Consider the following 72,089-nt stretch of genomic DNA (forward strand, 5'->3'; position numbering starts at 1 on the left):
GAAAAGTGAAAAGTATAGACGGAATGGTTAGAAGGCTGCTGCATCAATACTTTTTATGACAATATTTTTCATTATTCATATTTTTTGCTAAATATAAATACATAGATCTGAGACGTACCAATAGCATTTTTTCGAATTAATAAATGTTTAGTTAAATTAGACAATTGATGGTCGGCCATTTCTCGTTCACTTCATTATTCAGTTTTTTTATCGCTTCATTATTTTTTTACAAAAAAATTCCAGGTATCTATTATGTTAAACACCAATACCGGAAGGCAAGTATTTAAATTATGTACTAAATATATAATTCCAATTAACCAAATTATTATCTAAAAGACAAGATTGCCAAAAATTGTAATAGCTTAAGATTATATCACATCTTATCTATAGTATAGATATTATGAGTATTCCATTAAATAATTTCGGGGATGAACCTAAAATGATATAAAAATATAAACAATAGCTTAGGTATGTCATTGATTTATTTTCTTTTCAATAGTTTCCTTCTTTTGATAAATAATCTTTATCAGTACTTAGGTACACCAAGGATTCATATTGTTCGTTCGACAAAATATTTCAATGATTCGTCATTTTATATTGAAAGTGATGTCATTCGGTAACTGAAGTGGATTTCTGCAAAAATGTATACTTGGACGTCTTCGATTGTTTTAATTTATTGTGTAGAAAAAACAATTGAAGATTTACTCAGATCTCAGATTTAATCATGCAGAATTTGAGTGAAAAGTATCGATGGCATAAAATTTTTGAGCTTGCAAACTTTTTAGCTGGCCTGGTGGCCAGATAGTTGGTCTGGTGGTTGGGTGACCGTTTAATTTGAAGAATCAATCAATCAAACTATCAGCCGACAAATGGTTTTTTAATAACTATTTCTTGCCATGGTGTTTGAAACTTGAAAATGTGTACTTTTGTAGATGTCGTTTTGTAGATAGTGTACGATTTTTATGGGTAGGTGTTTGAATTCAAAAGGCTTGCAAGTATACCTTTACCGAATATACCAAGGTAAAACATAGGACAAAATTAGTACCCAAATAGCTGCTTACCTACCACGAACTGCTCCAAGTTTCCAAGACCTATGCGTCAATCAGTTCCGCTAGCCAATTCCGGACTTACATTCTTTAAACCACATTTTATTAGTTCTTAAAACAATGACAAATGACAAGCGTCTGCATTCCACTTCTATCGTTCCTTGAATTAAAAACAAAACAAAGAATTTTAGCGCCAAAATTGTATTCAAATTAAGTAATTCGAATTGTGACGTCAGAACTGTCAATTGTTTTTGGTTTGCATATTATAAAGGTACGTTTTCGATGCTAGCTGACGATTGCACAAGCCACGGCTGCATGAAAAAAAATATGATTATCTAAGGATGACTGCGCGTTTTTCCACGCGCTCCTCAGAGAGAGTCATCAAAGCCCAGTGGGACTCACTAGGGCTAAAGCCTGCCGGGTCTGCTTGACTGTTCGAAAGAGGGTTTTAGCTATAGTTATCGGCACGTATATTGAGCCCTGACCTTCACCTGCGTAGAAGCGATTTATTGGTTTATTGCCTTATGTGTACAGTGCGCAAAGCGATCCCCATTCTTCCGCCGAGAGCTCAATATCCGTGCCGATAACTATAATAAGAGTCTTTAGTTAATGCAGTCGCGGCATGTGCGGTCAGCAGTTGCAGTCGGCAGTTGGCATTCAAAACGTACCTTAATGTAATATTTTATGTTCTATGGGCTAATTATGGTTCATCAATGGGTAATTAGTGGTAAGACTATGGTACCTAAGGTTTCTGTTGACGTAGGATCCTAGTCCGTGGTAGGTATCATGACTAAATTCTTAGTAACTAAATGCAAATTATATTTCGTTTTTGCAACTGTTTTCATGGTAAAACTTAATTTGTAGCAGTGCCGTCATCAAGATCACGAGTAAATTTTCTACCAATAACTGTTATGAATAAAAACATCGAAACAAATCCACATACGGAATATCTCTTATTTTGGATATTTCTGAGATGCCTTCCGTTTGGTGAAAATAGCTTATGCCGGTTGAGCTTATTTTGATGAAACATGTAGAGACCTAAAGATTGGAGAAAAAAAGGTTTTTGTGGAATAGAATTAAAGCTAAGTTTTAGTTAAGAGACCATGAGAAAACTTTGATACTAAAGCAAAAGGGCTTATTTATATTAATAGGGAAGAAAATGAAATTATAAATAAAATATTTAAAACTAACTTCCGCCCGCGGTTTCGCCCTTGTAGAGTTCGGAAACGCGGTATTTCCAAGAGAATTCTTCAAAAGTCCGGGATAAAAACTATCCTATGTTCTTTCTCAGGGTCAAATCTATCTCTGTACCAAATTTTATTAAAATCAGTTCAGTGGTTAAGACGTGAAAGCGTAACAGACAGACAGACAGACAGACACAGTTACTTTCGCATTTATAATATTAGTAGGGTTTGCAACCAGAAATATACATCCCGAATGTCAATAAAACCTCAATTACGAGTGTCCTTCTTGTACATAACGTTTAGTTTTCATAACCCAGTTTCTTTGCATCTGACAGCTCGTTTGGGTATTTTAAATCAAAGTGAATGAGTTCATGCTGTTTTTTATTTGTTTCATTTAAGTATTTTTGGAAGTCAGTTTATGGGACTTATGGCGTTTTCATATTACAGAGCACATTACAGAATTATTCAAATCGATTCAGCAGATCCGGAGACTATTCGATGCAAAGAAACAAACAGTCAAATCTTTCCTCTTTAAATATTAGTATAGATTTTGACCTTTTTGTTTCCTTTTTGAGAAAAATGTACAGACTAACTCCTGTTTGTACTTTTTCTGTAAAATAAAGATGCAGTGGGAAGTTTGATACACATTTAGACCAAAGTATACCTATTGATATTCATCCTATCGGCTACACCATCATAGGTAAAGAACAATAACAAATATCTTCTAGATTCTTCGAAATATAAAATTACGGCAATCAAAAAAAACAATTGCTTTGTCATCGTGACTGTGAGTTCCTACAAAGTAATATTAAAAAATTGATAGTAATCCTCACTAACAATTAAATAGAAACTACACTAAACTGTCTGTCTGTCTTTCGGGCCTTCATGCCAAAACGATTAAAAAGATTTTGATTAAATACTCTTACACATAGTCTAGCTAGAGTCTCTAGACTCTAGAGCTTAAAAAATATAATAAAAAAAGCTTGAGAAAGGACGATACACGACTTTTTTCCGGGTGCGGGAATTAGGTCTCACAGGACGCAAGTTCACCGGGGGAAAACAGATAGTACCTAATTAGTTAATATTTTACTAAGTCAGAAAAAAATATTAGTTGGAACAATTTTACGTCCAAGTCTTATCTGATGACTGTTGTGTTAAATTATCTTCAGACATCCATATTATGTTAATTATTTATGTTATCAAATATCAACGTTTTTATCTACACTAATATTACAAGTGTATAAGTACATTCAGTACATAATATATTTGTTATTTGAGTAAATCTGTATACCTACCAATAACGCCTAACCTATCGAGATCAACTAAGGGTGAAGTGTCCCATTTAACTATAATGATAACCATACCATAACCAGTCGTATACTTGCCGCCCATTTTTGGTTCGGTTATCGTAATAGTTAAATAATGCTATTCACCACATGTAGGTAAATAAAACCTACCAATAGATACCTACATAACAATTAAGTTTTTTTTGTGAATTATTATAGTCTAAAAAACAAAGCATTAAACTGCCTAAATCTCTAACAAAACAACTAAATATTGGGAAACGCGGAATACCCAATCTTACAATGATTCACACTTAGGTACCTACTATAGTTATTTTTACAGAAATGATTTGGCAGTTGATCATTCTCGTAAAAACTACGTTTTACAACGCCGATAACATATTGACATCATCATAATTTTGCTAAAGTAATCTATATCTATACCTTTATATACTAACTAGACTTGAGTATTGAGTATATGGAAACTAATAGTTTAACAATATATGTTTGTAATAAAGAGGTTTTTTGGATCCTGTGTATGCACTCTAACGGCTCCGAAACTACAAACCGATGTAAAAAAATCTTTCTCTGTTAGAAAACTACACAACATAGGCTATATTTTATCCCTGCACGGGCGGTATTTCCCAAGAGACGCGAGTTTTACCCGGGTCCCCAGGGAACCATTTTCCGCACAAGCATAAAAATAGCCCGTAGGTAGGTATGTCTTTCAGAAAAATATGTATAACAAATACGCACTTACTATCGTGCGTACATTAGCCATTAGCAATGAAATAATCATATTAGCAGATTATCTAGGTTATCTGAAATATTTCATTCATGACAAAAAGACTTGGGTTTTTGCAGTGACCGAACTTATTTATTAGTACAAGGATTTCGTATTTACCAAATTGTGTTATTATATTTATGAGTCATTGTAAAATAATCCAATTAAAAAGGTCACTCTTCTACTTAAAACGATATTGATTAAGGTTAAATTCCATAATTTGCGTATTTCTCTTTAGTACAATAATAATATAAACAAGTCATTATCCGAGCCTTTTTCCCAAACTATGTTGGGGTCGGCTTCCAGTCTAACCGGATTCAGCTGAGTACCAGTGCTTTACAAGAAGCGACTGCCTATCTGACCTGCTCAACCCAGTTACCCGGGCAACCCGATACTCCTTGGTTAGACTGGTGTCAGACTTACTGGCTTCTGACTACCCGTAACGATTGCCAAGGATGTTCAATGATAATATAAACAAGTGAAGTCCGATTATTGTTCGCGATTTCGTCCGCTTATAGTTAGGCTATCGTTCCAGCTCCTGAATCCGCCTAAAGTAAATTTTAATATAGGTATCATAAAAGTGATTACCTATTTTATATTATTATTCCAAATGATTTTAGATTAATCAATAGCTATATTAAAACACAAGAAGTTTCAAACAAACTATATCACCCCTTTTTATCCTAAGGAGCTTGAAATACCACTTTCATACATAGAGATCGATCTATAATGGTTAAAAACTCTACTATCCATATTCGTCATATCGAAATTTCTCAAAAAAAAAATCGCGCACAAGTTTTCACATGAATTTCCCAACCAAATGATGGAACAACTTCAATGGAAAAACTGCGTGTTCATCAAAACAGACCGAACCTACCAGCACATACAAACCTTTATACAAACAATGGTATTCACATAACAATAACACAATTTCCACGGCGAATGACCCACAAAGGAAGTTTACATTATCTCGTAAACCCAAGGTCAGTTAGAGGTCACCCATGGTTTCCACAATACCAACCATGAATGACAAACAAACAAAATAAACTATTAAGAAAACAAATAAAGCGTTTGTACAGTAGACTGCACATCAGTGGTAACTGTCATGCACCTTAACTCAATAGTAATAAGTACGATTTTCCTATAACTGTTATCACTGACCTGAAGTTGAGTGTACATGAGTTGACTTAATTAAAATGTTTGTGAGATGTTTTAGTAAAGCTAGTTCAAATATGCTTTTGTTTGAACTGTCGTTGTGTCAATAGAATTAAGAATGTAGCGCAATTTTTCTTATTTGAGTACTTTATAAAGGTTTACTTGAATAGTACTTTTACAATCAAGAATCTAGATATACTTATGTACTGATATATGTATATACTTAGATTTAAAAATAATAAAGGTTTTTCTCATACAGACAACCTCACAGGTTCTTACGAAATGTCAATAATTAGGTGCACGGATCCAAGGAATGGGACCTATGGAGAACACCCGACTCCATCTATAGACACTCTTTTCAAAACAATAAAGAGTTAATCTCTACCAATAAAATATGTAGGTTAATAGCCTAAAGACTAGAAAATATTACAACTATTTCCAGATTACATAAGTAGAGGTACATGAAAAAGGGAATGGAAAACCTTCGTTTGGCACTTAGATAATAGTCGCATAATATCATTATAGTCCAATTTATCATCTAATTAAATTCCTTGGGCACAGGGCCAAAGGTTTAAAGTACCTACAGTTCAATGGTACAGCATTAGTTACAAGAAGGCCAGTGCTACCTGGTCGAATTAAGTTCCGTTTAATTTTTGTACCCATTTACATAATATGTAACAATATCCCAGAAATCAGTAAGTCTAACTATTAGTTTCACCGAGAGGTATCCTGGGCTCGTTCAATCACCTGGTTTGAGAAGATCAGACAGGCAGTGGCAGAAACAATGAAACACAGATGCGTTTAGGTTAGAAGCCATCCTCAAAATAGGTACATAGTTGGGAAACGGCTAGGTAGGCTAGGACTGAGGGCATGATCATGAACGTCACAATTTATAAATGACTCTTTTTTTATTCAAGAGAAGCTTTGAAATAAGAATTCCCACAGATTTTAACTATTCTTCAGCACGTTCTATATTCACATGTCCACACAATATTAACAAGAAAACAAATTAAAAACAATAAAAACACAAACAAAGATTGGCGTGCGTCGAAAGAATTAATAAGTTGTTAACTTCAATCTCGCGAGGTCGGCGCCGGCGCAAGTGAACGTCGCTTTTATTGCAACTAGCGTGTACCTACTTCCTTTATTACTTTTACTATTGCACTACAAAAATACCTATATTTTTTTAACTGGTGACTGGTGAAAATATATGTGTGGGAAACCAAAAGAAGGATTGTTAAGAGAAGGCATATAAAACTACTATGCTAAGACTTAGCTTTACATTGCATATTTAAACAACCTACAACTATTTACAAATACATAAAAAAATACTAATTACAACTAAGTATCAAACAAATCATCCGCATCGCTATCAGCGGGGATCGTGCAAAAAAGGCTGGCTGCATTGCCACGCTTGATAGCAATGCGTATTCCTTGACCGAAGTATAGGCCAGCCCATTGGTCACGAGTGGACTCCACTAAGTGCTTGCTAATTTCACGATAGAGTCTGTGGGTACTCAGGCCCCATGGTTTTAAGGTTTCAACGCCAAACGGGCCAAACAAGTAATTGCCGTGTATGAGAGCTATAATTAAAATCCTGGAATCTCAATTGGTACTCCGATATAAGATCAGATATGAAAGACTCACTCTACCTACATTTTAGTCATCAATGACAAATTAACATAAGCACATGTACCAAACGCATCTCTTACAGCACGTGTCTGAACACGTTCTGCGCACACGCATGGCACCCGAATCTATGCCAATCTATACTAATATAGTAAAGAGGAAACATTTTTTTGTTTGTCTGTTTGCATCCTGAAGGCTTCGACGGTAATGGATTTGAAAAATTATTTCACTGTTTGGATGCTAGCCTCTATCCCCTATGCTCGGGGATAGCTAGTAGCTATCCCTGAGAAACATAGCATAGGGTGTATTTTATCGGAGTACGGACAGTAGTTATCATGGGACACGGGTAAAATCGCAGAAAAAAAGCTAGCTTTTTAGTAAACAATACCATCCAATTCGCATATGGACAGTATGAGCCAAACTTTTAAAGACATCCTAATCATCAAAAGCACATGTACCAAACGCATCTCTTAAAGCACGTGTCAGAACACGTTCTGCGCACACGCATGGCACCCGAATTTATTAATAAAGCCTTCCAATTGATCGCCTATGATCAATGATCAATGAACCAAACTTTTTAAGACATCCTAATCATAAACGCACGTGTATTAAACGCATCTGTAAGGGTGCGTCTACACGGTGCAAGTGGCTTGCGCATATTGAGACATATGCGCAGGTTACATGCATTTAAAAACATGCATAATAATCATAATCATAATCATCGTTTATTTGTTCGTGTTCATGCAACTCGAGCATGTATAGTTATCGGCACGGATAATGAGCTCTCGGCGGAAGAGTGGGGATCGCTTTGCGCACTGTACACATAAGGCCAATAAATCACTTCTGCGCAGGTGAAGGTCAGGGCTCAATATCCTTGCCGATGATTATACCAAAGCAGGCTACTCACCTACGTGCTCTGTTGGGTGCGCGCGGGTCACTTGCTCCAGCCACATGCACCGTGTAGAAGCACCCTTAGAGCACGTGTAAGAACACGTTCGAATGTACGCATGGCCCAGACGGGTTTAGGCACCCGAATTAATAAAATGGATCCAATAATATGAAGATCAATTGGATCGAATCGATAATCGAGTGAGAATTAATTTTGATGAGCAATCAATTATGTTTTAGCACTTCACATTAACTTTTTTTTTTTCAGATCAAGTGAGCAATAGGTGACAACCTATGTATGTATGTATGTACATATTTTCCAAAAAATATTGCGATAATAACTTTTCAAAAGATTCACCAACAGAACCTGCTATACGGGCCATAGGCAAGACAGATCTTCCAAAAAAATCTGGCATGATATTTTTGAGTGAAAAGACGAAAATATCCTAAGACTAGTAGCTTAGTTCATCCCGTAAGTACCCCGCGCAGGTGGATAAAAAACCTGTAAGCCTTCTTCGATAAAGTGGCTAACCTAAGGATATCTAACAATGTAGATAATATTTTTTCAAAGCGATCCAGTAGTTCATTACTGGATAGTAGTTCTTTAGAACAACGCATTCATATATAAAAAAAACTTCGACTTTATTATATTCCCTTTAGACTTTATAATACACCTATAGATTTATTAGTTCAAACGTCAACTCTATTAATAATAAAAACACGTGTTTTTAACAGTCTAGATTATCAACGGAGCGCTAATCATCTAATCATATAGATGCGTGAGATAGCAAGCATCGTGCACGCACATAACATATTAATTATAATCAATTCTAATAACCTTTTTCTAGATATATCCTGATATACAATGACAGTAATTTATTGTTGAATTGGTTTGCCTTACAGTTTCACCTCCCGTCATTTCTAAGATTGTTATACCCTTTCTTACTATTCTCTCTAGGTATCCTCCATAGGTATCCTATGGCAAACTTTTAGTCGGCTCATAAATTAGTATGAAGATGAATGGAAGAACGCAAATAACAAGGATCAGGAACTTAGCCGGTATCAGAGCTACTGAAAACTTTGACTGGAATCTAGATTTTCTTGAAAAAAATATTGGCAACCATCGGACCACTATCAGCCGACTGTTTAGTTTGCAATGTGCTAAAGTTTCCGAACATTTCCTGTAACACAAACTTCATCCAAATAATAAAAAGTTCAACTACCTCTACTAAAACAATGCCAAATAAGTGCAACTATTTCGTAATAATGCGCTGACAAACATTCGGTAATTTATTGTTTATTTATATAAATAATAATTTGTATACAATAAACACGTGCTTCCGAGGAAAGATTTCGCAAGATCCGATCACGCGCAAGCGCATATCGGCATCAACGCGCTTTGAAACACACTTTGTACGAGGTTAATAAAATTATGAGAGAATCCTGTAATTGCTGTAATCAAGAAATTCTCTATTTTAAGGGGTGTGGAAAATATAGATAATATGTCACAATGAATATTCCTTTTATTCCCCATCTTTAACTAGCCCTTTAGCTTTATAAGATTAATATTATAATATTTGTTTGTTGACTGATGTCATTATATCTTTACATAGAATTAGATAGTGAATGTTTCGACAAATGCTATAGGGCTACTATTTATCCGGTTGCACGAAGAAGTTTCCCACAAGATGTTAGTAAAATCGCTGGTGGAAGCTAGAACAAACGCAAAATGAATGTCACAACCAAAAATAACCTTAAACACACACCCATCCATTAAACAGCCATGGCTAAAAAGCATCTCCTTATTAGGACAAAAACCTTAACAAAATCCAAGTAATATTTACCTATCTAATGTACCACCCACGTACAGTAGACTGCACATCAGTGGTAACTGTCATGCAACTTAACTCAATAGTAATAAGTACGATTTTCCTATAATACTGTTACCACTGACCTGAAGTTGACTGTACATTATATACACGTCATAGCACGTGTTTGAAAAGGACAAGATTTCGCAAGCTCGACTCACGCGCAGCCTTACCTACACGTCATAATGACCGTTAATGCTATACGTATGCGAATGGCCCTGGTTTTAACTTGTTACGTTTTATTGTTTTTTGAGTATTTTGGACGCGTTTGCGCATGCCGACTGTTATTGTTTTTGAGTATTTGTGATTAAAATCTGGTGTGACGTCAGAAATTGGGAGTCCCTCTGTTGTCTTCCTATTTTGAATTTCGAATGTTATATTGTTGATGATGGAGAATACGGTAGTTGATAACTACTCAAATCCAATTAGGGGTGAAATTGACAGCTCCCAGTTTTCAAGCGAAAATATTGTGTTGCACATGCCTGCTAACATAGTATATCAGTTAAATTTGTTAAACCATAAAGGGATCAAAGTTATCTGAGATAAGTAAATAAATTAATAATTAAAATACCGTTGTTTATAAACTCCATTGAACTATCAAAAGCGGTTACTTTCTATGCAGTTCGTATGAAAATTCCCACGATGACGTCACAGAATAGTGATTGAAATGATACTGATGATTGATAGTGATGCTGATGATCATCATGCTACACGTGCTTTTATTTGATGGATCTTAAATTGTCTAATAAAGAGCAATTATGGACATATTGGCTGTTTACTAGATTTGCTAGTCCGATTAAACAAACTTTCAGTGTTTGCCCATTTATCGAGGAGACCTTATTGGTCTACATTTTATAAATCGATGGTTGACTGGTAAATTAGGACATAAAGTATAAATAAATAATCCGGGTGCACGGAATAGTTCCCACGGGCTGCGGGTGAACCATATCTTAATATAGATAGATGATCATAGACATTTATAATTAAACGATGAAGTAGTTTATTTTAGAACTCTAAGGTCAAAGCATGAAATAAAAATAAACTTTAAAAACCTCCATATGGTTTGTTTCGTTAATGATCAAAATTACTATCATGTGTTTTTCAGACTAAATATTTACATTTTAGTCCTGAAATAAAGTCTGAAATCTAATTTAGAATATCAGGAAGAACTAGCCAGGTATTTTAATATAGGTTTTAATGTAATGGTGTAATAAACAAAATAGCTATGCGCGTTGTAAAGAATGGAAATTAAGTACCACTGTAAAAAGTAATTTAGAAGGATAGAAGGTAAGTAAATAAAATTGCGGAAAACTAAAGTCTTAGTTGAGTGTACAAACTCAAGGAATTAAACAACCATTAAAAAAATCAGATTAAAATATTACTATGTATTTCGCCAAACTTTCTGTCGTCACGGATATTTCAGTTAGTCGTTGTGCAGAAACAATTTTTAAGTATCATCCACATGTGCGGTGTGCCTACCTACTCATGGTTTCTCATGGTGGCCGAAAACGTACAGTAGTGTTGTACAGTTTCAAAGTCGAAGATTCTAACATCTTCTTACCAAAAATATTTCGTAGGTAATAAGGTGTTAAAATCGAAGGCATGTAAAATCCTTGATTTTCCCAATAACAAAAACTTTCCAAGTGAGCCTTTTGTACCACAACTTTTATATGACATTGATTCTTTGTGTTACCAGCCAGTCATTTATAATTCCTCACGTACTAATGAGTACATTCATTCGTATAACCACAGTTAACTACACAAAGAATTCGCGGAAGTAAGTGAGGAGAATTATTTAAAAAATACTTAGAAAAATATCTTCATATTGACTGGCACAGCTTGGATCCTTTCATACCATCATCATCATCGTAACAGCCTAAAATGTCTGTTTTTCTTATCGAGTAAGCTGCAGGTTTAATCACCTAGCAAGCTCTGGTGTTCCAAGGCCTGCCAGGGCTGCGGGATGTTCGAAAGAGTTACCGCGGCCCTGGTACATAAAAGGCCTACGACGGAACACGACGGTTTTTAGTCAGTAAGTGTCTGACACTCCCTCACCGCTGCTAACCCACAGCGGGAGTCATTTGATGATTTTTGACGTCCTTAAAAAAAACCTGGTGTCAGAGTTTTCTTTCGCCTGACGGCCTCTGACGTTGAATTGTAACAACGACTGCTACTGCATTTTCCGTTGAAATTATTTAAAAGGTCTGTTAATACAGAACTGTGTCATTTCAAAACGTGATAAACTGCGTACAAAATTGATTGAATAGTGGCTAATCACCTACCCGCATTGAGCAAGCGTGGTGATTAATGCTCAATCCTTCTCCGTGTGAGAGGAGGCCTGTGCCCAGCAGTGGGACGATAAAAAAGGCTGTAAAAGTAACAGCCTAGTGGCTACATTATATTCATAACCATTTACATAATGCCAGGAAATCGTCCGCAATTTTTCTTCTTATCCGATCATGTGAACTATAGAAAATAATTATCATTATGATTCTGAATGGGTATTTATTCAGTACTGATTTCCGCTTGCGATTTCAACAGCGTCCCGTGGTAATTTCTTGCACTCAAATAACAAATAACCTGCAGGCTTCGGTGAATAGGCTATCTAGGCATCACTGAAAACCTTATTCAAATCAGTCCTATAGTTCCCGAGATTACTTTGTTCATGCAAACAAATCCTTCAGCTTTGTAATATCAGTATTCCTTTGTAGATTTTCATATTAAAATTGTCCTTAATGTAGGAAATAAATCAGAAAACAGGTAAAAAGGCAATATAATTTAATCACCAACTGCCGGAAAACTCAATAAATTTTATTATCAGTCCTCGAATAGTTTATGAATGACCATCAAATGTTATCGTGCGATGACACATTAGTGTGACATATACACTTTCATTATTATCATGTGTTATTGAATGAAAACTAGATATTATTATTTTGAATTCCAATAGAAGTAAAAAGAAATAGATATAAATAGATAGATATAATATAGGTAGCTAGTTATCTTAGTACTTTAACTTCATTAAATATTTCAATTTCTTTCAGCGGTGTTATCATCATACTATGGAAACTACTAAAATATTATTTTTTTAATCGGACTTGCAGTTCTTGAAACTAGCCTGAATAAACAAACTCTTTAGCTTTATAATTATAAATTATATTTCCATTTAATACGATTATTTTTCTAGATAAATCAGTGGATTTTATGACTATAACGTAAGTACGTATTTAACTATGTTTTTTATTTAAAATTCTTGTACAATAAACTATGAGATACGATCGCCAATGAATCAGTATGCTCGTTAAATATTTACTGTATACTAGATAAATAAACAAATAGAAATAAACAAACATAATGAGCTAATATTTATGATTTAAGAGGACGAATTGGAATTTTTGGCGCCAAGGATGTCAATTTTTCTCAGTAAATACAAAACGGATCAAAATACAACTTGGTTACCTGAAAGTTCATGATATAAGCCTTATTTTGTTAGTTGTAGAAACATGATTAGGTAACTTTTATAACAGAGAAAAATATATCAAACATACCTCTTTTTAAAAAGAGATTCACATATTATGGGCAAACGGGACCGATTTAAGCCTCTTAACTTTTTTAGTAGTTGAGTATATACATACTCTTTAAAATGGTAGTAGGAATTTTTATTAAATTATCATTTCTAAATATTAAAATTACAAAACCATTTTGTCGCTTACGACTTTTAGTTATAAGCTAGCGCGCGTATTGTTATCCTCGCCCCGCTCAGACGCTCCGACCCCTTTTGGCGCCTTAGATGCGCGTGCCGGTTATGGAATTATTGTTGACCACTTCCTCGCCTTAACTAGGACTACCTTTCCGCAGTCGGGTAAAACGTACCCATAATCCTTTCTCAGGCGTTAAACTGTAGGTCCCGGCTGTCATTGAACATCCTTGGCAGTCGTAACGAGTAGTCAGCAGCCAGTAAGTCTGACGCCAGTCTAACCAAGGTGTATCGGGTTGCCCGGGTAACTGGGTTGAGGAGGTCAGATAGGCAGTCGGTCCTTGTAAAGCGACTCAGCTGAATCCGGTAAGACTGGAAGCCGACCCCAATATAGTTGGGAAAAGGTCTTGGAGGATGGATGGAATCCGTTCTCAGACTTTGGACTAAAGACTATCTGAGTACCGTTCATTTACCTAAATGTTTTCTGAAGTAAAACCTAAAACAGATAGATTGGGATGAAATATTTATTTTATATAACCACCACGGTTTTGGTCATCCCATTGACGTGAAAAAACAAATAAACGAATATTATCTTCCTGTGTATTGTTGTTATAAGTCCATTGTTTATAAATTAAACAGAAAACATGAATGAACATATACGTCACAATCATATGAATGCATAAGGAAATAAATAAGTATTTAATTAAAATTATACAACAAATTTTAATTGGATGCACCTTATTGAACTATTCCAAAAAATACTGTTATAACGTCATATAATTTATAATGACGTTATTATTTTAGGAAAATTAATAACCAAGGTAAACAACGAAATAAGGTAAATTATTGTTTATAGAAATTCCGTGGTTTAGCCATAAATGGCCACCAAAATTATAACGACGTCATTCAAAAATCTGATTGACACTATCTCTTTTATAAATACAGTTCATTTTAAGATTAAGTTCCGCCTCCGAATTCGCCCGCGTCACGAACGTACTTATTTCAAGAACTAGGTACTTTGCCGATTTCAAAATTGTAAGGGTGTTACTTTTATCCGGGTGGTGTTTTCACTAGACGTGGTTGAAACTGGATATATACCAAGTAGCTGGAATGTTCTTCTTCTTCGTCCTGCCCTGTTCCCAATTTTATTTGGGGGTCGGCGCAATATGTCTTCCTCCTGCATTTTTCCCTCTCACTCACTCACTCCATATAGTAGTTGAAATGGTTTTTTTCTGTATTTATTTCCAACATATAAAATTTATTTCTTAATATCCCAAAAAAAGATACAATCACATCCTTGGCGTTACAGCTTTGCAGTTCAAATAAAAGTGTCTAGTAAGTCTTATCGGCTATTTTCCCGTTAAAAAACATACTTCTACTAACAGTTATGCGCGTGCTCGTTATCAATCACATGCTAATTTGTTATACAAACAATATTTAATGCAGATTACGGCACGTTGTATTCGTTGTATTACGACATATTGCTCAATTGGCGCGTGCTGACTTCACGTGTGGCGGCCATCTTGGAAAATGGACTCATTGACAAAATTTTACTTATGGTCAGACATGGGTGCAGTTGACAGGCCTGTCAGTCAAAGTACAAAAGATGTTATTTTCCCTCATAGACATAGGACATAGTATAATATATTACATCTATGTTTTCCCTTGAAAACTGACAGCTGTCAACCGCCCAGAAAATTCGGTACCCCTATTCCTAAATTGGTTTTGCTTCTAACCCATTTTGTAGATTGAAAATCATTTTTCAAATCGTAAGATATTATATAGCTTACTAAACTTTACTATAAATATCTGTTTATACTTTATGGGAAAATATTTAACTGATGTTACCTAACACTGTTATATTTTATATATTTAAGGTTTATTTATTGAAAACTACTATTATTATAGCAATACCCAGACTTTTCGGCAAACACACGTGTCTTTGAAATGTAATAGCGGATTTCCATAACCTATCTGTTGATTTTGGATTAGAAATTGTATTTTAACATTAGCTTCATTTAAATTGAAATTCGAAATACCTACTTCAATCTCCAATCTCAAAAAAAAAAACGGAAAGACCGGTTATAAAAATCCGCAGCAACTTAATTGCGTCACGAAAAAGTTTTATCTCAATGTCTATATTATTCGTTTATTTACATCTCAATGCGTAATAAGCACAGATTATAAACGTTCAAGTGGGCGTCTGTCTTGTTGGATTCCTCGCTGGAATTTCATATTAAAAACTGCGTATGCGATTGACAATACCCCACCTACTATCATTTTACATCTAAATGTGTATTTAGGCGTAATATTTGTGTTTTGTTTTTTATATTCCGGGAAGTTTAAGGTAAATATTGACATTTATCTGGTTTGTCATTCTAGTGTTTGGTTACATGGGAGGAGAAATGGTTTTAATTACGTTTTATCGCTAATTAGGACAAGCCTATGATTTATGCAATACTCTTAATGCGTTTCTGGAATATAAATCATCTACCTGGTCTTTTCTCAATTATGTTGGGGTCGGCCTTCAATTTCACCGGGTACAGAGTACCAGTGTAGTCAAAAATCTGAAAATCTGACAGCCAACAAAGGGATACCGGATTGCTTGGGTAAAACGGTTGCCAAGTTCAGTCATTGGTAGTCGCTCCGTGTGTGTGTACACTGGTTGTCAGCTGCAGTTATGCTGAAACACGTAAATATTGGAGTAATAATATTGAATACTCTATTGGCGAATTCTGACCAAATAATTATTTAAAGCACGTCCTATGCAGATAGCTCAGAAAACAACAGGTGACAGATGGCATATTATGTGTGGCGCAATGTTTTTCTTACGATAGTAAAATTAATAACATTCATACTCAAATTCAACATATCATTTTCAATATTTATTCTACGGGTACTTTTTATACGGGTGCTGGAAGTAGTAGTCATAGGACGGCGATAAAGCCGCTAGAGGAAGCCCATAGTTGCTTTAACAAACCCACCGTTTTTCTTTTAAAACAAAAACATTCTGGAACTTTCCAAAGACCAATTAAAACACCACAAAAAAGGTTAGTCGTACAAAAGTCATCTACTTCCTGAACGAAATTGTTTCTCTGCTTCGCTAGACAATAAGAAAAAAAACATTTAGAGAACCTACACACTGCAGACTAAACAGTCGGGCGACAGTTGACCTGATGGTTTGCATTTTTTAATATCAAAGTTAATCAAAGTTTTCAGTCAGTCTGATACTGGCTAAATACCTGATCTTTTAATGAGCGTACTATCACAGATTACTAAATAGTTAGTACTATCATTAATCTTCATACTGATTTATGAGCCCAAACAAACTATCGGCCGACTAAAAGTTAGCAGTGTAGACTCTCAATCTGATACGGTACAAAGCCCTTAAAAAGTTTAACATCGACCCTTTTTGTAACAAATTAAGGTCAGAGGCCGTAGTTTGTGCCTTTAAAGAAGTTTTTGCTGTTATTTGCCAAATTAACGGAGCGAAAAGGGAATTGATTAACTTTTGGTACTGTTTGACACATTTTTGTAGAGATTAAATGTTTTTTACTTAACTCGACGTTTCTTTGGTCAATCTCTTCCTTTATAAGTATTGTCTATTCTCATTGATACTTAACACTTTCCTCTACATCTACTATAATAAAGAGGAAACAATTCAATTATCTGTTTAATGGCTACAAAGCTACTGCATAGATTTGAAAAATTCTTTGACTGTTGTGAAGCTAGATTATTCCCGAGTAACATAGGCTATACATATTTTGTTTTATTAAGAAGTTCCCTCGGGACACAGGCAAAGCCGCGGGAAAACAGCTAGCCTACAATACATAAAAAACCTAAATTTAATTAAGCCGCTCTTAAGCGCCGCAAAAATATAAAAATCTGGATTAGTTATAAAAAATATTAGGAGTTAAGCAAGATATTTAAATCCATGAGCCATTCAATGTAAATTAGTTCAGGGAATAATTGCTATGGCATTAATTAATTAAATTAAATCTCAATTGATAATTTCTGATAATTATAGAACTTTGAGTAAATCAGTCTGACCTTTTAGAGCAGTCATTTGGGAATTTCTATCTTGGTATCTGCCTATAAGAGGAGAGAAATAGGAAAACCTAAGAAAAGATGGATATCCATCCATCTTTGCCTGATAGATGATATGAATAGGAAAGGAGTGATTGTCAGTATGACGAGTGACAGGGAAAAGTGGAAGAGGATGACATATTGCGCCGACCCCAAATAAAATTGGGAACAGGGCAGGAGGAAGAAGAAGGTATATAAAGATATTCGATATCCGATCCGATGCTATAAGATTTTCTGGGGAACTTGGGGTTAAATCGCGTGGCTTTAAGAAATTTCAGGAATGTGACTGGATTAAAATTTTAAATCAAATACCATTCTTGCCAATTAAAAGACGAATAAAGCAGAATTTGACTAACTTATGATGATTGAACCTTGCAGTTGTTATTTACTTAGTCACGCACGAGCTCAGTAGTTGCCAAAGTACCTAGGTATTTTTGGTAAAATCACGAGAATCATCTATTTATGCAGGGTTGGCAGTAGATCCTGCCGGGGCTGCGGGATTTTCCGAAAGAGTTTTTTTATTTATTTTTTTATTTATTTAAAATACTTTTTGCACATTGTACAACGGCGGACTTAACGCCTTAGGCGTTCTCTGCCAGTCTACCTTAGGGTGGTGGTGAAATAGAAGTGGTAGGTGCAACACAATTTGAGCAACAAAAGAGTTACCGCAGCCCTGGTACTCAAAAGGCTCCAGAAGGAATATGGTGGGTTATATAATTATAGTTAGGAAGAGTTTGTCACTCCCTCCCGCATTAACAACGGGAGGGGTCATCTGATGATTATCCGTATAAGAAAAAGATTAAGTTAGCAGTAGTTTGACACACAGGTACTTCTGAAGAATTTAATACATTGTAATTTCATGACAATGATGTCACTATTTGACGTCTACGATTTTGGTTGTCATTAACTTAATACACAGTTACGTAGATGGTTGCATAAATAAGAAAAAAAACATTCTTCATTAATTGTATTCTTCTGCACCTCATTAGTATTGTTTTTGCGAACATAAACAACAAAACAATTGTTTTATTAGATAGGTATTTTGACTGTTGTGTTTTGATTGAAGTTTTCTGGGAACTATGTATGTAGGTAATTTATAATTTTATTTACGACGAAGTGTTTGAACTTTGAACACGTGAACACGGAACTGAAAAGTGTTCCCTTCACCGACTTCAAAAAGAGGAGATAATATAATATGAGCGTATTGTTTGATTTTCATATTGAAAAATAAACTAAAACCCTAAATCTATCCATGTGTCTTCTGGAACCCTTCTTGTTTCTCACCAGCTGTAACTTTTTCGAGTAACCCCCCAGCCCCAACAGTCTTTAGTCCCAAGGAGTCCTATATTGTCTATCATGTATTACATTGTATATAAACCTCATGTGTTACCTAGTTATATTACATGTAATCTTGGAGAGTTTGTTTGAACGCACTTATCTCAGGAAATACTGGACCGCTTTGAAACTTTATTTCTATGTTAGGTATATCTACCGAGGCGATATATCGATAGCCTATTTACCGAGGAAGGCTAGTCTGCAATATTGTTCGAAAGATTTACTGCGACCCTGGTACATAAAAGGCCTACGACGGAACACGACGGTTTTTAGTCAGTAAGAGTCTAACACTCCCTTACCGCTGCTAACTCACAGCGGGAGGGGCGATTTGATGATTTTTGGCGTCGTAAAAGAAGGCTAGTTATCATTGCTCATTCTTCATATTGGTTAGCGTGGAGTAATTCTTACGGTATTACTGGTGGAAGCTATTAACGGAAGCTGTGGGTGGCAATAAAACTTACCTAGTGGGTACTAGTATCCGTTCATACATATTGAATGAGTATTGCGTTAATTCTCAGCAAATGGGCGTACATTGTTATCTGAGTTCCCAGAGTAGGTACAGCCGCCCCACTTTCATCCGTTGCGTCATATTTAGCTCAAATGTTAACTGTTCCACTATTTCCGTGTTATTTGACACCAGTCGATTCTTCTAGGTTGAACCATTTTTTACCAATCGATTTATTATTTCAATTGTGTCTCTCTCGTCGTCGAAATTCGTAAATTGACTCGTTTTGTCGTTAGAAATTTTTTTGCTTAATGTGGTATGACACTGGGGCAAGATTTGCTTTGTCATAAAAAATCTGTACTCTCTATAGTATGTTATATACCCAATTTACAGTATTGGGATTCTATAAAACTCGATCAACAACTCGCATTTCACTTCGATTCGTAATGTCATTTCATACTTTAGGGGAGGTAGGGGAGGGATGGGCACTTTTTCACATTTATTGCATAAAAAATCAGATTTTACAGATAATCAACTTTTATTGCCATTTCTTATGTTTGGCTAGATAAAATCAAAGAGCTATCCTAAAAATTACAATCAGTTTCAACATTACGAGATATTTAAACGGTTTAAATAAAACCGTCGACACGTCAAAATTTTGTTTAGTCTGACATGCTTTAGTTGGTACTTACGTAGTGTTTAAAGTTACTTTTTGCTTTTTATAGGGTTTATCGTTTATAACATTTTGTCATAATAATTGCGTACTTTTTTGGGTCGGGGTTTTTTTTTAATTTATAATTTTATTTTATTTCATGGTTTTTAAAGGAGCTCCTTAATGTTTCCTTCTTTTATGATGGGTTCGCTAATGCGATCTCAGCCAAAGGAAGCTGTTTAACAATCCTCATGACAAACTGGCTCTGGGAGAATTGCACAGATTGAGAAACAATAAAGATGGACCTTTGTTGATCCAGGGTTATATATCATTCTAGGGTTTCATCCGCCACATCCCATTTCCAGAATTAGGTTCTCGTCAATTAGAAACATGAAGAAAACTAGTCAAGACAAATTAAACGAGCCCAAACTCGATGGGTTTACTAAAAGGCAATTCAGGGTTACCTATCTTCGTGTCCTAACAGCAGACCAGCTCAGTGGTTCCAGAAGACATTAGTATTTCAAATTTTAGATCCCACATATGCTTGCAAGTAAACTGAGCGTGTAACATTCCTATCACACCTAACAAACGAGCTGATGACCTTGAAGACCTGAACCGATTTCCACCAAACATAGCTAAGAACACTCCCGAATGACATTCCTTTTAAACAAAAAAAACCGCATCACAATCGGATCATCCGTTTGGGAGCTACGATGCCACATACACACACACACACACAGACACGTCAAACCTATAACACCCCGTCGTTTTTGCGTCGGGGGTTAAAAAGAATGGTTTGCGACGGGAAATTCCTAAAGATTTAATATAACGAGCAATACAAGAGGTATCAAAAGGTTAAAAAATAAAATTAACAGCTGATAAATATGGAGTCCCTAGATCAAGTTGGCAACGGTACCTGAAACAAGATTCTATAAAGGATTTTTAGCGCAGATTTATAACCTCACAAATTTTCACTGAAGAAGAAGAACAAAAATTTACAAATTATACATTACATGGTATGTCCAAGACTCCCTACCATAGGGAGCATTGGACACTTTTGACTTAGTTTATAAAAAAAAAATCGGTAAAAAAACTTAAGTAAAACGGTTTTATCTTATGTGCACTGAAAACTAGAAAATAAAAAATAGTTACTTACCTGTCAACCTACGTAGGTGGTCCCGGTCATATTAGACTAAAATAAAAACGTGGGGCCCATAAACTATTGCTGTAGTACCTCTTCTAGAGGTATAATAGGTGTGGATTACATCGACTTACTATAATCGTAACTGGAGATTTTGACAATCAATCATTAATAATAGAAAATACACATACCTTTCATTAGTTTTCTCTTTATAACGATCCGAAACCGCAACAAAATATTTAAGTACTTTTACGAGTGTTTGTTCTTGACAACTCACAGAAATGACAGATAGTCTATGGATGAACACCGTTACCAGCCGGTAACGTAAACTACCCAATAAAAAAAAAAACTATGATCAAATCAGAATAAAAGGACCCCCTTTTAATCTGATTTGATCATGTCTCAACTGCCCATCTCTCCCTACCTCCCTATAGATAGACAGATTTTGGCAGATCTGTCAAAATCTCGACTTTAATTTAGTTCAACTTGTCAACACGCTCGATAGTGTAGCGCTAGTGTAGTTTGACAATGTCAATCACGAAACTTTAAGGTAGAATTCCGTGGGTCGCGATTGTCGCAGCCGCGCGCGACAAAAGTCAACCTATGAAAATGTATGGCACCGCTGCCGAGGGCCGCGACAGTCGCGCGCGGACGACGAATTTCGTGAGCCGCTGGCGGCCGTACGCTTCTCAACATGGTCTAGCGCTTGATAACATCTATAGAATTTTAGTAAAACCAGAATTAAATTGTTGACAATGCCGCGAGCAGCTTACGAAATTCGTCGGCCGCGCGCGACTGTCACGGGCCTCGGCAACGGTGCCATACATTTTCATAGGTTGACTATTGTCGCGTCCACGGAATTCTACCCAGGGGTGACAATCTTAATAGTGGCAAACGAGAAAACGTATCATTATAGGTCTGCAAAATGAAGTGAGACAGTAAATACATTGAGGTCCTTACATGGAAGTGTCATTTTAATTTGGTAGTATTATAATGTAAGATATTAAAGAAACTGAAATATAGATGGCGTTATTTGTAATGACGATGATGCGCGATTGCGTAGTAGTTATGCTTAGGTGTGTAAGAGGGCGCTATCACATCTTTTATTGGTTCTACTCTTACCCTATCTTTTTTTTCAGCTAAAATAAAAAAATAAATAATAAAAATTTTGAGTTGCATATTGAAGCAATTACTAAAATTTAATGTTTATTATCAATTAGCCAGAAATAAAATAAAATTCAAGAATTTATTTTCTACTGGCAACATTAAATCCATTTTCTACATGCAACATTATGCAAAATTGTCAATCAAACAAATTTGGCTGCCGGTTTGCGCTGAAGTGCTTTTCGGTGTCTTGTTTGTTTTTCCAGATTTTATCCCTATTAGTGCTTTATCCACCTAAGTCCGTTAAGTTGAGCCTCTGCTCCTTCGGCCGTGTCGATTTTGTGCTTGAGGTGATCGAAATCTTGTGAATTTTGTGCTTGAGATAGGACTCGTTGACCCGTTTTGTGATAATTAATATTTATCATGTCTAATAGAAAGTGTTGTGTTCCCGGATGTACAAATGGCTTAGGTAAGCATTTATCAACATCCTTAAAACAAATAGTCGTCATTTTGTCACGACTCCACTGAATTCTAACTTGTTACCCTTTTTTTCAGACACTACGGGGTATTTACATAAATTCCCTAATCCAGATAAGGATAGGCAGCTATTTAATACATGGGTCTTTCATATTGGTGGTGACATTTTGCAACTTGAAAATAACCATATTTTCAAATACCGCCGCGTCTGTAATGATCATTTCGAACCAAAATATTGGTGCCGGAATAACCGACTTGCCAAAGGAGCTGTACCTACAAAAAACATGCCAGGTTAGTTTTAGTAAAATACCCAAATTAAGGTACCTGTTTACCTTAAAGAGTACCTAAGTCTCAAATTTCTAGAGTTGATGTTAGAAAGAAATAAACAGTCATGTTATTTGAGTTTAAAGTAAACTTTCCAAATCACAAAATGAAAAGCTGCAGTAAGTCTAAAACATCTGAATAGAGATTTCTTTGGAGCCACAATTTCTGTATGTACGCAGTATGTCATACAAGAGTTTCTATATTACATTTCAAAATTTACTATATTTATAATTCATATTATTTTATCGTTGTTTACAGGATTATCTTGCTCGAAATTCAGCATTGAAAAAAGAGCACTAAGACCTCTTCAGATTTCAGGACCGTCTACATCAAAAGGTATATTTTATCATATACATATAAACAAGCAATTCATTTTTATACATACATACATACATTTACATTACGTATGTACTAGCTTCCACTTGCGGCTTCGTCCGCATGGTGTATTGATAAAAAGTGGCCTATGTCTTAATCCAGGGTATCACCTATCTACATACCAAATTTCAACCAAATCGGTCCAGCCATTTTTGAGTGAAGTTATTTCAAAGATCATTTATTCCTACAAATTAGGCTGAAATTGAGTAACTTGAATGTCACATTTACCAAAAATCCTTTGCTATTTTTAATTTGTTGTAATACTTAAATAGCACTGCATTACACAATTTTGGTACCCTCTTGACTGAATGAATAGGTAATGAATCATAGATCAAATGTTCCAAACATAATATGTGGTATCCATAACGTCTAGTTTTCAAGGTACATGTCAATTATGATTTCTACTACTCTCACTTAGGCATACAAAACCATTACCATGTCTGAAATAATTTACTTTTGTATTACTTTGTTTTGTTTAATACTTGTTTCTTTTCAATAATGTCAACATATTTGTGCATAATATGCGGCACCCATGCGGACAGCATATAGTGTAATTGATAGATAGACACTAGCAATAAATGATGTAATAATAACATATACTAATCACTGAATATTATTATTTACAGAACCTGCGCATCTACATATACACTCACAAGGTTCAATTGAAGATGTACAAATGAAAGAGAATCTTGGTGAGTGATCCTACATACAAGCATTTAATCAGCAATTATTTTACACATATTCTGTCCTGGAACTCCTTCATGCGCCGGATAAAATGTAGCCTCTCTCGATAAATGTGCTAATTTACCTTAAAATCATCTTAAATTGAATTATTTTTGTTGTTCCTGAGTTATAATTTTGCAAACAATTAAAGTAAACTAGCCTCTCTATAAACCTATCCCTTAAGACAAGAGTGATTGATGAAATACAGTTTGTTAAATTACATTTATATGTCATATGCATAAGTCCTAAAATGTTAACATCCTTATCACTACATAGTATAAAACAAAGTCGCTTTTTCTGTCATGTGTCATGTTGTATGTCCCTATGAACGCTCAAATCTTTAAAACTACGCAACGGATTTTGATGCGGTTTTTTGTAATAGGTAGAGTGATTCAAGAGGAAGGTTTTATGTATAATAACATACATTAAATACTGGGAAATACTGTTATCCCGTGCGAAGCCGGGGCGGGTCGCTAGTTGATATTATAAACTATATAAAAGAAAAAGTAACTTTGTCTAGTAGTGGGCTGGCTTTAATTAATTCAATATGATTCAAATAATGGTTACTCAATATGAACTGCTACATTCATGATGATGGTAATGATCATCAGCTTAATTGGTTTGTATATAATAGGCACACATTTCTTACCAAATATGTTAATGACCTTTCAGATCCTGTCACTTCAGAATCTCAGTCTGTACACAGTGATAGACAGCCTCATAGTGAAGAAGAAAATGTTGAGGTGGTGAAAGATCTTGGTAAGCAACACAATTGTAATCAAACTTAATAACTTCAAAGCTGAGTTTGCTTGTTACACTCACTATCATGGTTTATTAACTAGGTACTGATTTATAGATTTAATACATATTTCAATCATGGGATACTTTCACACACAACTAGCTTTGATGCTATCTCACTCATATGTACTCTTAAATTCTGCAATTTTTATTCATATGATTCTTATTATTTTTTCAGTGCATCGCAAAGTTAAATGTGTTAGTAAGAAGGCGGTAAAACAGGTTGCTGTTACGAAAACTGAGCGTGCTCTGTATCAGAAAATGCTGCAAGTTGGTGTGAAACTCAGCAAATGCCGTAGCAAGGTTAAAAAGCAGGCAATCAAGATCAAGGCCCTGCAAAATATTACTACAAACCCTCAATTTTAGAAACTCTAGACAAAATGTCTAGCACATCAAAAATTTTAACTTTGCTGCAGTTCAGGGAGCACAAAAGGAAAAAAAGGCCGGCGTTTCACATTAGAGGAAAAATTGTAGCTTTGACTATCCTCAAGCAAAGCCCAAAAGGATACAGATTCCTGAGGAAAATCTTTATCCTGCCATCACGCCAAATTTTAATAAAATTAATTAATATGGCAGATATAAATGCTGGTATCAATAAAAATTTGATGGCACAAATAAAAAAAGCCACACTTAAAATGAAACCAGAGCACAAATTATGTGTGGTTCTTTTGACGAAATGTCACTAAAACCGAATGTGGCATACAATGAAAGGAAGGACAGAGTGAGTGGGTTTGTAACCAATGGGCAAGAGACACTGCCTGAGTATGCAGATCATGCGCAGGTATTTATGATAAGAGGACTTATAAAAAATTATAAGCAACCCGTTGCATACACATTTTCTCAGTCTGCCACAAAGGGACCAGAACTGGCAAAACAATTAAAGGCTGTCATCACAGAACTACAAAATGCTGGTCTTAATGTGGTAGCAACAGTGTGCGACCAAGGAACAAATAATGTTAACTGCATTAAATTCTTGTTACAAGAAACAAGAGGTATTCTGTTAAGAAAATCAGAAGAACCTGAGGGAAATATTATTTTAATAAATAAACAGGAAATCATTCCCTTGTATGACCCACCTCACTTAATGAAATGTATAAGAAATAATTTAATAACGAAAAATCTACTATATAAAAAAGACAACAAAATGCTAATGGCAAAGTGGGAACACATAACTGCACTGCACCAAGAAAACCCAGGCTACAAAGGCATAAGACTGGTGCCAAAATTAACAGACTCCACTGCATTCCCAGTAAAATTCCACGGATGAAAGTTAAATTTGCTACGCAACTATTCAGCCAAACTGTAGCATCAAATATGGGCTACCTAGCAGGTAAATAAACTTTATTACATAATGTTTTCACATTGCATTATTTTATCGATACTTATATATTATAAAGCTGAAGATTTTTTTGTTTGTATGTTTTCTTAACCATGCTAATCTGAAGAACCAATCCAATCACCAAGGTCGATCAGGTCTAATTTGAAATAATCTTTCACCGTTAGATAGCTCATTTATTGAGGAAGACTAAAAGTGACTTTTAATCTGGGTGCGCGAAGTAGCTTTCACGGGATGCGGTAGAACCGCGGGCGGAAGATTGTATAGTAAAAGTTTTCACAAATTAAAACTGCTCCCAGTTCAGATTTAATAATAACAAGTTTCTTATTGATGACTAGATGCCATAGTAGCCAGTGTATCTGCCTGCCACAGGAGGTCGCGGGTTCGATTCCCGCATAAGTCAAACATTTATGTGTGTGGGTGTTTCTACATATGTACACTATGTTATGTTATTTATAAAATATTTATATTTATATAAGTTCATTTATTGGTTGTCTGCTGTACCCAAATTACAAGCAAGCAATGCTTTGTTTGGGACTAGATTGCGTTGTAAGAACGTGTGAGGAATATTTATTAATATTTTTTTTCTTATTTTTTTGCAGAAAAAGGAATAATCTCTCAAGATGCGCAAAATACAGCGGACGTCATCTTGTTTTTTGACAAACTTTTTGACTCCATTAACGGAAGCTTCGGGAAAAGGAAGCACAGTAAACCACTGCTGGGACCTGCGACGCCGAACTCAATACATCACAAAACATGGATGGAGGCAAAATATTTTTAAAAATATGAAATTTGTGAATGTAAAACCTCGAATGTGGAGTATGTTCCCACCTTAAGTAACTGGGTATGGACACTAGAAGGAATAGAACTGCTTTTAAAAAATTGCTGCGAAGTACGGAGTGACATCGGTTTGGTTGCGGCATCTGAATCAGGATCCAATAGAAAATTTTTTTGGATCGATAAGGAGTCAAGGATGCCGCAACGTAAACCCTACTCCAGATGGATTTGAAGCAGCATTTAGCAGCCTTTTAATAAACAGCCTATCTAGTGTCCATGCCCCAGGGACAAATTGTGAGGCAGATAATTGCCACGCTTTGCATGAAGTTCTCATCACAAGCGGGGCCTGCAAAGAACAAATAAATTGTGAGCTCTCTGAGATTCCGGACATTGAATTTACAGCCCTTGAAGACAAAAGCGACCCCCGTATAATTGGGGGGCTACAATATGTTAGCGGTTATTTTATTAAAACCGCTAAGAAGAAAGTCTTCAAGGGTTGTAGTGAATGTAAAAAAAATTTAATGTCCGATCAGGAACACGATTATTTAAAATATAGAGAGTATGCTAATAAAAAATGGCTTTGCAGTCCCAGCGACTCTCTCTTAAATTGTGTTTCGAATCTGCAGGATATAAATTACACAATAATTAAAAAATGTTTGGAAAAAAAATATTTAAAAGATTTCATCAAAACATTAATATTTATACATTTGAAATTCGATTTCATAAAATGTGAAATTCATAAAGAAAAATTAATAGACTTTTTAATCAATATATCCTGCAGATTCTTTATTTACAATTACTGTAAAGATATTAATAAAATATTAATAAATAGGAGAGAGTGTGATGATGATACGGATTCCTATAAGCTAAAAGCGAAAAAATTATACATGAAATGTTTTAAAAGAAAAAAATAAATTATATTAAAGGTTATCAGTGTTTTATTTATTGAAAAACATCTTATAAATATTAAACAAAAAGAAACAAAAATCTACCTAGACCCAGTAACCACTGCTTTATGTAGCTATATGTATATATATTGACAAATAGTTTCTTAAACCTGCGTTCAGAAGGCGCCACTTGTCTTACTTAGTTTGGTAGTCGAGTTGGACCTCTATTTCATAATATAAAAAGTACTCTGTGATTCTACCTTTAGATCGAAGTCGAAGTGAGAGTGATGTCGAAGTGAGTTGTGATATTTTATAGAATCGACATGCAGGATACCCTGTAAATAGACTTTTTGAAGGCTAAGATAATTTATCTACTATAGAAGGCTTTTATCATAAGTCATCATAATCATACCAATGATGATTTTATATAGCTAAAGAAGTTTGAATGTGTGATAATTTAAAATCAATGACTTCCATTAACATTACATTGAAAACTACGATTTCAGATACCCGCATTCTTTCTCACATCAACAAATCAGCTATTATTATCTATTACAGCAGTTTCTGACATCACAAAGCATAAACTAACAGACTGAATAGAAATAACTGTTTATTTTTAACGTTCTTACTAACAGAATCGATCGAGTAAAACAAACTGACAAACTTCTATCTGTTAATATAAATATTATGTATTTGGTAGATGTTAAACAGTTGTTAGATTTAAGGCTAATTACACTAATGGTTGGTTATGTAATCATTGGTTAAATGAACATTATTTTATTGTAGAACTGTCCTTGAAGTTTCCTTGTGTATGTGGTATTCTTGTTCATCATCCTTCGAGCCTTTTTCCCAACTACGTTGGGGTCGGCTTCCAGTCTAACCGGATGTAGCTGAGTACCAGTGCTTTACAAAGAGCGACTGCCCTATCTGACCCTCTCAACCCAGTTCCCCGGGTAACCCAATACCCCTTTGTTAAACTGGTATGGATATGGCTTCGCATGTTGGTAGGTTAACTACTGTTTTCTTTAATCAGGCTTTAATCTTTTTGGTGAAATTAGGCCGAAGCTTTAATCATCTCGTCTATCTGTGAGTAGATTATCAGCAAGTCCTGACTTAATGAAGAACTAGCTTTTGCCAGTGGTTCCACTCGCGTTCCAAGAGAACTACTATTCGCACTCGGATGAAAAGTAGTCTATAGCTTCCAGATGAAAAGTAGCCTATGTTCCCATAGATAAATGGGCTATCTAACTCACTTAATTTGCTGTGCCCGACAGGCTCCGTGTGAACTATTTATAAGTATTACCACCTAAGAATACATGTGGAAAGCAATAAAAGTATTGAGTATTGAAAGATTCTTTTCCTGAAGATTACGCGTTCAAACAAACAAACTTTTTAGCTTTATAATATTTAGTAGCACAGATGTAAGATGTATTATTAAAGATCAGTAATTCAGACATACCTATGGATTGACTGTTAGATTCGTAATTGAGAAATACCTGTAATTTTTCTACGATCCAGCCTGTACAATGACTCAGATGAAAATATTTACTTTTTTGTTTAAGATTAAATATTTATTGAATGTGTTTTCCCGATTTCCTATTAGATTTCTGTTTATTTGTTAAACAATGCATTACTAGAAAGTCATGTTTTGATTTTGTAAGCGGGTGAACGGGCAGACTTTCTGACTTTGTTCAGGCGCGCCGTTCCCGCATGTCTCATTATAGATCTGTTAGTCTTTTGTCACTGAATGAATTTGTGACTCTTTGCTAGACCGAGTAGACCAGAAGAAACTTTATACTGTAGGTTCAATGTGTGTGTTATACCTAATGCTGCAAATCTTGTCTTTGAAGGACTCACCTTTGATTCCCGAAATTTTGGTTTGCTTCAGTTAAAAGTAGCCTACAAATCGGTGGAAAATAATTGTATGATATAATAAGAATAGGATACTTAGATATAAATAAACAATATCAATTTCTTAAAACACGTGTAACCATCAAAAATAATAGAAATGTGATATCAATGAAGTATTTGTATTATTTTCCTTTAATTATATTTTGCATAATATTTTAAATACAGTTTTCTATTTACATATTTACGTACTGTTATATAAATTATATAGTACCTTCAAATAATGCGTTGGCTTGCCACAACAGAAGTTAATGTGAGAAGTCCAAAATGTACCTGTGAACATGGATAAAAGCCTAGATAATAGATATGTTCCTTTGACATAATGTAAGGAATCCAGTCCATCCAGTATTCAGTTTTAGCTCGAACGAGTATGTTAAGCATAACCTACAAACTTTCACAGTTAAAGTATCTAGTAGCAACTTATTCTTTGGAATCACTCAGACAACTAATGTTTTTGAAAATATCTACCTATGAGTTTTGATAAGACCTGGGACTTTAATTCCTACAATTCTCGAAGTAGGTGCTAAATTCAAAACGTCGTAAAAAAGATCCAGCATAGGGGAACGTTCCTTTCTTCCTTTTTCTTTCTTTCTTATCATCCAAGTTCCTTAAATAGCCTCTTGTGTTGCAAGACACTTCGTTCTAGATCGTTCCCTAGCAGCCCATGGTACTTCTGCAATACCTCCACAGGCAAAGTCACGTGGTATCGAAGGTCAAAGTGTCTGGTATCGGTCTCCAATGGCCGGTACCCCGTACGCATTCTGTCAGGCCGTCACGTTAATACAGTAATAGATTACAAGCTCCATTTACAATAATCAGCTGATTCCACGATTCTTTTTTGTTTTGTTTTAAGTATTGCCCTTGACTTTAATTTGTGGTTAGGTATTGCTGAATGGTTAGGCGACCTATGTCAAAGTATTGAGTACCAGTGTTTTACAAGGAGCGACTGTCCTATCTGACCCCCTCAACCCAGTTACCCGGGCAACCCGATACTCCTTGGTTAGACTGGTGTCAAACTTACTGGCTTCTGACTACCCGTAACGACTGCCAAGGATGTTCAATGACAGCCGGGACCTACAGTTTAACGTGCCATCCGACACCGATGAACCAAGACCGAATAAGCATTGTATGCTTACTAATATTATAGTTGCCTAAATACGATAGTACTCTTCATATCTGTCTAACCATAAAGTCCAAACATATACCTACAGATAGTCCTATAGGTAATCTAGAGCCTGAGAAAGGGCATAGACTACTTTTAGAGAAGAAACCGCGAGCTGAAGGTAATATAGGGTGTTAATTTTATCAGAGAACCTATTTGTCAAAAACAAGAAAGTCTGACAACAAATCCTGCCAAGGGATATAGGATATTCCAGTTAACTGGGTTGAAGAGATCATACAGGCAGTTGCTCCAGCTACATCAGATTAGACTTAAAGGCATTCCCACATAATATTATAGTTTGGAACCTACCAACAAAATATGATCTTTCGGATTCCATAATACGAATATAAGAAGTCACGTAGCCATTATTATGATACCTAAAGCATTGTTCTCATAAAACCTACAGCGTCGAATTATAACATTATACCACAGAATAAACATGTACAGTTGTGAAGCTACGTACGGTAGACTGCACATCAGTGGTAACTGTCATGCACCTTAAGTCAATAGTAATAAGTACGATTTTCCTATAGACCTGACCTGAAGTTGACTGTACTAACATTTGTAAAAACGTCGCTCACACACGCATGTGTATCGACAAGTCAATTTAAAAGTTGTGGTGGCCTAGTGGGTAAAGAACCAACTTCTCAAGTATGAGCGCGTGGGTTCGATTCCAGCTCAGGCAACTCCTAATGTAAAATTTTCTAAGTCTGTATGTACTTTCTAAGTTTATCTTGAGCACCAACGACTGGATTTTGGATGGCACGTTAAAAGTTAGTCTGACACCAGTGACACCAGTCTAACCAAGGGGTATTGGGTTGCCCAGGTAACTGGATTGAGAAGGTCAGATAGCCAGTCGCTCATTGTAAAGCACTGGTACCCAGCCGAATCCGGTTAAACTGGAAGCCGGCCCCAACATAGTTGGGAAAAGGCTCGGGAGATGATGATGACCGGTGCTATTAGTACTGAGTGTCGTGCATCGAGCACATGCGTCTGTAAGTGACATTGTTACTCACGTTAATACGTAGCTTCACAACTGTTTATAAGCGAATTTATTTAAGCTGTGTCAATACCTAGGAATAGATGTATAAAACGTCTGTTTGTTAGTGAGACGGGTAGTGTTACAGGTTACATCATCGTTAGGTAATTGTGATAGCTGAGATGATATGGGAATCGGGTTGAACTTTGAGACTGGTGACATTGAATAAATAGGAGACAGAAGGTTCATGTATGGAGGCTTTTTTGGGTATTGTTGCTTGGAGCCATTGACAAACTTGGAGCTCTGAAATGTTTCATTTAACTAAGCCTATTTTGAAGATATTTTATTTGCTCCGCTTAAATATTGGTACAGATTAGAACCCTTGTGAACATCTTAGTCATATATATTTGTAAGTTCTAGATCTAATAAACTGGAATCGCCTAGCCTTCTCCATGGTTAACTATCGTACTAACTTGACATGAAGGCACTGATTTTTTGCATTAAAACCTTCATTTTGAGATTTTGTATTCATTGGAGTTTATTGGATTTACTGTCTTCACTACCACTGAGGCTGTATTTTTCCTTCCTTATTAATAGGAGAGAACCAGAACCTATGTACACATTGTATTAAATGCATTCAAGCATTTTATTTCTTACTTCTTCTTATCAGAGAAGAACTTCGTACCTAACTATTTACTATTTTTCGACATTTTCATTACCTTCGTAACAATTTGCTCAGGTCATTAGTTAGTACCTACAATGAATATTACACATGTGGCTTATATTGATAATTTTCTAAGAGACTGATTATAATCCTTCCGGCTGATAATCATAATGTGTTGATAAGTTAAAAACTCGATCAAATGTCGATTGCGAAAAGAGACAAAATGGTTCTGTCAATTTATTGTTATGTAGGTATTTTTTTAAAGTGGGATTGGGATATTATAAGATGACCCATAAACGGGAGTATAACACTGTTAACTTCATACAAGATGTTTCTGAAAACTCACTAAGCTATTTCAACTTAAGAATCGAAACTGCTTTCCTCATGAAAACGTGTCAGACAGACAAAAATTAAGTTAACATAATTAAATTAAATTTGCTGCCTCACTTTAAGTATCACAATTTCACTTTCTAACTAATCCAGCAGCTTTTGTTTAAATTATGTTAATACGAAACTACTAACTTTTCCAACCCTAAATAAGTTAACATTACTTCAGGCAAAATTTGACTTTATTACCTCAGCTTTACGGTTGAATATAGCTTGGCATGACTTTGAAACTTAAAAAGAAAATGGCGTCCACGTGGAGTATTTGCTAATGAAGATTCATGAATGTTTATCAGTTTTAAATAATTAACTAAAGAATTAATTAAATATTGGTTAAAATTAGAATATATGTGTTTTGATTGTAAATAAGACGTCTATGTATACAAATAAAAAAAAAATATTCACATAATAATTTATACACAGATAACACAAGATAAATATTACAACCATTCGTTACGTATTGTACCTACGTGTATTACGTGTAATAAGAAGGAAACTTTAGGTTCTGAAACTAATGATCCGATTTGAAAAATATATTTCACTGTTGGAAAGCTACACTCTTTCCGAGTTACATAGGCAATTTTAACACGCTTATATTAGCTTCACTTGTAACTAACTATGTAGGTATGTAAGATAATCTTGTTTTAACCCGTTACGGGCAGAAGTTCCCACTAAATCCGCGGGCAAATGGCTAGTCTACAACAATTTTTTTCCATTTATTTACTCCCAAATAACAGCCGGGTCAACAGCCACATTTTCTATCTTTCCCTGTCACAAACGCTACCGTTTAACCATAATCCAAAATCGCACGTGCTTCTGTCAAAACCATCGTCTCGTCTGCACGTGCTCTCCAAGATAAACAACTGAGTCCTGACTGCCTTTTCACAGCCGTGTGGAAAATTTGTAGGCAAAAATATATTCGTCTCTTCTTGTGATTATTGGCTCGCGAAACTGTGTTTGAAAAGGTCAACTTGGCTTCGCAGAGTGGAGATGGTGATTCGCTTTTTTTCGGTCAAGTGTGAGCCTTTCTTCATCAATGAGAGATTTGTAGGTAGGTATACTAGGTTTTTATGACTCATTCATGTCAATGAAATCTTAGAATAATGAATACCGACTTTTCTGTTCCTTCATACCTAAGTGAATTTTCCCACAACTTCAGAATTTACTTGCCAACAAGTTGCCTAAAATATATTTTTATTAAAACAGTTACCACGGTATGACACCAATGAACGAAACAACCAAAATTATAAAATAATAATTAAAAAAAAAGCAAAATAACAGAATACTCTTTCAATAACATTTTTAGATAAATTATTTATTGTTTTAAAAATGTATCTCCAAATCGGCCTATGCCTTTTGCATTTACTTGTGCCAAATCATTCACGTGGACTTTTCCCGAATACAAACAAATACCTACGTAAACACGTGGTGGAACGTAACCTTCACAAGTTGATAGAATCACTTCTTCACAAACATAAAAAAAAATATGTTTAAGTTCAATCGAAAATACATAAGTATTATTATGCACTTTTTTTGAGCTACAAATACGAAATTTTATTCAAGCCTTTTCTAAAATTGATAAAAAAACTTTTCCTTAATTTTTTTTTTCTGTACTGAATGTCAATCAACGTCGCCCTTTTCAAGTTTTTTATTTTTTATTTTTATTCTTACGTAAGAAATCCCTGACAAGTATTAAGTAACTTGGTATCATTTACGTTTCCTGGTTGTAAAAATAATCTTCAAATCGTGTAACGGATAAGATTCCCGAAGGACATTGACGTGTTTTGCAGTCCTTGAATGACTTGAAAAGAGCGCAAATGGTATTCGAAAATAATCTTATGTAACTGTTGCTTAGCAACCGCTTTGTTATTAAATGCGTGTTTTGATAATTCTGATGCGGAAAAGGACTACGGTGAATTTTTTGGTTGATTTTTCAACCGAAAACGCTAGGCGTTTTTTTTTTTATCGATGGCAACAATCATCAAATGACCCCTCACGCTGTGGGTTAGCAGCGGTGAGGGACTGTCAGACTCTTACTGACTAAAAATCCATCGTGTTCCTTCGTAGGCTACACGGGCTGTGTAAAATGATGTTAAAAACCGCGGTACAGATTTTAGCATCTCAGAATTTGTCGGCATGTCGGGCAAAATTATTTTATACTCAGTTTTGTAGCGAACGTAAAAACCTAGTAGAAAATCCGCTAGTGTGAAAGCGCTATTAGTAAATCTTTGAAGAGTGAAAAGTCTTACCAATAAAGAAAAACTAAAAATAAAGATAAATTAACATTAATAATATAATAGGTAACGTGCTCTCGCTGTGGCGGCATATTGGGCTGACATAGTGTAGTCTCAATATATGACATGTCATCGGCTCGAAAGAAGAAGAATAATAGGTATATTTAAGGGTAACAAAAACGGGTGAAACCACAAGAAAGAGCTAGTTTACCAAAAGAAAGTGAACGTTAACACTACGACCACGAGGATAAAGTACCAGGGCGACATATTCGAAAACTAACTCCCATTAATTGTTGTCACGTCTGTCCTACTTAGACGTATGCTGTCCTTATCGCACACTCGCGGAAGACAATGATAGACGCCCGGTTCATACTTTCTATTTTCTGTCGTTATATTAATTAAAACATAAGTATAATTTAGTCCTACTCGTACATTTTGGCCGGACAGATGACCATCTTGTCATAACGAGTTCTTCCGTGTTTCGGAATGCCCGATAAAACATAGGTCCCACCTGTCATTTGAACATCTTTGGCAGTCGTTATGGGCAGTCAGAAGCCAGTAAGTCTGACAACCAGTCTTACCATGGGGTATTGGATTACCCGGGTAGCTGGGTGAGGAGATCAGGTAGGCGGTCCTTGTAAATACTTAGTACTCAGTTGCATCCAGTTCAGAAAAGGCTAGGCAGATGATATAAACTAGGTATATTGATTTGGACTTTCGCCATTTAAACCGTCTGTCTCCAAAGTAGAGTAGTTTAAAATCCAGTCAGAATCGCAAAAAATGCGCTAAAATAGCCCTAATGTAAAATGAACTTTGTATTTTGACGTCTTACATACCTAGGCAAGAAACATTTCCAGATTGTAGCGTCAACTTTGTTTCGATTTCCAAATGATTTGGAACTGATTTATTTTTTCCTCCTACTTAAAAATGCTATGACCAGTAACTATTAAGGTAATCTGTGCTATAACAAAGAAGGTGCGTGAAAACTGGCTGTCATGGTATTGGCATGAGATACTGAGGAGTACCATAAGTATCAAAAACAAAAGCTTTTATTAGTAGAGGTAAATGCTATCAAAGAATATCTTACAGTAAAAAAAGCACATACAGAAGATAGAATAGAAGCGGGGAGGGCCATACCCATCATCATCATCATCATCAGCCTATCGCAGTCCACTGCTGGACATAGGCCTCTCCAAGTGCACGCCATACCCATACTTTTGTAAAATACTGTTTATTTATTATTCAAATCGTAGATACAACATAGCTCATTCAAAACACTTCAATTTTCATAAAAAAACCGGCCTTGCATCATACACTCAAAGCCAAATAAAACCACCCACGAACCATCACAATAAATAATCAAGTAATAAATATTTACACTGTTCATTTAGTTACGTTCCCCATAGAATACAAAATGGATGAACAAAAGAAATCTACGTAGATTTCCACTGGCGAGGCATAAAATTTAACAAGGTCCACTCGCGTGAGTAATTGGGCTATTTTTAAGGGCAATAGGTGTATTGAACTTTGTTATGGCGTGTTTAGGGTTTGGGCCGTGGAGAACAAAATGACTAGCGGAGGTACCATAGCGAAAAATCGCATAAGAAAGTTGCGCGCCAAAATGCGTAGGAAGGGGGGACGAGGAACGTTACTATTTTCGTCCTTATATGTATACTTATATAATACTTTTTTTTGAATACCAAAAATCAATGAATGATGCCTCAAAGAACCCAAATGTCTCCTTAGCTCACTCGTACCTTATCGTTTTGGTCATGCAAACCGTACGTATTTGACCTAGAAGAAGTCGCCTGACCTACCTACATTATGGCATCTCTGTTCATCTTTCATTACTTCGTGGTTCGGGCTTTTTGCGACCTTATTTGTGGCGGTTCTAAAACTGTCTAATCCACTTTTGGTGTCGAGTTCCTGTCTGATAAAATTCTCTTTGAAGGGTTGGGTAGAGTTGTCTACTATAAGTGGAGGACCTGTATGTAGTGTCTGAATCATCAAATCATCTATCGTCTTCCGTTCTTGAACCAAGATATTTGTACCATTACCCAATTCTCAAAAAAATCAATTGGTTGATATTTAATTAAATAAAAAAGTCTTACGTCGGTCTGTTTCACACCGAGTCCTGTAGAAATTGGAATTGTGGAAACACGGATAAAAGGCCTCATATTCTTCTTCGATAAACGGATTAGGTATCTACTTAATTTTCAAATCGGTGCAGTTGTTCCTGGTTAGCTCGTTTAAAGAAAAATCGTTTAACATAAGTAGGTACCTATTGATAACTGTCTGTACAAATAATACCTACTTACGTGGATTATCGTAAATACTAACGACCTAGTAAAAAATGTAATTCCGGATACAAAGAACAATGCAAAGTGCAATGTCTTGGGGGATTAACGTATATTTTGTCAAATCATGACTTTGAACTTATAATCGTTGCATTCAGTACACTTGTATATTTTGGAGCATTTGTCACTGAATTTCAGGCGCTGCCTACATAATTTTAAGGTCGACAATTGTATGCGTACAAACAATAACTCCTGAAACCATAAAGCAGGTTATTCAACACGCAGAATGGGTTGTGAATAGAAAAACCGAGCGTTTTCAAGCTTCAAAATCTGCTAGTGTGAAAGTAAATGTTCTGAAATCCGTTGTGAATGTAAAATGCCTGAACAAAGCTGGCAAATGATGAAGACATAGAAGTTAGATTAGACGCTTGTTACGTGACAAAAATCTACTTACTCCATCTCCTCTTTATATTTATTTGTACTGGCCATTTTCCCGCGATTTCAACCGCGTCCCGTGAGAACTAGTGCCAGTACTGGGATAAAATATAGCCTATATTACTCGGAAAAAGTGTAGCTTCCCAACAGTGAAAGAATTTTTAAAATCGGTCCAGTCATTTTTGAGAAAAAACAAACAAACAAAAATTCATTCCTGTTATTATTAGTCTATGCAGATGATGATGGATCAATAAAAATGTGGAAAACTGCATACATACTACATATTAAATTCACGTTTTTACTTCAATCGCACTAGTACTATTTAATCGCGCTCTATTAACTAGTAGGCCGCCCATAACCCGGTTTCTTCTATCAGCACTCTAACGTACGATAAGAAACCTATAATTACGTACCTCTTTGTTACCAAGTCGGTTACTTTTCTAATGGAACCAATAAATGGTTTATTTAAGGTGAATATTTCTTTAGGTTAGGACAGCCAGTCTTACCTAGGGTATTTGGTTGCCCGGGTAACTGTGTTGAGGAGGCCTTTTCCCAACTATGTTGGGGTCGGCTTCCACTCTAACCGGATACAGCCGAGTACTAGTGTTTTACAAGGAGCGACTGCCTATCTGACCTGCTCAACCCAGTTACCAGGGCAACCCAATACCCGTAACGACTGCCAAGGATGTTCAATGACAGCCGGGACCTACGGTTTAACGTGCTCTCCGAAACACAGTCATTGGTATCCGAGATATAGATATGTACTTATAGAAGCCAACTTCAACATAGTTGGGAAAAGGCTAGGCAGATGATGATGATGCTGCTTTAGATTAACTTACATAAAAATCAAAACAACATTTTGTATTTGAATTTCCCGTCGAAACATTCATTCACGGATTTCACATCTTATTTCTTAAACTATGCTAGCACGCAGCTAACTCGTGGTGGACTTTTCGACGCAAAATAATATAATATAATATAAATAATAATATATAATTATATAGACGCACTCAGAAATTCCACTAAAATAAATCTATCATAAGTACATTTATTCAAACTGCAAATTATAACGCTTCTATTTAAATAAAGGTATTCTTTATCGATGCATTGACGTCATGGGTATATGTCATTTTGAAATATGTTTTGAGAAAGGACAATGCTCAAAAAAAACCCAAGCCCGGCGCAAACGAAAAGTAACTCAAATTATAGGTAATAATAAGTAATGAAATACTGCATAGGAGGCATCATCGAAATCAATGGCTAAATGTATGAAATTGCTATTTGATTTTTTAAAGGGGTACCATGAGCAGCTGGGGCTTATAGTTTAATTAAAGTGCTATCTGAAACAACAAACAAGTAATATGGCAAGTAATAAGCTTCTCCAAAAAGATAAATCAATACCGAAGTACAGGCTGCAGCAGCGCCCACGTCATCGCGTCATGAGCGTTTTACATTACTTAGGGTGGGCTAGACATGAGGAACAGTTCGCGCATCCCGCAACATTTTTGGATCTCATCGTGTTAGAAATAAAGAATCGATGACTCTTCAGCGTTATTATTAAAATGAAAAGTACATTCATATCCTGTTTTAGTTCTATCATCCTATTATCTTGTAAAAGTAGCTAGAATAGTGGAGAAGTTGCTATAAACATGTCATTATGTACACTCTTAAACCACAACTGTATCTGTTTGCTGTTCCTTTTACTAATACATTATGTTACCTCTAAAATCTTAAATAGCAATGTACCGCAGATGTTAAAATTAAAATAGCAATTTCACACATATAGCCACTGATTTCGATAATGCCCCCTATGTAATATTTAATTACGTATTTTTACCTATATTTTGAGTTACATTTCTTTTGCGCCGGGCCTGGGTTTTTTTCTCATACTTCATGAGCATTGTCCTTTGAACAGTATTTCAATTTCAATCTAAAACTCCAAAGCAAAGGGACCTTTTATGTGTCTACTTTCAAATGAATACTGCCCGCATCTTCCTAAAAGCGACTCCTTGAATCTACATAGAAAGTAACCTTTGGTCTTCCAAGATATAAGCTATCTGCTATCTAAGCCGAAATATTTTATTTAATCGGTCTAGTATTTCCCGAGCATACTTGATAATACTCATAGACTCTCTGACACTATGATGTTTTTTTGGGTATGAGAGTTAAGAAAATACCTTTGGTTTCGGATAAATAGTCCATTCCGTTATAAGCAGGCCGGACACGCTTCAATCAGATGTTTCAATTTTAAAAATAGCTGATCACGCCAGACTCGATGGCAGCATATTTGAAAGCCGGTTTAACAGGATTTACATTTATAAGTTCAATTTTACCATCTAATACATAAAGTGATTTAGTTAACCAGGTGCTAAATCATGTTTATGAGTTGGGAAATTAATATTCAGGTATTTAAAATAATTAATGTACGCGATTATTAATTTTTATGGGTTTACCTAAAATATCCTTGTACGTATTTATTTTCCTTTCTTTATACAATTTGAGGCATTAAAAATTTAAATATTATCTACTTATACTAGCTTCCACCAACGGTTTCATTTACGCCCTGAGAGAATTGCTTCTAAAACGCCCTCCAAGCTGTGAGATTGTTCGAACGAGTTACCGCGGCCCTGGTACATAGAGGGCTAAAGCCGGAACATGATGGGTTTTAGAGCTTCATCCAGGCATATATTCTCGTTTATAATATTAATAAATAGGTTATTCATTCATTCAATTACTTTGCACTTCATACAAACAAGAGTCTAAGGATTAACACATTGATAAGATTTAGTAATGACGGATTTTCGTAGAGGATTAGCGTTCGTGATTGCAAATTATTATCGTCTGTTATATTTTACATAATAGATATAGGTGTGTATGTGTAGATAAGAATAAAGTAGTAAAAACTTCCATTACGGATAGTTTTATTTACGACTGATAAGAAAACGGCGCCGGTGTTATCAATTTACTAATCAATCAATTGCAAATAACTATCGATCTATTACATTATTTTTATTGTTTAAAGCATGTATGTACTGAGAATCATGTAGTGAGATGAATGATGTAGTATGAATGTATGTATGAACGGATATAGTGGAAGAGGAAGACCAAAGAAACGATGGATGGATTGTGTGAATGTAGATATGGTAAGAAAGAATGTTACTTGTGAGATGACGGCAAATAGAAGAGCATAGAAGAAGAAAACATGCTGCGCCGACCCCAAATAAAATTGGGATAAGGGCAGGAGGATGATGATGATGTTTAAGGTTTAAGCGTAGACAATATACCAATTTCCAATTTTTTTTATGTGTACTGTGTGTTTCTTTTTTTTGGAAAAACCGGGAAAATTTTAACCCATTGTAGGCTGCAGTAAAACAGTTCATAATATTAAAAAAAAACTCTTATACAAGTATATAAAAATAATTACAACGTACATAAAGTAAGGAAAAAATTCAAAAAAATAGACCCAAAAATTCACCTTCAAAAACCCCTTTAAAAAAACATCCATTATGTCACACTATTGTATAGCATTTAGTTCATCTTTGATCTCTTACCATGGAAACAGTCGCATGCGCTTACAAAACGTGATCGCCTAATTATATTCACCCCCGAACATTAATATCTATGGCAACACAGAAACCTATTGAACAAAACAACGTGACCCGTAGACAAAAAAACTGAACTGAATTGTATTGACCTGGGAAGGAAATTGTATTTATTTGCATGATATAAAAAATTTTATTTGTCTTTCTTAACCAACTTCAAAAAAAAGCGTGCTAAATTCAACCCCTTATGTTTGGGATTTTTAGAATTGGGAAAAAGACTAAAAACAGATGACAGGTGACTAAAAACTAGCACATTAAATATATTAGTCTTACCTCCCCACTCAGAAACATTTAATGATTACTTAAGTCACTCCTTCCTTAGTGACGGTAGGGTGAATTGTACTATTAACCAAACGATAACCAGCCGAATAGGCGATTTGAATGCTGAAAAACTGACCCGGTTAAAATTATAGTTAAGTGATGCAACCCACTCTTAAATAAACATAAGTTTAATTCTCAAACTGAAACAAAAATTATTCAGCAATAAATAATGTCAACGAAAAAAACGTTGTTCCTAAGCATTGTCGCTGTAACGTTTTTTTCTATACTTAGCTATAGCTAATGTATACAGTATTTTCAGTAGATATAAATATTAATGGCGGTCTACGGGAGCGACCTTGACCGGTGTTTGGGAAAATGAAAAATTGAGCTCTATTAATGCTGTCGGCTTGCTGTCTGTCCGAAGTGAATACAAGCGGCAGAAATATACAACATGTTCTAAAATGTTTTAAGTTAGCAAAGAGTTATATTTTTTTCAGGTTTTTAAATAGTTTGTAAAATAATTTTTAGTTTTTCAAAATTTATTTGATTTCGACTTTATATTATAACAGAAAATAAGTAGGAAAATGCTGGGCAAGTGATGATATACATAAACTTTCACTTACGAATTTTTTGAAAATATCTTCAACAACAAAACTTTTTGTACCATTTGAACATCGATTATTGTAGACAATCAAAAATTATTTTTAACCAACCACACTTCACCACACCAACATTGTTGCTTTCTCAACCACAAACAAAATATATCAAACAAACTTCAAATTGCATTAGCCCCACAGAGAAAAATGCACGCGACCTCCATTCTAACCTCTCCTGACCCCTTTTTATTATAAACTTACTTGCAATACACAACTACTGCATTTTCTCCCTAGGTGACAGCTGAAGGGTTATTTTTCTCGAACTAATCAGAACTTTTTTCCTCCCTAGGGCTGTGGGTTACAAACACGTGTTAGTGTCAATGAACTGTGATATCTGCTTTTGTTTACACGAGGATTTTAGCTTGGAAAGTGCAGGGTGCGTCTACACGGTGCATGTAGCCGGAGCAAGTTAACATGCGCAAGTGACAAGAGCACGCGGGTGGGGGTATTTTGCTTTGGAACATGCGCGAGTCGCTGGATCCGCACATTTTTTAAATACATGTAACCTGCGCATGTGGCAATTGGCTATAGGCAAATGACCAATGACTCCTTCCGCTATGGGTGCAGCGTGAGGGAATGTTAGACTCTTACCACAGATTATATAATAGTTACTACGTAACAGATAAATCACTCCATACAAAAAAGTTCATACCTACTGTTATAAGCACCTACAAGTTCCCCAACTACCTACAAAATCCTGGCTGCGTTATAAAATGAACCTTAAAAGCTCGAGCGCTTGATTGTTATTCCAATGCGATAGCGCACAGTTCAGTGACCGCAACCGTGCCGAGGCCGTGCTTAGGGTTGCTTCTTACAATTTATTAATATTTAAGTAGGAAAACAAAGTTACGCTTATTTTAAGATAGCCTTTTTTAAAACTGAGTTTTTAAATAAAAAGTAATATCAAGAATATTTTTCTCTAGTTAACTATTGTATTGCCTACTAAAAATGGAGTATGGGTACATATTACTAAATATTACCTAATACGTAAGCATAGGTAAGTAAAGCTTACGTCAAAATCAAAGGCGGTTTCCAACTATTTTTCGAGCACAAGTGCAGCACCCCATATGGTACAATCCGTCGAGTGTTGATACATACCTAAAATTGGTTTCTGCGTAGCGACACGCGTAATGATCCGAGTCGTCATTAAGTTGGACCAGAACTATACCTACTTACACTCGAGATGTGTTTTGAGCTACAAAACTCACAATACAGTTCATATAACTAAGTAGGTATCTAAAGAAAAATAAGTACCTAATGATCTTTGTTGTTAAAATCATAAAAAAGATAAATATTAATTTATTTAAAAAAAAAATAGAATTACCAGACAAGTTCATAAATATAAAATGTTTCTAAATCTTACAATAGTCGCATATAAACCAACACAAGTCAAAATAATCCATCAGTTTGTTAGGTAGCTTAAAAAACCTAATAAACCAACAGCATAACATGCCACGAAATAAAAATAATAATATTGTGTTGCGCGCGGCGCGAGTGACTATTGAAAGCCCTGAGCCGCGTGGGGCTACCGGTAACCCAGCGAGCGGTAGGCATTTATCGCGCGCAAGTACGTCGAGTGACAGAGGCCTGCTCTTACTGACTAAAACCCATCATGTTCATTCGTAGGTCTATTATGTAGGTTTGCTGACTCTTTGACGAGCGCGTGGAACAACGTGCACCGCTGACACGGGTCTGTTGTCAATGAACTGTGATCTGCTTTTGTTTGCACGTGCTTTTTGTAGCTTGGAAAGTGTAGCGTAGGATTTGGAGTGGGAATATTTTTATTAAAGTCTGGCTTGAGGGTGGAGGTGTCAGGGGAGAGGTCTTAAAATTAAGTCGCTTTAGATAAAGTGTGTCAAATTGTATTTAATAAACTTTTTTACGTTTTTTTACTGAATTACTATGCGATGATACATGAAAAATATTTTAATTTATTTTAAAATGGACTTCAGTACTTTCCAAAATCAGGAATATTTGACCTTCACCTAAACTTCATAATTATTGAAATTGCAACATCATTGATACGATATTAATACGATGCTTATCAAAATCGTTGATACGAATTCTTAAAAAAAGAACAACAAAAATGGTCCATTTTCTCCTTCAACAAACTTTGCTTATTTTCGCAAACTAAGAGTTATTTCGATTTATTTGGTCACTAGGTATACTTCTCATAAAATTGCCAGCCTTTTTGGGCACACCACTTAGGCACACAACATACTGTGGTTTATGTTTTTACTTGAAAACTTTTGGGACCAATATTGACCTATATTTTGAGGTAATAAAGAAGGAAAATGGCTCTAGGGACTTGATTTCGTATTTCGTTTAGACAGTTCCCTTAAGTATTGAGTATCGTAAGTTAGAAAATGTAGGTCAAAAGTTTGTATCAGTGTTGTACATTTTCTATAAGATGAAAATTCACTTTGTTACTTTGTTACGATTAAGTATCGTAAGTTAAAAAGAGGTTAACGGTTTGAAACTATGTAGCTATTAAAAGCGATTTTTTTTACTTAAGCGATATTGATATTGGCTCAGCTGAAAAGAGCTATATATAGCGAGTAGACTAGAAGAAACATTTGTGTGAATCTCAGTAAATACCGCACACTGGTAGAATCTCACCTTTTTAGCACCAATCAATCACTCTTACTTTTCACAAAATCCGACGTATATCTACCCAAAATATATATGCTGACCTTGACTTTGAATCCACTTAACAATCCCGTGGCCGCGGCCAAGGTCACTCTAGCCACGTAGACAGCCACAATCGTTTAATTCCTATAAAAACCTCATAAATTTCATCGTTACACGTGGCGAATCCAGCGCAATGCTGAGAGTCACGCACACTGCAGTCTAAGCAGTCGGCCGACAGTTGGCCCACATTGGTATTCCACAGAGTAAAGAAAGATGAGCGGAGATGCTATAATGCAGGTAGGTCAGGCGCTTTCTACTAGGTCATTTGTACGGTGGGCATGACCAAAACGAGTGATCCAACGAAGGGATCGGGTTTTTTGAGACAGTTGGCAACGATTTTTGGTATTACCAAAAAAGGTTTTATCCAAAGAATAAAGGTGAAAATAGTAACGTTCCTCGTCCCCCACTCCTCCGCATTTTGACGCGCATTTTTCATAGTGAACGCAAGTGTGGACTCCAGTGAGAATGGAGGAAAGCGATGAAGAACAATTTGTCGTTGTAGCTTGTTTGTTAGCAGAAGAGGAAGATTTGGAAAAAAAAACAATAAAAGAAAACATAGTATCTGGGTACACAACATATTCAAGAAGAGATCGGAACATGCAGAGCGAGCGCGCGGACTGCGTCCACTGGTCGGCATCGGCATTACGTATGACGTCATCGGCAGGCATCGCAAAAGTTGCCTCTCGGAGCATAGGTGTCGGCAATGTCGATGTGCGATGCGTACGTTGCGGACAGGTGGACGCACTTGTTTGAGTTTCTATATAAATAATACTACGATCCGTTGCGTGCGATACGTCCGTTGCGTACGATACCGACAAGTGGACGCTTAGCTTTAAATATGCGTACTACCAGTCATCTTCATACTGATTCACGAGCCCAAACAAAATATCGGCCGACTAAAAGTTTGGAGTCTGCGGATGCTCTAAATAGTCGAATAGTTATTGAGATACGTATTTATTGCCTGTGTTACGACAATAATGATGGTCTATAGACTTTCGTGGAAACGACCAGTTCATTTCCAACTCCTTGACTTTTAAGGTGTCTATGAATTATTGATCTATTTCTAGAGGCTGGAGTTGCGTGTGTGACCTTGTAGTACATGCAATAGGTGTTAAGAAAGCATCATCATTATCATCCTCCTGCCCTTATCCCAATTTTGCGCGGCATGTTTTCTTCTTCCATACTCTTCTATCTGCCGTCATCACACAAGTAACATTCTTTCTTAACATATCTACTTTCACACAATCCATCCATCGTTTCTTTGGTCTTCCTCCTCCTCTATATCCGTCCACGTTCATACTCATCACCTTCCTCACAACATGACTCTCATTCCTCCGCATCACATGCCCATTGTATTAAGAATGCATATTTGTATGGTATTAAGAAAGCATATTTGTATAGAAGAATATAATAAATAACACACACCATAGACCATCCCTAACTGAACTGAAAACCAACACATACTTCCGAATAAGGGAAGGAAAAAAATATAGACGCAAAAATAAATTTTGACATAACACCAAAATCCAACCAATCCTTCTATATATATATATAGAAATCAATTGTCCAGCATAATGTTCAGCAATGGTCAATCTTTGGCTGAAACAATGACGCAAAAGCCGAAATATCACGCAATATTTTACCTTACCTTTACTCGTCACCAAATTGGCGCCACTTCCCTACCTCAAAGTACACTTTGACTTTGACGTAACAACATCCATCATCCTACGTTTGCCACAGACGAAAGTAATAATTCATCGCGAGTTCTAGACTGATGTTCTTCAAAACCAGCTTTATGACAAGTTCTTATATCTTTAGACCGTCAGATGTCTAATCTAGGAATAGCTGGATATTATTCCACGTGGTTGTAATTATGACATCAAATTAATTGCTTCAAATTCGTCTTTTAGACGTAATTCGTGAAGTCTGGAAGGTAAGGCGAAAGAAACGCTCTGAATAGTAATTGTGTTTTCTTTTACTTATCTACTTTATATAGCTGTAACCTGTGCTGTGTATTAATGTGTTTTCTAAATGAAATCCTACAGATGTTTTTCCATTATTGATGATTATCAAATATTTATGATGATGAAAGATTTAAGATCTTTTCCATAATTTAAGATTACCAAATATTTTCCAACAAACAATGGTTTTTTCTATTGTGTCTGGGACCGCTGACGCTCAAAACCGTAAACTGCATGTACAGTTATCGGCACGGATATCGAGCCATGACCTTCACCTGCGCAGAAGCGATTTACTGCCTTATTGCCTTATGCGTACGGGTTGCGTAAGCGATCCCCACTCTTCCGCCGAGAGCCCAATACCCATGCCGGTATCTGTATATTTTCATGTCATGTCCCCGTATTCACAGATTTTTGTGTGATAGATTAATGCGATAAGAAACCGTCGCTCAAAACTGGGCTGAGGTCCAAAGTTTGTTTACTAGATATCTTCCAGATTTCAGGCAACAAGTGGCAGTCGTGACTTTGTCAAATGAATGAAGGAAATAGATGGCTGGAATGGCCATCTAGTGTCTGATCAGTCCTTACAAATATACTGGAATCCAGGAAAACAGAGTTTGCAAATGGCCATGGTATGCCACGATGACGATGATAAAAGACTAGACGGTAAGTCATCATTTCCTAGTAAGATGGGTAGAACTTTGTGAGGATCAACCAGCTTCCTGAAACTGCGTGTTTTGCTGGCTCGGCAACTGCAGAGGCAGAGAAACTGACTACATATATTTTTGAACCGTTTAGGTTTAAATATTTCGGGTCGTAAGGTCCAAGTGCAGAACTCTTATTCACAGCGACTCGTTGAGTCTTGCAGAGACCCGATGACTGGCCTATTTATTGGCTAAGATCAAATAAACTTTCTCACAAGAGTTAGATGCAAGGTAATCAAATGGATTTAAAATTGATACAAGATAATATAAAAAAACATAAACCTATTTTTATTCACCAACCAAAGCCTGGTAATTAAGGAAGTATTGATATTTCACTTCTCATATCCTAATCGCGAGTAAAACCCAAACGCTCTGCTAGTTTCAGCCCCAATGCTAAAACACACACAGTAATAAATTGCAGGCGGAACACGAGAACCTAATATTTCAGTCTACGGCGCATTTACTTGGCAACGAACGTCGATAGAGCACATCAAATTCGTCTTCCTACTCGTATAGCATTTATGGCAGGCATGATGCTTTCTAAAACTGGGTCAATTGATCTTCTTCATCATGAAATGGACGTGAGTCTATGTATTTACTATCATCATTAAATAACTTTGCCCTTCTCAAATCAGCCACTGGTCATTTGTCGCGAATTGTAGGTATGTCAGTAACGTGCATGATGTATTATCTAACTCTTGAAAATGCTGTTGATACCTCATGAAAAAGCTCATCATCATTAAATTAAGAGCCCAGCTCTTGTCGGTGCAGCTCCTTCCATTTACACCTATCTAGCGCCAACTCCTGAACTGACTATGAAAAAGCTAAAAAGTTTTAAATAAAATGTAGTGTCTTTTTAAAAGTCGTGGTGGCCTAGTGGGTAAAGGACCAACCTCTCAAGTATGAGGGCGCGGGTTCGATCCTAGGTCAGGCAAGTACCAATGCAACTTTTCTAAGTTTGTATGTACTTTCTAAGTATATCTTAGACACCATTGACTGTGTTTCGGATGGCACGTTAAACTGTAGGTCCCGGCTGTCATTGAACATCCTTGGCAGTCGTTACGGGTAGTCAGAAGCCAGTAAGTCTGACACCAGTCTAACCAAGGGGTATCGGGTTGCCCGGGTAACTGGGTTGAGGAGGTCAGATAGGCAGTCGCTTCTTGTAAACCACTGGTACTCAGCTGAATCCGGTTAGACTGGAAGCCGACCCCAACATGATTGGGAAAAAGGCTCGGAGGATGATGTCTTTTTATTCAATAATAATAGGCGTTCTCGTTAGGCAGAACGATATGAAGCATGCTTTAAAACTCCTAAAACCTTACTAGGAATACGTTTTTATGTTGTCCGAAATAGACCGTCTAGTCGTGAAAATTCACTTACGCCTACTCTTACTGCCTACACAGTTTGGGGATTATTTCTAGTTGCAATAAGCAAGAAGCCATTCATCCCCATCATTCAGTTTTGTCCAATATTTGAAGTTCAACGCCTACTCGAAAGTTAAAGGTCCCGCCGATAGTTAGCCCGATGGTTGGCGGACAGTTTATTCTGAACGTAACTGTGAAGTCAATTGAACTTTTTCATGGGCCTGATACCGGGTGAATACCTGCTCGTCGTAATGTGGGTACTATTACCCATCTCCATACCGATTATATATAAGTGTGATCAAACTATGTATCAGCCGACTAAAAGTTGAGCCCATGCACTCTGGAAACTTATACAGGCCATGGCGGCTAATCTCTCCAATATCAGACAGGCTGCGCAGGACATTATAGTGCACAATCATTTGCAGACACAGGTGCGCTCTCTATTCTTACACTCTCGCAGTGCTCTTGGACGGCAATCCAACACGACCGGAGAGAGAACAGACGCAGCGCAGGGCCTACACTTACGTGCGTATATTCTGAACAAGGCTTAACACAAAACGTTATTTAACAAAGAAAAATAATTACGTAAAATTATTCAGGCCGCTTTAACCGTCCTTTGTTAACGATTAAGCTAAAACAATATTATTTGTAGAACAAATAACGTTCAGAGTCAATAACCATTAGTTGGTAACAACAAAGAGGGACCTAGTTCTTTAGTTATGATTGTCAATAGACTTCAACAGTCGGTAATAGTTGAATGTGTTACAGTTTTGTGATAAAGCAGTTAATTTACAGAAGGGAGAGTCTGAAAAACTTTGCTACAAGCTAGAGCTTAAATTTGTATATAAAATGTTTTCAAAAAATATTGTCTTTAGGCAATTTTCATTTTTGCAATACTTAACTGCGCTTGCCACTTGAAAAGCTCTTTGAGAGAGTTTTTACACCTACGAATTTGCCAAATATAGCCTATATCCTTTTTCAGGCTCTAGACTACCTATGTACCTAATTGTATTTAAATTCTGTATTGTTGCCGTGAAGGCAATAGATAGACAGAGTTACTTTGGTAAATAATAATCTAGATGGCATAATGATATGCCGTGGTTTCCCCTATAAAATTCGGACATTCATCAATGATCATTCACAATGTGGATTTGCTAAGTAGAGATAGAATCTTGACATTACTTGCTAATAATGACAAATTCCTATATTTCTAAGCAAAACCACAGCTAAATAGAATATTTTGAACGGCGGTTAGTATGTGCCTTCTGTATTTTCCTCTCTAACGGCACAGTAACCCAGGATTTATAATAAACCAGATTCTATTAATTAAACTAACCACTGGGTCACTCCGTCTGAACCCAGTGACCTGTCTGGTGGTCACCGATTAGTGTTCAATCACCTTCCACTTAATATAGTACAAGTTGAGTAATGGGATTTGAAAGGTGGTTTCTAGTAGTTTTAGTTATTGTGTCGAAAATATAGGTTAGTTATGTAATGGTGATAGTCTTTCTGGATAGATGTAGGTTAAAAACAATGGCTTGGGTTCCCATGACGTATTTTTATTACTAGAGTCCTGAGCATTTACATAACATAATTTTTGCCGCAATTTTGTATGCCGTACAGTATTGCTTATAGATGTTCAAAAGTGAGCATGGAAGAACTACATCAAATAGTGGGCTGATACCAACTAATGAACGTCAATTTACTCCTCAGCAGGATAAATAAAAGAAAATATCCTTTGTATTGGTATGTTAGCTTTCTGCATACCAAATATAAAAATTCGAGGGTTAAGAACTAGAGTAGCGTAAGGCCAAAATGACAACTTCTCAGGAGAGCCCGAAAACAACTCAAATTCACCTACTGTTATCTTATAGCCCTTTTTGTGGGGTAAATCTATAGTAGTTAGATATCTGATTTTTACTAATAATAAAACTTTATTTATCGGCTACAGAATAATGTAACTTTTTGGTCAATCAAAATACGGTTTCATTTTAATAAAATTTATTTTTCAAAAACTGGTTGACATACGTCATTTTAGCTGTTCCTTAAATTAGTGCCATAGTAGCGTATCCCACCCTTACGTTTTTTTGGCAGGAAGAAAAATTACGGAAGCTTACGAAACAAGGACAGTAACGGTACTTTACGTTTATTTGGAACGAAACAAACTAAGCCTACATAATCAAACTTTCTGCGCTATTAACGTATGGCAAGATACGCTATTTAAGCGATTACATTGAAGGCATATTTTGGTGTCTTATTCGCTCTGTAAATCGAGTTACGATCGTTGTGCTCGTAATTTTTTTTAGAAAATAATGTCAAGATTATTGTAAGTAGAAACACTTCATTTTGGCAATAAACAAATATCTTTTTTTTATATACGTTATTCTTGTACTAAGCAATCAACGCACTACATCGTTCCAGTTTTTTGGCACATTGAAATATGGGGATTAAGTAAACGAATGGTGAAAAAAAATTATTTTTTGTATTTTTGCCCTTACGCTACTCTAGTTCTTAACCCACGAATTGTTCTCTCCGTTTGAGCGTGAAGATGTAACAAAAGTTATCACTAACTTTCGAAAACTGAGCAGATAATCCACTAGTGTGAAAGTGTACCGCATATTAGCACACCACAAAATGCATGAATTTCATATTCTAGACGATTCTATGTCAGTTACACGTGTAAGTCACTTAGTTAAGTTAATCGAGAACTCTAAACGTCCACACACTATTAAACTAAGGGTATTTTATTACTCTGCTCGTGGACGATAAACGCTCCCTTTGAAATAACCCATTATCTTTAAAAGGGTAATCTTTGTAAGGAAATCGTCTTACATTAAATGGGCTATGATGGGCTTTAACCGGGTGTGAGAAACGCATATCCAATTGCTTTTATTTCAAATAGGCTCTTATGTTTTAACTATGTAGTTGCAAGATTCCAAAATGATGGAATGGTGGTCCCATAGAACAAATCATCAGGAAATCCCATGGACATACTGTATAAGAAAATAATTTATGTTTTGACCCATATATTTACACACTCACATGTGAATAAATGCACTTTGTTATATGTATGTATGTTTTTTTTTTTTGCTTGCACGCGCTTATCTCAGAGACTACCGATTTGAAAAATCTATTCAGTGCCAGGACACTGATTTATCCAGGTAGGCTATGGGCTATATTTTAAACGGGCGCGGGAAGTGTTTCCGATAAAAAGCGGGTGAAATCGCTGGCAGAACTTAGTTCGTTGATAAATAATTGTATATTCTGTTGACAATCTAGTTTGATACGTTTTTTACCTCAACTTATAAATAAAATTCAATCTCATAACACGACAAACAAATTCAAATGTTACATTGCATCACATAAGCAAAACAACCCAAATTCCAGGAACTTACCTGTTTGAAAAAGTCACGTATACCATTCACGGGATAAAATGTGGGTCAGGGCTAACATACGGAATAATAAACTGATTTCAAACATGATTCCTTTGATCTAAAACGCAATACTTTTTCTTTGAACATGATCTGATATTTACATTGAGAGTATGGTATCTTATTCTCACAGGATACAAAGTTAGGTGTACCTGTGTAAGTATTTACATACATATCGTCTCCCGAGCCTTTTCCCAAGTATGTTCGGGTCGGCTTCCAGTCTCACCAGATTCAGCTGAGTTGAGTACCAGATCTACAAGAAGCGACTGCCAGTCTGACTTCCTCAACACAGTTAACCGGGCAACTCGATAGCCCATGGTTAGGCTGGGTTACCCCATTTACATACATTATGTACCTTCTGACATATAAAGTTAAACAAAAAATGTTCACTATTAGCTGTTTGTCGCAGTTCTCATCGAATCCTAAGGACACTCTCTGATCAAATATTTAATCGGTTCGGTAGATTAGCGTGAAAGGTGGACAGACAGAGATACTTTCGCATTAACTTTTAATTTTATCAAAAAAAAGTATTCTCTTTCATATAAAGAAAGAATTTAAAGAAAATAACATCCGAAATGAGAACTTCCTCCTTTGCTGGAAGTCGATTGAAAAATCATTTACTTGTCGGAAGCTATGTACATAATGAAGTTATTGTTCCCTACAATATTAATACCTACTAGTGTATAAAGTACTGGCAGTTTATAAAAATAATAACATAACCAATCTGTTTCCATACAGATTATTTCTCCCATAATCATGTTATTCAATAAAGGCGACTGGCTTGTCACTAATGCACCACTGGGCTGCACTGTCAATAATCCAAGTTCATATTTAAACAAAAACATATTTATTTGATCAATAATATTGATGGCTTTGTTGTAGCCCCGTGCTTGACGTTTTGCTAATTACATTTGGTTTTCAGATGATTTCAAATGTCAATAATGGCGTCCGGACCGATCGTCAGCCACAGCGGCTATTTTACTTGAGGAGACCAGTCTTCAATTTTCACTTTCATAGCCTGAGGGGACGGCAATCCGACCCGACAGGACTCGAAATCCCTTGAAAATCAAGCTCTATGCGACCACTAGATCATTAAGGCAGATGAAATAAATAATAAAGAAATGAATGAGAGAAAAGCATCAAAAGGTCATCGACTCCAAATGGCACATTACTCCAAATATTTGAAATGACTTTTACAAATTGCACGGACTAATTTTAGAAAAACTAAAACTTGCTATAGCTGTTTTTCTCCCATGCATTTCCAATGAAGAATAATTTGATTGATATGACTCATCATACTGGTAAACAGCTTGTCAGACACGGAGGAAGAAAGATAGCGGAGATGACATGCCGATCACGCCATAAAAATAGACTTCAGCTTTAACTAGAATTATTTAAGAAAAATTATAATTTACTGCATGTCAATTATTATTTATAATCATTTGCCAAATAGCTGGCAAGAATTACCGCTCACAATATTAAAAAAAAACTTTTTAATTTATTACTACAAAAATGTCTAACATGTATTATACCATTACACCATTAAGGACTATTTAGATGACAAGACAATAGATTCTTTTGACAAGACCTAGATTAAGACATTTATACGCTTATTTTGACATTTGCACGCCATGTTATGGCAGGATATGCTGAAACAAATTTATTGTAACACCTTATGTACCATATTCTAGCAAATAAATATTTGAATTTGAATTTGACATGATGAAGGTTGATCTAGCTAGCGCCTTGTAGGTCAAGTTACGTTCAGTAGGCGTGATCAGTAGCAAGAACTAACGAGGTGTTAGGGTTCTTAGTTAAATGAAAACCAATCTATCCGATTCTATCTAAGATAAGTCTTGATTGACTGGTGATTATATTAAAAAAAAAAAAATTGTGGGGCACATAAGATAAATGAATAAAAAAATAAATAGGCTGGTTCCATAGAAGGCGTGTAAGGGCGGAGCTAGTAACGTTCCTCGTCTCCCGAACACACGCATTTTAGCGTGATACTTTTTTAGCAGATTTTGCGTTATGACACCTCCGCTAGTTAATTTGTTCTCCATGTTCTCAGACATTAGTGAGTAAATATTTTTGACCAGTTAAAAATGTTGAGGATTTTTTTAGGTGTTTTTGTTCCAATTCTCCAGTTCTGCAAAGGTCAGCAGGTTGGGATGATCAGGGTGTTGAACTTGTAGGTAAATATGGCTACTCTTTGTAAGTACATATTTGACTTTGCTAAATAATATTAATTGGTATAGGTAAGTTAATGAGTATCTTACATGTATTTGCCGAAGCGTTATGAAAGAAAGGTGAGTTAATTGGGGATTGGAAAAATGAGACAGTTTTCTTTTTTTTTTGCAATATTATTTTATTCTTAGGCTTTATAATTGTCTGACCATCCATGCTGACTTGGCACAACAGTGCTCAACCCTATCAAATAAATGATTGAATAAAATAAACACCTAATTACTTTACCATATTTTGTGGGAAATCAAAACCCACCTTTGTTCCGGAGCCCATTGTGTACCAGGGCTGCAGAAACCCTTAGGTACTTACCTGCTGTAGGTACGCTAGAATATCGCATATATACTTTTTGAGCCAAACCACAGCCACGGTATAAACGCAATTCAGTATCAAAACAAAAGAAGCACATTTTTACAAAAACTGTTGTCCTTAAACTCATTACAGGAGTCAATTTGTCTGTTCTTCGTTAATTGACACTCATTAACCTCTTAAAGTTGGTACATTGGAATTTGTTACAAATTAGAGTCGGTTCCTCCAGTTGAGCACTTTCTACAAATTGTTTTAAGACGGGCAATGTTCATTTTGGCTTTGCCTTGCTTGAAAAATGGAGTCGATTTCTTTCATTCTGTAAGTGATGATAACAGAAATACTCTACCACAAGTTTCTTATAAAATACCTATATTAACTTTAGCCTAATTAAATCCAATCGTAATTTTAAAAACAATTAATACGCTCCAAATATTATTATTGAACCGAGAATTACTGAGTATGTCACGACTAGAGTAAAAGCTCTTTGGAGGCGCACAAAAATACATAGTTATATTTTTTATTTAAGTTATATTTTATTATTTTCATTTTACCATTACCCAAATTATACCTACCCATTATTTTCATTGTTGATATTAGAAAATGTTCTAAAATCTGAGGTTCCGCTTCCCGTCAAACATACATGGTAAAAGCAAACAGACATACGATATAACTTCCAATATCAACGACAATACTAAACATTTGGCCAGTAATGGATAGTCACGTTTGTTCCCATGTTGGCAAAACGTTTATAAATACTAGTTAAACGGCACTAGACTAATTGGCTTTGTTTACAATTGATAAATGTATAGGCAGACATACAGTACGTAGTATATTATATGTCTAGTTAATGTCACACGCGTTTACAAGCGCTGCGTTTTATGATGTCTTGAAAAAAAGAAATAGTTTAACAAACTAAAAAACACGCTTTTTGTAACGTCTCTTAGCTAGTCATATATTGTCATCAGAATTCAGAGCGTGTGCAAAATTACATCCTAATCGAAGACCGGGAAGTAAGTCAACTTGAGATTCCAAGATTTTCTCACTTACATAGTTACAAGTGAAGCTAATTAGCGTGTTAATAAAAATGTATAGGTATATACGCGGTTGAATTAAGAACTGCTTCTTTTTTAGAAAATGGGTTAAGTGAGTACTTTTTCTTTGTGCCTTGTGCCATAATAGTTAGATTAACTAATAACTATACCTTTTTTGGCCGTTTTGTGTATTTAAATACATAATTTGATCACATTTATGAGATCTTTTGGACAAAATGACATTTGTTTCCCTTTAGTGTCAATCTCAAATTATGTTGACCGTAATTAGCACAGAGTAGCATCGCTGTATATTTTATTGTAATTTAATTACACATTACATAATTTACTTTACATTGTGAATTGTATTGACTGCTTAGCTTTTCACACATACTTTCTAAATTAGCAATAATTTTAAGGACATTATAAACAAACGTAGTTATTTTCGACCTTTTTGTAACAAGAGTTAAAATTAACATGACAGCTAAATTACGACTATTTGTTCCCCATGGACTATGGACTCAATAACTTTCATTGAAGGTCATATTTTATATATACATATATACAATCATTGAATTGATTTAAATGATATTCAAACACGAGTCACGTCAATCTTAATGAAGAAATTATTAATAACTCGCTATTATTTACACGATTAGCTAACATTTTAAATGCGACGGTACATGTATACTTATATATGCTATCTATGCTTATTATAATAAAGAGGAAACATGTTTTTGTTTGTCTATTTGTACCCAAAAGGCTCCGGAAATTCTTACACAGTTGGAAAGCTACACTATTCCCGAGTAACAAAGGCTACATTTTATCCTGGTGCAGGCAGTAGTTCCCACGGGAAGGGTGAAACTGGGGGAAAATGGCTAGTATTATAATAAAGAGAAAATATTTCTTTATTTGTACCTCTATAGGCTCCAAAAGCACAGACCCGATTTGAAAAATTCTTTCACTGTTGGAAAGCTGCACTGTTCCCGAGTAACATATAGGCTATATTTTTTCCCGGTACAGGCAGTACTTCCCAAAGATCGAGGGTGAAACCGCGGAATATTACATAAAACAAAAACCATAATTGTTAAGAGGTCAAAACAAACCTTTTAGCGTTCAAAGACCTATTAACCTTATATTAAATAATACGTCTGGAATTATTTATAACAAAAATATATTTTTAAGTTTTACTTCATTAAAATACCGAACGGGTATTGAATAATAAGTAAATACTTAAAGTAAATATGTTATAAAAACAACAAAGTTATTTATAAAGTTGACATCTACATACTGTTGGGAGTTTACGATCCCACTGCTGAGAAAAGTCCTCTTTTTATAGGTACAGAAAACAATAAATAGGGCACAATATTTTATACTATTAACAATTTCAGGCCTTTCAATTTAGGGTACATACTTGACGATAATAATAAGATCATCTTCTTCATATCTCTCTTCTCATCATAGATCTTGTCAGAGATCTTCTCATCATATCTTCACTCAGACTTCAGATTTCAGACACTCAAAGTATCGTATGGACCTACCATTAAATAGAGACTTACTACTTCTCCCGAGCCTTTTCCCAACTATGTTGGGGTCGGCTTCCAGTCTAACCAGATTCAGCTGAGTTCCAGTGCTTACAAGGAGCGACTGCCTATCTGACCTCCTCAACTCAGTTACCTGGGCAACCCAATCAAACGCCTGGGTGAGACTGATGTCAGACTTTCTGGCTTCTGAGTACCCGTAACGACTGCCAAAGATGTTCACTGACAGCCGGGACCTACAGTTTAATGTGCCATCCGAAACATAGTCATTGGTGTCCACGATATATTTAGAAACACTACAAAATAATAAGAAAAAAAAAATTCATGTCTGTTAACCAGGATCCGATCCCACATATTTTTCGGATCTTAAAAGCAATGCCACCATGACCTTTCAACGAGATAATTATTTATACAAAGTAATAATTAATTTTAATATTTGTATGGTATCTTTCAATTTATCTTAGTGTCGGAAGTAAGGGCGGGTAGAGGTCCCATATTTGGGAGTGAAAGATGGGCCTTCTTTCGAAAGATTTACTTCTCCGAAAATAACTCTGTCCGTTTGTCTGTCTGTCCTGCTTTCACGCTAAAACTACTGAACCGATTAAAATGAAGTTCGGTACATAGATAGTCTAAGAAAAGACATAGGCTGCTCCTTTTACCCGATTATGGGGAGTTCCTAGTTTCCTCGGGATGTGGGTGAAAACAAGGGGAATTGTTAGTATTACAATATATTTTGAAACCATAAAAGTGATAATAGCTACCTTTCTTTATGTAAAGCCTTGACTTTTTATAATCTGAAACCGTTACAGTCTCTTCCCTGTGGTATATATTTATATCTCAGCAAAAATTATGGTGTTGCGTTTTATGGAGAAGAATCACTATCTGTAATGTGTATAAATTATTTTATATAACTCTCCCGTATTATAAACACTATCTCTATGTATTTCACTATACGTATGTATACAAATAGAATCAAGCTGAAGAGTTTGTCTGTTTGCTTGACCGCTCAACAAGCCGCGGTCTTCGCCTATTATCTCAGATATGTACTATTGGACCGAAAAGACATTTCGGAGTTAGATAGCCCATTTATCCAAAAAGGCTATAGACAAATTTTTATCCCGGTGCACGGAGCAGTTTTCACGGGACGGGCGATGAAATACTACATACGCTACACTGCATACTACATAGAAAAGTTAATAATAGGAACTTACCTAGACAGCTTTCACTGCTATCTGAAAAGATGAAGAAAAAGTTCAGCAAACTATAACAGAAAAAAAGACAAATACACATATCAAAGAAAGCACGTGTAGATAAAGTAATATTCCTTTAACTGTTTATAGATAATAATCATTGTCCGCCATGATTATCCGGGTGTAACGACCGGGCAATGTCTACTGATGTTCAATTAGTATGAACACTGACCCGATGTATCCACGTGTGTCTGAGGAAAAATATTGTGTTTTGTGTTTGTTTTTCTTCGTTGCAGGGAAGAGAAGACATAAAGAGCTTAGGAAAAGATACAAAGCTTAAATTAAGTTTTTTTGTTATTTATTTAACCCAACAAAAAAAACTGAACAATGCATTTTTAAGACGTAATAATTAGGAACTTTTATCTGTTATGTCTATTTGTAATCATATCTGTATAGTAGGTAAATATATTTACAAGTTATGTATTTACTTCTAAATTCTTGCCAAGTTATATGCCGGACACTAGTGTAATTTCAAGTTCATCAAACTTTTTGATTTTGACTGTATACTTAATTAATTTTATTCACATTCTACAGAGAGTATTTAAAACAAGCAGTACATACCCAAAATAATCATCGCGGTATTCGATATACAAGAACCTCTAACACTATTAAAACATAACCATTTTTGGCACTCACTTAAAAAGTCATCACCACTTGCTATTCTGTACTCGTGGCACAATCATGAAAATAGTTTCATGCACGCGAACTTTCTCGATAACCCAACTCTTTCTATAATTCTGCGACTACCCACGTTTACCCGTGTGCCTTTATTAGAAAACTACCCGCTGTCCACGAGCATAATAAATGGTGGCTCATGATTGGTCGGGAGTAATGACCGGGTGAACCGGGGCGCGGCGTAGTCTCGTGGAAAACTTACCTTAGTTCATCAGTTAGGTAGTTTGGGAAAATTTTGAGAGGTCAAGATGGTATGGCAAACTTTGTTTTTGGCGATAATTTTGTTTCTTGCTTCTCTTTGTTAAAACTCTTTCTAATATTATAAAGCTGAAAATGTTGTTTCTTTGTTTTAACTGACTTCCCAAAAACAAACAGTTTTTTGCTTGAACGCACTAGGCTCAAGCCCCGGTGCTCCGAGTTTGAGAATTCTTTCAGTGTTATAAAGCCCATTTATTTAGCAAGACTATAGGCTACTTTTTATCCTGCTGCACGATATAATTCCACGGGATGACTGTGGAAACCATTACCTTTTATTATCCGGTTATCTTTATTGTTTACAAACCAAATTGGACCTTTTCTCATCATTTACGCTGCCACCGAAAACGTAAAACACAAAAATATCATCCTCAAATAAAGTAGCATCTCACGTAAATGACAAACGTTATGCAGTTTTCTATTTTCAGAACAACGGAGTGACGTTTGCATTGCACACGATCCAACCTGTCAAATTAGAATCCGCTACAAGATATATGTCTTGCACGCTTACAAGCATTCAAGGTTCAAGGTGAGATCTTCATAACTTTCTATTGAGCTAAATATGGATAGGTAATATACGGCAGATGGTTATGAGTTTAGTCTATGAAGATAATATTGGAGAATTATCTAACGTTTCGCGTGGCAGTGCTTTATTTGTGGCGAGCCGTCCGTCCGTCTAGCGATGACAGGCGCGTGTCGGTGGCGCGTAGTTGGCATAATATTGCGCGCTCCTCAAAAGGCAGAGTTTGGTGCTGTGATTTTAGCGAAAGGTCTGGTTTTGATATTTACACACCCATTGCATACATCCTTACAAACTTACGCGTTTATAAAATTTACAGGATGAAGTCTATTTAATTATTTTTCCATGCTGTAGATTTTTTCTAACAATAATTTGAAGTCGACTTTCAGACAGTTTGGCTACCAGCACTGAAAATATTATAGTGGACAAGCATTTGCGTTTACAGAGGTGCACCCCCACATCTCGATCTCAAAATCAGAATCAGAACTATTTCTTTGCCAATAATACGTACCAATACAAAACAAATATGTTAGTATTAATATAACGTTCTCTCCGATGCAAGGGTGTATCAATCACCAACTTCCAAGTCCTAGGCTCCTGCTCCACATAAAGCTATTTCGGCCGTACCTGGGAATCAAACCAGACGTAGCGCTAAGCAACTACCTACTAGACCAACGAGGCAGTCTCATGCGTAATATGTATTCAACTGTTTAACCATCAGTAGGTACTGACGTCAATGTGAATGAGGGCAGACGTTGAATTTCCACCTTCATCATATGGTGCGACGATATTTGATCGCAGCTGATATAGTACTACTGTAGTCCTTTATGATTAATCCTAAAAGTTGTGGAGGCTTACTGGTTAAACCAATCAGAGTAAAGTTGTGATGCTTAAGTACTTAGTTATTCTGCCTGTCAGTTGCGGCTCCACGCCAAAACTATTGATCAAAAATGTAGACAAGTTGTAGGGAATAATTTAGTTTGTAAATATGTCATATAGAGTGTTTTCTATAATATCTATGTAATAATTAAACAGCAATAAATACTCCAGACTCTGATTTGCTTGATCACTAATCACTCAAGAACTCTGAGCAGACAATGTACCAAAAAATGTACTCTATACCAAAAAATATTTCGGTGTTATATAGCTCATTTATCAAGGTAAATAATGGGTAATGACCTTGATAAAAAAAGAGCTATCATTATCATCGTGAGGATTATGATAGCTCATTTATTAAGGTCTGAAAACCGAGGTCCAAGATCCGAGTAAAAGCAGTCTATAGCCTTGACTACTTTTTATCCCTATGCGAGAACATCATGTCGATTCTATAAAATATCACAACTCACTTCGACATCACTCTCACTTCGACTTCGATCTAAAGGTAGAATTCCGTGGACGCGACAATAGTCAACCTATGAAAATGTATGGCACCGTTGCCGAGGCCCGTGACAGTCGCGCGCGGCCGACGAATTTCGTAAGCTGCTCGCGGCATTGTCAACAATTTAATTCTGGTTTTACTAAAATTCTATAGATGTTATTAAGCGCTAGACCATGTTGAGAAGCGTACGGCCGCGAGCGGCTCACGAAATTCGTCGTCCGCGCGCGACTGTCGCGGCCCTCGGCAGCGGTGCCATACATTTTCATAGGTTGACTTTTGTCGCGCGCGGCTGCGACAATCGCGACCCACGGAATTCTAGCTTAAAGTTTCGTGATTGACATTGTCAAACTACACTAGCGCTTCACTATCGAGCGTGTTGACAAGTTGAACTAATTTAAACTCGAGATTTGACAGATCTGCCAAAATCTGTCTATCTATAGGGGAGGTAGGGGAGAGATGGGCAGTTGGGAGACATGATCAAATCAGAATTTTCTGTGAGTTGTCAAGAACAAACACTCGTAAAAGTACTTAAATATTTTGTTGCGGTTTCGGATCGTTATAAAGAGAAAACTAATGAAAGGTATGTGCATTTTCTATTATTAATGATTGATTGTCAAAATATCCAGTTACGATTATAGTAAGTCGATGCAATCCACACCTATTATACCTCTAGAAGAGGTACTACAGCAATAGTTTATGGGCCACACGTTTTTATTTTAGTCTAATATGACCGGGACCACCTACGTAGGTTGACAGGTAAGTAACTATTTTTTATTTTCTAGTTTTCAGTGCACATAAGATAAAACCGTTTTACTTAAGTTTTTTTACCGATTTTTTTTTATAAACTAAGTCAAAAGTGTCCAATGCTCCCTATGGTAGGGAGGCTTGTACGTACATACCATGTAATGTATAATTTGTAAATTTTTGTTCTTCTTCTTCAGTGAAAATTTGTGAGGTTATAAATCTGCGCTAAAAATCCTTTATAGAATCTTGTTTCAGGTACCGTTGCCAACTTGATCTAGGGACTCCATATTTATCAGCTGTTAATTTTATTTTTTAACCTTTTGATACCTCTTGTATTGCTCGTTATATTAAATCTTTAGGAATTTCCCGTCGCAAACCATTCTTTTTAACCCCCGACGCAAAAACGACGGGGTGTTATAAGTTTGACGTGTCTGTGTGTGTGTGTGTGTGTGTGGCATCGTAGCTCCCAAACGGATGATCCGATTGTAATGCGGTTTTTTTTGTTTAAAAGGGATGTCATTCGGGAGTGTTCTTAGCTATGTTTGGTGGAAATTGGTTCAGGTCTTCAAGGTCATCAGCTCGTTTGTTAGGTGTGATAGGAATGTTACACGCTCAGTTTACTTGCAAGCATATGTGGGATCTAAAATTTGAAATACTAATGTCTTCTGGAACCACTGAGCTGGTCTGCTGTTAGGACACGAAGATAGGAGACGTAACCCTGAACTGCCTTTTAGTAAACCCACCGAGTTTGGGCTCGTTTAATTTGTCTTGACTAGTTTTCTTCATGTTTCTAATTGACGAGAACCTAATGCTGGAAATGGGATGTGGCGGATGAAACCCTAGAATGGTATATTACCCTGGATCAACAAAGGTCCATCTTTATTGTTTCTCAATCTGTGCAATTCTCCCAGAGCCAGTTTGTCATGAGGATTGTTAAACAGCTTCCTTTGGCTGAGATCGCATAATATATCGCTATATTATAGCGAACCCATCATAAAAAGAAGGAAAAATTAAGGAGCTCCTTTAAAAAACCATGAAATAAAATAAAATTATAAATTAAAAAAAACCCCCGACCCAAAAAAGTACGCAATTATTATGACAAAATGTTATAAACGATAAACCCTATAAAAAGCAAAAAGTAACTTTAAACACTACGTAAGTACCAACTAAAGCATGTCAGACTAAACAAAATTTTGACGTGTCGACGGTTTTATTTAAACCGTTTAAATATCTCGTAATGTTGAAACTGATTGTAATTTTTAGGATAGCTCTTTGATTTTATCTAGCCAAACATAAGAAATGGCAATAAAAGTTGATTATCTGTAAAATCTGATTTTTTATGCAATAAATGTGAAAAAGTGCCCATCCCTCCCCTACCTCCCCTAAAGTATGAAATGACATTACGAATCGAAGTGAAATGCGAGTTGTTGATCGAATTTTATAGAATCGCAGGACATGTTCCGCGGGAAACAGCTAGGTATATAAATTATATTTCACACAACACCCATTCGATCAAGCCTACGCAAAATATTCGGAGAAAACAAATTGATTACAAGAAAACAATATTGGACACAATTAATGGTTTATTTACGTGACCTTTCAATACTGTTTACTATAGCATAGGAAGTATTTTTTATATGCGGAAGTAAGAGAAAATATTTCATAGTCTGGTTTGTTGCAAAATTAAAAGCACTGATGGATTGATCTGGAGCTGACCTTGCTGAACTAGAATATCTATAAGTACTTACCTATTTATTTTTGATAGATTGATGCGTTCCTTTTTTGTTTCTTAGACCGTTTGGCTCCATGGCTTGGCACCCACTAAAAAGGTTGCATTGGTCACTAAGTCAAATCGCCTCTCAAAAAAAAATGTGCAGGTTCGATTCGAGGCCAGGTAAATAGGTGCCAATGTAAAATTTTCTTGGACAACAAAGGAAAGGTGAAATGAAAATGTCTTACCTTCTTAATCAAGCACGCTGATTAAAATTCAACCCTTCTCTGTATGAAAAGAGGTCTCGGGACTCTATCTATACGCAAATATACCTACATAGTTCAAGTGTAAAATTATTCAACTTTACATAAATATAACCGCCCCAGTTTCAAATCTAAAATTACCTCATATGGAAATTTTGGGAAGACGGGCTATTCTTAAACCAAACCCTCATTCTATAAATAGCGGAATAGCCCGTCAATCAAACGCCTAGGACAAGTGTGTCAACCGCTCATGTTCGGCTGTCGGTTTACTAAACTGTAGCCACTTTGGTACTGAAGCTAGCCTTGGTGTATTTGTGACGTCTTACACTGTTATGAACTCCTGGTACTTTTAGCAGAAAGTATTTGTAGGATACTCGGGTGTAAATGAGACTTTTTCTGCGTATAATAATAACAACACGTCGGAATTATCAAATTATTAACTCGAAAAATCTATACCTATTTATAATTACGTATTTTGTCCAAATCTATTCATATTTGCCACATTGGTTTCCCACTAGTAATGCCTGAATGAATGCTTAGAGCATCCACATAAATGTGTACAATTTATAATATACATATATATGTACAGTATATCCTACCCTTCCGAAATATGTATGGTATCTAAACTTACGAAATTATACAGCAGCTATAAAATATTAGTAGTTTTTTGAGATTAGCACATTCAAACCGAGACCAAACTTTTCAGCTGCTGACTGATTGTGTAAGTACTTCCTGAAATTAGCGATTGACGGTCCGTTTTGATAAATTCAGTGTTAGATAGCCCATTTATTAAGGAAGACTATACATATATGTCATTATTATCCGGTTGCTGGAGTTATTTCCATGAGACGCTCCTGTAACCGCTAGCGAAAGTCATATAAGTAGTGGGTACCTAAAATTAAGCTCACAGTCTACCAGACATAAATCAAACGCACAATTCAAAAACATCTGAAATCGATTCCAAAATCGATTACAGGAATGCGATCATAATCTAATCGAGTAGGTATCAAACATCGAATGATTTATCGAGTGCCCAAGACTTGTCACGTGACCAACTGGACATCACGTTTGCAAGAAACGCGACTTTTTGGAAATGTCATATGAGAACACGTTTTTTTGATGGAGGAAAATAATATGATATTTACTTAGGTACTCGTGTTTTGAGATCGAGATTAGAATTCGATTTGAGAATGTCTTAGAAAGACCAAGGTTTTAGATAGCTTTGTGATTTGTCTCTCAAGGTATTAGAATGTGTAGGCAGTGTCATCATAACCTAAGCTTATCATAGAACTGCATAGAGAAGTTTAAAAAAGCTTTTTTAAGAACACTGATAGGTACTCCCCTGCATCTGGCTAGATTTAATTGGCCAAACCAAGTCTAGACAGATGATGATTATTCTTATTTTTGGAGATTAAATGACCAAAGACATACACACACATGACCATACATACACATGAAGCTAGTTTTGATTCGATGCACGCCTTAGTTACCTAGAAAACAAAAGACGACATCATCCTCCGAGCCTTTTTCCCAATCATGTTGGGGTCGGCTTCCAGTCTAACCAGATTCTGCTGAGTACCAGTGGTTTACAAGAAGCGACTGCCTATCTGACCTCCTCAGCCCAGTTACCCGGGCAACCCGATACCCCTTGGTTAGACTGGTGTCAGACTTACTAGCTCCATTAAAACAAAAGACGACATAATCACGACAAAAGTTACCTACTACAACACAATATTAATAAGTACACTCGTACTAAAAGCACTCATTCGCACAACTAAAACACCAGTCATTTTACCAGTTATTCTCCTAACACAGTTACAAGTTTATTATCTACTATTATTCCGAACACATGTTGTATTGTTTTCCAACTCTTATCAGGCTATCAGCTGATCATGTGTTCAGTTCATGTAATACTGATGACGTAAATGACGTAATTTCACGCATTCCTGATAAGTGATAACAGTTTTGAGTGCATCATAGGAATTTTATAAGGTATGGTGTAAACAAAACAATTGAAAAAGGACTTTGGATTTTTTTATGAATCATTCATGAGAGTTATCTGCCGCATGTATTACTCAAGATCCGCCCAGCCTTTTCACAACTATGTTGGTATTGGCTTTCAGTCTAACCGGATGCAACTGACTGCCATTGTATAAAATGGAGGGACTGCCTTTCTGTCATCAACCCAATTATTTGCAACTTCATACCCCTTTGTAACTAGTGGTCAGACTTTCTCGCTTTTGGCTATCTGTAACGTGTGCATGGATAAAATTTTGTGCACTCATTAGAAGCCATCAGTCACCTAGCCACCTCTCTTCGTACATTATTTAGACTCAAATGCGCTTTCAGCCTAAGTAGATGCCGATGAGTTCCAGCGTCATTCGTGTACCAGATGTTCGTTATTAAGATTGGTCATGAAAACTGCCGTCCGTCACCTCAATATACAATACCTTTTCAAAATTAGAATTCTCCAGTTGTCAAACCAAACTAGCTATAACCCATCATCAACTCCCGAGCCTTTTCCCAACTATGTTGGGGTCGGCTTCCAGTCTAACCGAATGCTTCTGAGTACCAACTTTTACAAGGAACAACTGGCTGTCTATAAATAACTGAACGTAGCTTTATCTATAACCCATATTCCCCCAATTCCAGAATAAACCAAACCGAACCCTATATTTACACCATCTTCAAAGATAAAGATATGGTCTCCCAAACTAACTGGGAACTGGGAGCCATTACTACAGACAGACGCATCAGTGGCAGCCATTGATACGTTTTCGCAAGACACGTTGAAATAGAGCTGCGCCGTGACACAGCTGGCAAGCTGACAAGTATGCGTATGCGCTGGTTTATAGATGTAGCTGTAGGGTGAGTATGATTTGGGAATGGTGAGGATATTCTTTTACATGAAATAATTTTAAATTCATTCATAAAAAATGGAAAAGTAAAAAGTCAATAAAAGAATACATATATACTACTGTATTTAAAATATCAACACATAGATTCTATCAAAACATGTGATGGATAGATAGCACACGCCAATAGACAAAACCTACACTACTTACAAATGAGTTTATACCACTTTTGAGCTGTTATAATAGTGACACACTCGTTGATACACTGCACTAAATAGGTATTAATTCATCTTACAATCAAAGTTAACTTAACAAAAATCATGCAAACAAAAATGAAAATATAAGGTAACCGAACATTACAGACTACAAATATTCTTTTTTTGCGACATCCACGCGAATAGTTGGTCCATCCTACTAATATTATAAACGCGAAAGTTTGTATGTATGGATGTATGGATGTATGGATGTTTGTTACTCTTTCACGCAAAAACTACTGAATGGATTTTAATGAAACTTTACAATAATATAGCTTATACATCAGAATAACACATAGGCTACAATTTGTAAACATATTGTTCGAAATACTAAAGCTGCGCAGACGAAGTCGCGGGCACCAGCTAGTCAGCGTATATATTAACGCATCCAAAAATCCGGAAAGTCTCATAAAATCCCAACTCATAGTCACCCCAGCCAGGATGCACAGTTCGACATATCTATTTACTATCTTCCTATAACTCAAGGTGAAATACCACTCGTCTGCACCAGGTATCCACTATGGTGCAACCACATCTGCCCCACTTCTGAAGTTATGTGCCAAATAAACGGGAACAGTTTATGACGATGGGATTTTGAGCATACCATGCAATTTGTTTGGGATTCCTGAATTTAATGTGTTGTAAAATTCTGATACCGAACTGTATTACAAGTAATATAGATCTAGCTAGATTCAATGGTGCTTGAGGCCCTGTTTACCGGGGCCTCGGGATTGTTCGAAAGAGTTACCGCGGCCCTGGTACATAAAAGGCCTACGACGGAACACGACGGTTTTTAGTCAGTAAGAGTCTGTCACTCCCTCACCGCTGCTAACCCACAGCGGGAGGGGTCATTTGATGATTTTTGATAACGTAAAAAAAAGGCCCTATCCATATGACTTCTTACGTCCACGCTCATTCTTTTGTTACTATCCCCTATATTATTATGTTAGTTAACTATTATCCTTTTTTGTGATGAACAATCTTGGGAAGAGCCCTCCAGTTATTTGTGCAAAGGGATTGTCAGAATCTTCTTGACTGAAACCAACTATGTTCCTTCTGAAGCACTTTGTGTACCTAGGATGCGGTAACTAGCGAATAATTCCGAAGTCAGGGCAGGTAAGGCGTATTTGGTTCATGGTTCCCTGAACATTATGAAAACAATAAAACATTGTTTGAAAGGATAATCTAATGTTTTGATTTTGACACTTGAATATTAGACATTATTAATGGTCTTCTCCGTCTGCCCGTGACCGTGGATGCTGTAAAGGATCCGAAACTTCGGGATTAAATAATATTAATATAACTGCGATAGAATCCGTAAAAGTAGTTTTATTTTAATGATAATCTAATGTTAAAATCAATAACCTTTTCCCTAAATAGGTACAATTAACGTTATTCCCTTGACATCGATTTTTCCAGAAAGAATCTCGGATGCTGATTAAAAAATACGCAAGTAATTGCCCTATGAGAGAAAAGGATGACAATCAAGTCATCTAACAATGACTTTGTAATCAATGGTTTTTCCATGGTCACCTTGAATTAAATAATACGTTGGAATTTATAAAATACATCCATTATTCGATATGGGATGTCCCCGTAACAAATAATTGGATGTTATGTGAACGAGTGGTACCTATGTAAACAGGTTTTAACAATCAGGATGAATGATTGTGCAATATTTGTGAAATAGTTCTTGAGTACGCTATTTATCTATCATCATCGTCATCATCTCAGCCATAGGACGTCTACTGCTGAACATAGGCCTCTCCCTTAGATCTCCACAGATACCTGTTGGAGGCGACCTGTATCCAGCGTCTTCCGGCGACCTTTATAAGGTCGTCTGTCCACCTTGTTGGTGGACGTCCTACGCAGCCTAAGCACTTTTTGACCCCATTTATCTATATCCATTAACATAAATGTATCTATATTTCTATACTAATATTTTAAAACTAAGTTTGTATGAGTTGCATCATCATCCTCCTGCCCTTACACTATTTAATTACATATAACGATAACCGAATCATTTTCAGTTGTCAAATCGCCGAGTTGACCAGTGGGCTATGGTTAATGGATTAGTTAGGTATCGTAAGTACTTAATAGCTAAGCAGTGTAGCCGAGTCTTAGTGTTTAATAACTATTGACCTTGAAAATAAGTCGAAAAATCCACAGCCTAATTGAAAGATCCTTTTCACACAATTGTTTTTGCATCGCGGACTTTTTCTATCCCCTACACCGTTGGATTACGGTAAATTATCTACAAATACTCTGAGAAAAACTGCAGTGAAACCGGTTAGTTCTCAACAAGACAATAGGCTGTTTTTCCCTAATTTTTCTCAATCAATTATTTTCTAGATCTAAGTCCGAGACTTAGTCATTATCTGGATTATTTACAAGAAAAAAGTTACAAGGAAATTCAGTTTTTTGTTACTGCAGCTGTAAATTGGTTGTTTGTTGATATTTGGCTTATTTTCATCCATCCATATTTTTGAGAACAAATTTCATAAGCATAAATCGGACTGCAATAGGCTGATGATGAAGCATAAGTCGGAATAGTAGTTCCTGAGATTAGCGCGTTCAAACAAACAAACAAAGTCTTCAGCTTTATAATATTAGTCTTTGAATGCTTGTATTGTATATGTGGGCTACAAGTAAACTCAATAAGGCGAGAGAGCTAAATAAAACTCGCATTTCTTTGTAAAGTTACAATAAAATAGAAAATCTTGTCAGCAAACCTTGGATTACACCAAGTTCAATACAATTGAAAACTAAAGTCTACTTCACATAAAAGTCGGCTGAGAAATTGCGATTCTTCAGTTTGGTTCAAATAAAGATTATTTGAACCAAACTGAATCGCAATTTATTCAACGATATAGTTTTTTTTTCCTAGCTTGAACTGTCCCAGTGCTGGGAAAATTCCTGCCCATTTCGTCTCCATATCTGCCGATACATCGATTGTTCTCATTTATCACGGTTTCTAGATCCCCATGTGAGTCAACTCTCCGCCTACCTCGTCAACGGTGGCCGTCTTGTGTGAATGCAAGTGAATTTTCAGATTTTCAATTGTTTTAGATGTGTCTACGACCAGTTTTATGAGCCGCACTAGATCAGAACGTCACCTCTCCGTGAGGTTACATTCGGATGACGTTACATTAAAAATTAATATTTTTTAGTTCGTCTTCGGTGTAGCCCAGGCTTTATAAACCTTGAATAAATACAATAATGTAGTATGTAGCTAGGCAATACGTAGGCGATACTTTACACACATAAAATAAAGTAACACATTCATTCATCTTATTGCAATCTATTACACGTTTTTAAAAAATTCATAGACTCTAAGTTAGCGGATGCCTGAAAGATGACATGAATAAAAAAGGAGTAAATGTTAGTATGGCAAGTGAAACAGGAATGGAAGAGGAAAGCATATTGCGCTACACTAAATAAAACTGGAAACAAGGCAGGAAGAAAAGTAGAGTGACGGATAAAATTGCAACTGAATAGGATATTTACTACACTATAGGTATCGAAAATTATACGATTTCAGTCATATCTACTGGTACTATCAAAGTTCAGTGATCATTTATGCTATGAAATAGACATATATGTAGAATGTCCAGCAGTGGACACACATAGCCCTTTAACAATGGCAATATATCTTTAAATACCTTAAAACATTCATACAATGAATTGTTGTTAGGTAATCAAAAATACTTCAATAAGAAGACCCAATTTTAAACGAGCAAACCTTAGATGTCTGTCGGTCCATTTAATTCGCAGCGTTATAAATTTCATACATTTCGAAATCGAGATAATGAAAGCGCAGCAGACGATCCTTTGGTATGAGTCACGCGATGAAATTAACTAAGAGTAAGCCCAAACAAACTTTGTAAATACGCTTAAATGAATTATTACGAATTGGGAATTAGAGAAATAGATCGTGAGTAATAATTTTTAAGGAATAGATAGGAAGCAAAGAAAGTCGTGGTGGCCTACTGGGTAAAGGACCAACCTCTCAAGTATGAGGGCGCAGGATCGATCCCAGGTTAGGCAAGTACCAATGCAACTTTTCTAAGTTTGTATGTACTTTCTAAGTAAATCTTAGACACCATTGACTGTGTTTCAGGCGACTCGTTAAACTGTATTATTTACATTGAACATGACAGCCGGGACCTACAGTTTAACGTGCCATCTGAAACACAGTCATCTTTGAGTAACTGGGTTGAGGAGGTCAGATAGGCAGTCGCTTCTTGTGAAGCACTGGTACTCAGCTGAATGCGGTTAGACTGGAACATAGTTTTGTTTGGCTACATAGTTGGGAAAAAGGCTCGGAGGATGAGATAG

The 72,089-nt window shown here is 36.0% G+C and overlaps 1 protein-coding gene across 1 annotated transcript; it reads left to right on the top strand.

Moving 5' to 3' along the window:
- Positions 1-22,552: 22,552 nt before the first annotated feature.
- LOC135118434 (uncharacterized) lies at positions 22,553-25,375 on the top strand. The gene is made up of 6 exons (XM_064040488.1): positions 22,553-22,766; positions 22,853-23,065; positions 23,357-23,434; positions 24,100-24,165; positions 24,869-24,955; positions 25,173-25,375. The coding sequence occupies exons 1-6, from the start codon at positions 22,721-22,723 to the stop codon at positions 25,358-25,360; spliced, it is 678 nt and encodes a 225-aa protein (XP_063896558.1). The 5' UTR covers positions 22,553-22,720; the 3' UTR covers positions 25,361-25,375.
- The last annotated feature ends 46,714 nt before the right edge of the window (positions 25,376-72,089 follow it).

The sequence above is a fragment of the Helicoverpa armigera genome, chromosome 22, assembly GCF_030705265.1.
Source record: "Helicoverpa armigera isolate CAAS_96S chromosome 22, ASM3070526v1, whole genome shotgun sequence".
Lineage (NCBI taxonomy): Eukaryota > Metazoa > Arthropoda > Insecta > Lepidoptera > Noctuidae > Helicoverpa > Helicoverpa armigera.

What these genes read in the sequence shown, in the direction of transcription:
- LOC135118434 (XM_064040488.1), top strand. Translation starts at nt 22,721, where the DNA reads ATGTCTAATAGAAAGTGTTGTGTTCCCGGATGTACAAATGGCTTAG. An exon ending in ACAAATGAAAGAGAATCTTG is followed by an intron (nt 24,166 to 24,868) that starts GTGAGTGATCCT and finishes ATGACCTTTCAG; the next exon opens with ATCCTGTCACTTCAGAATCT. An exon ending in TGAGGTGGTGAAAGATCTTG is followed by an intron (nt 24,956 to 25,172) that starts GTAAGCAACACA and finishes TTATTTTTTCAG; the next exon opens with TGCATCGCAAAGTTAAATGT.